General features: G+C 40.3%; 2 protein-coding genes and 2 long non-coding RNA genes across 4 annotated transcripts in view; 1 reads left to right on the forward strand and 3 right to left on the reverse strand.

The window, feature by feature from the left end:
- The first annotated feature begins 14,712 nt into the window (after positions 1-14,712).
- On the forward strand, positions 14,713-15,279 carry LOC113272683 (microtubule-associated protein RP/EB family member 1-like). Its single transcript, XM_026522489.1, has one exon. The coding sequence runs from the start codon at positions 14,713-14,715 to the stop codon at positions 15,277-15,279; it is 567 nt and encodes a 188-aa protein (XP_026378274.1).
- Positions 15,280-52,702: 37,423 nt separating this feature from the next.
- On the reverse strand, positions 52,703-54,283 carry LOC113338655. Its single transcript, XR_003354804.1, has 3 exons — positions 54,194-54,283; positions 53,423-53,765; positions 52,703-52,724 (listed from the first exon to the last, which is right to left on the reverse strand). It is a non-coding gene; the product is annotated as an uncharacterized LOC113338655 (long non-coding RNA).
- A 240-nt stretch (positions 54,284-54,523) lies between these two features.
- On the reverse strand, positions 54,524-56,511 carry LOC113272691 (ankyrin repeat and SOCS box protein 18-like). Its single transcript, XM_026522495.1, has 4 exons — positions 56,490-56,511; positions 55,510-55,553; positions 55,049-55,135; positions 54,524-54,760 (listed from the first exon to the last, which is right to left on the reverse strand). Exons 1-4 carry the CDS (start codon positions 56,509-56,511, stop codon positions 54,590-54,592), a joined length of 324 nt encoding a protein of 107 aa, XP_026378280.1. The 3' UTR covers positions 54,524-54,589.
- A 14,775-nt stretch (positions 56,512-71,286) lies between these two features.
- The window catches only part of LOC113338659, a 910-nt gene continuing 107 nt past the window's right edge, over positions 71,287-72,089 (reverse strand). The window contains exons 1-3 of the long non-coding RNA XR_003354806.1: positions 71,977-72,089; positions 71,692-71,889; positions 71,287-71,512 (exon numbers count right to left, since the gene is read on the reverse strand). The exon at positions 71,977-72,089 is cut by the window's right edge and continues 107 nt beyond it. This is a non-coding gene — a long non-coding RNA (uncharacterized LOC113338659). The remainder of the gene's footprint in view (positions 71,513-71,691; positions 71,890-71,976) is intronic.

A 72,089-nucleotide genomic window follows, 5' to 3' on the forward strand; every position in this document is an offset into this window, starting at 1 on the left:
CCCTATCTAAGTTAGAAGCTACAGAAAGATCCGAAAAATCGAAGACCTCTACAAGAAACCTCACGACCCTCAACTAAGGAAATCACCCCTAAGGGACCGGTAAAAAGGGAAGGAGACACTAGAAGTAAAGAAAAAGGCGTAAAAAACCTACCTGTTAGCAAGTCATTCCAGATGCGAGTTGCAATCATCGCACTCGTAGTAGCAGACAATTCTCTTGCAAGCCTATCACATACCTTTTGAAGCAAAGAAACATTACCCTGGAGATTTGAAACTTCAGTCTTGAGAAAACAAACCTGGTTAGCCTGGACACGAATCAAGTCCACCGTTTTACAATAATTATTGACCCAGGTAAAAATGTGATACATATTCTGAAAGAAAAAATGAAAGTAGTATTTAGAAGATTATATGACCCGCAAATAAGAACAACACAAAAACAATGACTCACCAGATATTCAAGCGCGAAATGCTGGTCAGGCGTAAGCAACGAAGCAATCTCCCGTACAGGTTGAACATCATCTTCAGATGATTGGGGAGATTCAATATTATTTGGAGAACCTGTGAAAGGATAGTATCCGATGTACAACGTTGAGCGAGAGAATCAATCATTGAAGAAAGGGTCACGACAACACCCTCCAGAGAAGGTGAATCTTCAGACACCACAGTGCGAGAAGAATGAGTAAATCCACTTGCTCCCTGGGTATCATCAATCTTAGAACTCTTAACTTTATCAACAAAGGAAGACGACCTAACTACCCTTGTTGAGGCATACTTTGGAACATAATCGGATATTAAAGGATTCACCACGTTAATAACAGTCATGTTCTTCAACACGCCCTTAGAATTACTGTGATTGCTCATTTTTTCCATTTGGGTCTTGTACGGTGCAGAAGGTTCCTCACGAACAAACTCCTCACCATCACCCTCATTATCCTGGTCCTCCTCTCCTTCTTCTTCTTATTCTTCTTCTTCATCTTCAGACTCTTCCCCATCAAAAGCGTGCTAGAAAGACAAAACAAAATTAGCAAACTGAGGAGATAATGTTTACTAAAGAAGAACACCCGCGACTCACATCTTTCGAATGCGAAGACTTCTTCTCAGCCTTCACCTCAGCAGACTGCTTTCTCTTTTTGTCTGCCGCATCCTTAGATTTATTCTCAAGCGAAACTGCTTCTTTCTTAAGCTGCCAGTCCAGGAGAAATACATAAGATCGAAAAAAGAATGTAAAGCACGCAAGTACAATAAAGGCAGGGAATATCATATACCTCATCTTCCCTCTCAGGCCAGTTGAACTCCCAAGGGAGATATGCAAGCAGAATAGATAATACATCACGCCCTACGAGCGACTCATCCAGACCAACACGAGGGTTCCCCATCCGGGCCAAGACCCCACAAAAGAGGACCTTCGACAATGAGACAATACTTCATCCAATCGGGATCGCGTGAATGGCGAAGATAGCTGTTAGTTTTACTATGGTGATCCACATAATCCATGATCTTCTTCACTCCATCCTTCAACTTCGCTCTACTTAAGCGAATACCCCAACGCGAACCATCTCTGACAACGCAATATACGACATACTGCTCAAAAAACGAGTTAACAGTAAAGTTTGTAGGGTTATAAGGCTTAGGTTTATATGGACAAAGAGATTTTCCTACGCCAGTAGCACGACGCGAAAACTCAAGAATAATAGAATTGCATCCCCACTCAACTGATAGGAAGCACGATCAATCTTTGCAAGGATCTAATAAAATAGTTGAATCTCAAGGTTAAACAGAGAGAGAGAGGGAGACCCTCCTTCAACTTTCCAAGCGCGACGGGCATGCGATTCGCACTCCATGAACACTCCAAAATCCTCTCCTTATTCAGGAAAGTAATAGCAGCCCTGCCCTCCAGAACGATAAGGGTAAACCTTTCTCCTTGAGTGCGGCTTGAAAACCTTTAAACACATCAATCCACTTCTTGGAGGGTTTCTGCTTTACACTGCAAGGATAGTGTGGGAATGTCAAGATGACGAAAATTCAAAGAACAAAAACAATAAAGGAAAGAAAAATCATAAAGATCATATCCACATAACATAATGTGAATAACCGAGGCAAAACTGGCTCACCGAGAAGATGATAAAGCAACAGTAGCAGGAAAAGACTCATCTTGGTCCGCCATAAAGCAAAATCAGAAACCGGAAAAACTTTGAAGAAAAAAAAGAAGAACTTGAAAAGAGAATAAGATGAACATAGGACAGAGACGGTATAAAAATAAAACCTCTCCTTTTGCCTCTGTCCTAGATATTTATCCGGAGAAAAGCAGTAAAAAAGGTGCCACTTGGAAAGGAAAAAACCGTCAACACGTGTAGTAGTTACGCGGAAATTGCGCGGAAGTGTGTCGGGAAAGAAATAGAAAATGAAAAGGCAAGGTCAGACACGAGGACTATTCAAGAATTCTCGCATTGTTCCACTTGCAGAAGAACAACACGAGAAGAGATAAAATGTGGGGGCGAAATATCGCACAAGGCATAACTTAACTTCACCTGAGATAAAGACAACCCTAAAAATGAAGTTACTACGATAATCAAAGATCAATGAGAAGAATATAAACGCGACAATAACGTAAGAGCACGAAGAAACGATCATGCGATGAAGATAGGGCGAGGATCGGCTTAAAAGGAATTGTGCGATAGATATAACCAACAGTACGAAGGACAGAGACATCTTCCCAAACCCTGTCGAATAAGACTAACTGAAATCAGATCAACTAATAGAGATTTTTCACGTGATCTTCATTTTTCTTCTACTAGCATTGGCCTATATAAAGGTTCAAAATGATAGTGAGAGGGAGAGAGATAAGAGAAGAGAGAAAAACAAAGAAACCCATCTACATAGGCAAGAAATTATCCCTATAACTTAATGTTCATCTTGCATTCACCTTGTCTTCATCTTATGTATCTCCATTATTGTACGTAAGTTCATCTTGAAATCATTGTAAGGTCTCCACACATTCAATTCAAGTACTTAAAATGATTATTCTAATATCAAATGGTGTATAATATCATTAATGTTTGAGTTGATACACATGACTTCAACTTTGTGTTATTACCATTCTAACAGGTGTAGTTAGGATTTCCTGCAACTACACTGTAAAGCTCATGCCTGAAACATCTTGAATTATGTCCTCAAAAGCGATGGAAAATTATACGAAGATGGTTTCATTTACTTTAGTTCTGACGTTCATCCGGTTCCCATGTAGCAACATCAAATTTACTGGCATTCCACCCATTAAGCATTGAGTTAATGACATACCAGACATTTTAGCCGCCGTTACATGGGGTTTAACCGATTGAACACACCCGAGGCACATATCGGCTTCATCTTGGATCTTGTTAACCACTATTTCATGGGTCTTCAGAAGCTTTTGAACTAGATTTGGAAACCCCATTCCTTCCAGAAAAATACACAATGCTAGTTATAACAATTTCTGAACCACTATCCACAACTAATCTTCTATATAGCACTCTCGCATCTAAGCAGAATCTCTTAACATCCTCTGAAGTGACATTATCAGCCATTACGATAGATTGAGATACCAATGAAGCAGTGGATACGGATATGGATATGGATATGGAATGATATGATGATGAGTAAGGCTATATAGAGTATGGAATTGGTGTTTGGGGTTCGACACATTTTATAGGCTCTATTATGTCTATTTCCAGGAGACGTGACTCTTAGCGAGACAAAGATAAATGCGAAAAGATTTGTGCCTCTTCAGTTTAAGGCACTGCAATTACGGGTATGAGCCTTAACAAGAATCCGAGTCCAACCAGAAAGATTTGATCTTCTTATTAGCTTCAATATTTATCAAAACTGTGTAAAATAACTCAATAGATTAATGTGTGATAAATTCTTATTGTTGGTTGGGATGTGTGTTTAAAATAACTCAATTAATCCAGCTATGTGGCACACAATTTTGAAGAAATAAAAGGGCATGATACAAGAGGAATGGAGACATCTGACTGATAGCTAGCATTAAAAACATTCTGAATATATGCAACCATGCTATCCATCTACCCTTTTAGGATGGCTAGCATACTTTTTAGAAAAAATATGCTTCCAGTTAATCCATCTATGTGGTACACAACAGCCCTAAACTTAAAGCAGAAAAAAATATCAAAAGATTATGCCATAAATAAGAGATTATTACCAGAATACCTTTTATCTTTAAGACATTCAATTTTCCAAGGAACGTCACTGTTTGTACCCAGAAATATTTACAGGCATTAAACGCGATGATTTTGGTGATGATGAGGAAAATATGGTTAAAATTATAAATCAAACATAAGAAGAGAGACACCAATTTTACGTGGTTCGACAAGTTTTTCCTACATCCACGGACGAAATCCCCTTGGGAAGTGATGTTTTTATTCATATCAGAATTACAATGGATATTTTCTCTCCTAGCTAGGTGATGAGTGCCAAATATTGTATATATTTATCCCTTTTTGTTGGCATTTAACTCATCTTTTGTGCAGTAATTCTACATTTTATCCCATATTCTGTATTTTCATTGTTTTCAAGAATAAATATTTTTCTTACTTAATTTTGCATTTTTAGGTAATAAATAAAGTCTGGATGACTTGCGGAGCAAAAAGAGCAGAAAAGTAGTGAAAAGCCGGGAGAAATCACGCAAGGAAGCCGCGAAGAATGGTGCGCACAACCTCATTTTCTACACACAAAAACGCCTCCGTTCTCAGCCATCAGATCAGTTCTCAGAAGCATCCGATGGTCGCTCCTTCACAGAGCATCAAAATCTGAAGTCTCTGCCAAGCACCACAGCGCTGAAATTCCAAGCCTTCAGATTAGATGGTAGTTGAATCCAACGGTTGCTCCCTTGCTGTTCATCAAAGTTTGATATCTCCGCCTTACACTACAACACCTAACCTAATCTAGCACCGTTCGTTTCGTTGTATCCCTTCATCCGACGGTCGCTCCTCGCTTGCCTCCGAATCACCGTCCGATCCACCTACCAGCTCCACATCTCACGGCTTAGCATCGCAAGACATCGAAATATGATGGGACCGCCTCACACTCAAACAACCTAACCCTATACCCATCAAACCAAACAGACCTTACCCAAGTCTCATCTTCCTCCTTCGAGCAGTCGAGCTCTGCTCCTGCCATGTCCGCCACCTTACCCTGCCCCGCTCAACCACCACCTCAACCACCACCATCTCCTCTCAAATCAACCAAGCACCATAACCCATCTCCACTACCATCATTACAACCTATCTAGCCACCTAATTTCCCATTTTTATACACGTTTTTCTCAAAACCCTAACGTGTGAAAAATTGGTAAGTTAGGTGAGTTAGGAGAGCAATTGGAAGCGTGGGAGGCAGCAGGAGACTAAGGAGAAGCATGGGTCGAAGTCAGAAACAACTTTCATCATGATTGGTGAGATGAATTTAAAACCCTAGTTTTACTGTTTTTGGGGGAAATTTAGGGATTTGGTTTGTAAACCCTAATTGGGTGTCCTGGGTATAAATAGGGGATATGTATTATGTGTAGAGGGTGTTCTTGGACTAGCCAAGTTACCAATTAGGTTTAATTTCAATTTTTGGTTTAATTCCAATTTTAATTTCACTGTTAATTTTTAGGGTTCTTGTTTTGCAATTTACATTCCCTGTTTAGTAGTTTAAATGTTTGTTATGTTCCTGTTAATGTGCTTGTTTTAATTTCATGTTTTAATTTCCTGTTTTCATATCCTGTTGATGTTCCTGTTAAATGTGCATGTTCCTGTTGATGTTTGTGTTCCATGTAATCTTAGTTTAGTGGAATGATAAGTTAAAACCTTTGATGCATTGTGTTGATTGAGTAGTGGGGAGAAACTAGTGCTCACTAGTGACGATGAGCAAGCTAGTTCTCTTCCCAGTCTGGAAGTATGCCTAGGTTCTCATCATTGTTTTATCTTATAACTGTATTGTCTTCACACTCTTGCCTTTGGCTCACAGCCATTGTTTAGCTCTAGTATCACTGTTTTTCTTCACATTTTCACACACTGTTTTCCACCATTTTTCTCACTGTCTTTCTTTTGCTGTTTAGTTTTTAGTCTGTTTAATCTTTGCTGTTTTTGCCATTCTTTTGTTCTCTGGTTTGCTTCCAATTTGGCCTAGAGCCACTGTTTACACTCCTCTTTTGCTACTAAGCCAGAAGCCCTTGTGCTGTTGCTTTTACCCTGTTGTTGCCTCCCTTCCACTGCTTGTGCAGCTGTTGTGCAGTACTGCTGCTGCTGCTGCCTTCTTTCTCTTGCTACTGCTGCTGCTACTTCTTTTCCTGTTGCTGCCTCCTGCATCTGAGTTTCTGCAGCTGTTGCTGCCACTCCACTTCTCCTGCCAGGCCCAGCCTTGTTAGCTGCTACTGCTCCAAACACAGCACAAGCCCAGTTCAGTTCACAGCAAAGCCCAAAGGCCTAGCTAAACCAATCCCAGTTTCTAAGACCAAAAGCCCATCAGTCCACTGAACTTAACCAAAGCCCAGTTCATTAAGGCTCCAAGCCCAAGTACATTATTAAGGCCCAGTTCAATTCATTTTAAGACCAACTGAGTCCAAGGCTCAGTTCAATTCAAAGGCCCAAGGCCTAAAGCACTTCATCATTACAAACAGACCAACTAAGCCCAATAGCAATTTAGAGCCCAATAGCAATTTAGAGCCCAAAATAGCTAGAAACAACAAAACACTCCCAATCTCTGTGGATCGACCCGTACTTGCACGAGCTACAACTGACGACCGTGCACTTGCGGTATTACTGTAGGCCCGCGTTTCATTTCGCTTAATTTTATACACATCTCCGGGCCTACCAAGTTTTTGGCGCCGCTGCCGGGGACCATTTTGCATTTAAATAGAATATCTATCTGGCCTACCAAGTTTTTGGCGCCGTTGCCGGGGAACCATTTTGCATTTAAATATAACATCTTTGAGGCCCACCAAGTTTTTGGCGCCGCTGCCGGGGATTGGTGCTGTGTTTTTCTTGTTGTTTTATTAGCTATTTTTGCATTTCACTGCATAGCATTTGCATCTGCATCTGCTTCACTTCATTTGCTGTTGGACCTGCTGTTCTGAACCTGTTTTCCTCTGCTGGGACGCCACCAAGGAAAAGAACCAAAACCCAACTGGGTTTTTGCAACAATATCAGAGCAGCTGGGCTGTGCTTAAAAGGTAACCCATTTAAGAGAACCCAACCTGTGGGCTTCCAATTTTTAATTGTGGGCATGTAATATTAAAGCCAATTTTTGGGCTTCTCTTATTTTCTGTTGGGTTGTAATTAATTTTTGTGGGCTTGTTTGTTTAATTTGTGGGCTTGTTTAAATTCTTTCATTGGACTTGTATTTTGGACTCTGGGTTTAAACCCAGCTGAGCTTGTAACCGATTGTGGGCTTGTTTCAACTCAAGAGTGGACCTCGAAACCAAAGTTTTAAAACAAACGTCGGGCCTTAACCAACTGGGCCAAATTAAACTTTCAAAGTTAAAACTTAGTGTTTCGTGGGCCGCAGCCTTCCCCCCATTCCATTAGAGGACCAACAGTGGGCTTGCTCCCATTCAAAAACCAAATTTTATTTTCTTTTAAAAAAAAAAAAAAAAAAAACCAAAAAAAAAAAAACCAAAATTTTCTTTTGCTCCCAATTTTAAAACCAAATTTCTACTTTGATCCCATTTTTAAACCAAATTTTCTTTTATATCCCATCAAAACCAAAATTTTCCCATAAAAAACCAAATTTTTGAACACCCATTAAAACCAAATAGTGGGATTTGTGTCTTTTCAAAATGGGCCAACCTCGTGCTCTCCATGAATACATGTATCCGTCAATAAAAATTCCATTATCATGTATTGTATTACCTCAAACCAATAACCCTTTTAAAATAAATGCAAGCATGATACAAATACTTCCTATATTTCGAGGGTTCGATTCTGAGAACCCCTATACTCATGTAAGAGAGTTTGAACAAATTTGTCGGACTATGCAACCTGATCATATGTCCGAAGACTCTCTGAAATTGCGTTTGTTTACATTTTCTTTAAAAGAAAGGGCCAAAACATGGTTTTACGGTTTGAGACCACAATCAATCAACACTTGGGACCAACTCACGGATCTATTTTTCAAAAAATTCTTTCCACGTCATAGGACCATCGCTATTCGTCAAAGTATCAATTGTTTTGTCCAATTGGATGAGGAAACTGTTTTTCACTATTTTGAACGTTTTAATGATTTGTTGAGTGAATGTCCGCACCATGGAATTGAGAAGTGGAGACTTGTCGTCATCCTCTATGAGGGACTAGACTTTAAATCTCGAACCATGGTTGAGTCTATGTGTAATGGTGAGTTTATTGATAAATCTGTGGATGATGCATGGAATTTTTTAGCCGAGATTGCAGAGAAAACCCATCAATGGGAATCCGTTAGGAAAACAGGAACAACACCACATGATATGAGTCATCCCCATGAATTAGAGTTTTATTCTTGTAATAGCTCCGACCTTAGGATTGAAAATTATCTTAGATTGCAAAATCCCTATCATGATGATGATGATGATTATGATGTTATGTTAGAAGAACATGTCTATACTGAAAATGTTATGGAACCTTTGGGTTCAAATACATTAGGCTTCTCTGCCCCGACCTTAATGCATGATATTTCTTCTAGTATTCCATGTGATGTTTCCCCTGATGTGCCGATAGACCTGGCGTTGACTTCATGGAGCCTTGGACTTGCTGGTAGCTACTTCAGTGGGCAGGCTGGTGGCAGCTGAATAATGACCCAAAACAATATTCTGGCCCAATATGTGACATTTTTATTCATGGCATAAACAGTCACAAAGAAGCTATTCCCCGAGTATAGCAACACATCCATTTTATCCTCTCAAAGAAGCGATTCCCATCCAAGAGAATTGTGAGAAGCTGGGGTTGATGATTTTCACTTCTACCTTCTTCTACCAAGAAGAGAGTGAGAGAGGCTGCTATGTGAAACAAAGAAACAAAAGAGTGAGAGAGACTTCTACTTGCTCGAATGGGTTTATTGTTTTTCTTTCTTTTTCAAAATTTTCAAATGGTATTTGGGCGGAACCAATTCAGAGACCTCAAGGATAAAGCTAGATTCTAGTTTGGATTTTGTATATTTCAAGCCAAGGTATTTTGTCCCACATCTCCTGGATGAAATTTAATTAAAATTATAAAACTATTATCGTTAGAGATAACTATTGTTGTTATAGAACTACGTTGGGATTGAATCCATAGCTTGATCCCATAGTTAGTTGGGATTTTTCCGTCCGGTGCTAGGGAAAAAATGCTCTCCCCTCTCTACTCTCTCCTCTCTACCCACTCTTGCCTGAATTCCTCTCTTGCCGTGAGCTTCTAGCCATTAGGCTTTGTCTTCTTCTCCTAAAGGTCTCTCTAACGGTCATTTTCTGTCGGATTTTTGTTGCCGAAATTTTTCCAAATGTTCAATGCTTTCTCAATCTGATCTCTAATGGATTCTTACAATCATTCTCACTCTTGCAAATGCAATTGTATCAATCACAAGAACACCAATTTTATTACACACAGCACTCAAAACGCAAAAATCACAAAAATCATAAATACCTCTCAGCTCACAATCATAGGTATTGAAGTAAGGAAGATGAAAATCACCAATTCTTCTAGTCTGGAAGCTAATTCAACAGGAATCACATTCTGCAACAATTACACAACTCTTTTCAGCAAAACCCAAATCACCCAACTCACCAATTATCTCAAGCTGGAAGCTGGAATTTCCCCTTCCAAGCAGAATCGCCAAAATCACCAAGATGACCAAAATCATCAACAACTCTCAGCCCACAGATGCTCTTATAATACTCTCTACCCTCAACCTTAAGGATTGGAAGATAAACATCAAATCAATTATAGCTCTATGCAGTTTTAGTTTCTCTTATGCTAGGTATTTTGCACTAGCTAAAACTGGAAGTTTTCCTCCAAACCTTAGACTATTCAATCTTCACTCTAAAACTGTCTTACTAAAGATCCCTATAGTATCGGCTACGATTGGTTCTCCTATGGTATATACACAGATTCAACATTGGACTATAAGTCTTCACCTGACTATATGTTGCATCTTCTTCACCCTCTAGCCCTGAGGTATATAGGCTGCTGTGATTGATGGGTGTTTTGTTGTATTCCTGCAAACCTTCATCCTGGTATGATTCACACTATTCTTTTGGCTTCTCTATCTGGAGGTACGAATTTGACTGGAAGTAAGAATTTGACTATGTCTTCCCTTTCTATTGTGCATTCTCTTCTGCTATTCTTCCTAAAAGTTCCTATAAACATATTCATCTCAAATCATGATAGAACTGCACATTTATCTAATCATTTCTGTAAATTGAACCTAGCTAATACCCAGGAGACCCTCACCTTGTCTGCTTACTGGTCCCCCTATAACATCCATCTAGCTATGGTTGAGTTGCTTTGCATATTTGATTTAAGCACTAAAAATGATAACATGAACATTACTTTAACCACAAACAAACCAATTCTAAAATAAAACATCACTTTGTTCTGTATTTCAGTAGCTTGGTTCCAACCAAAAAATAAAACTGTTTGTGTGTGCTTTTCTTCTAACATATCTCTGAGTAGTTATTTGAAGCTACCTGGCTAGTTTTTACTTGCATCTCTAGAAGCACTGGCCACATCCCTGATAGCTCTAGCCACTACAACTTTATATACATGTGCTACAACATTGGCATCAGCTCCAAGTGGCAAGGTTTCTTCAGCTGGCTTCTCAGGAGATTGAGGTACCTCTCCTCGCATTGCACTGTCTCTAGCATCTCTATATATTTTCCCCACTATTTTTGAATCAACCCTTGGTGTCAAGATTTCGTGTTCTGGTACTTCATGCGGATGTGTTACTTCACCAGTTCCTGCTTGGGACACCTCATCCATAACCATCTGCCTAAGTGCTGGAGCAAGCACAAACAAATTAGGGAAGAGTATCTTACCTGGTGTAGGAGGACGAGTATCATTAATTCGAATCTGAGCTCCGGTATCGTCAGGAATGGGGGTAGAAAAAACCCCTATCGAGAACCTCCACATACAATTCTCTCATCATCCACTAACACGATCCCTTCTTTCACCACCCGTCGACCTTGAGTAGGATGAAGAGCAAACAGATCCCAGCCATCCTTAACACCTACAAGATTCCCATTCTCGATTGTCCCTCGCTCGATTCTCTGTTGTGGATTACCATCCTCGGCAACTGCATGCATGATTCCCCCATCTCCAGTTCCTGCGCTGCCAAGACTAGCAACAGAATGGCAGTGCAATTGATTTTCATTTATGCCAGATAAACCTTTACACACTCTAGCAGTCCCATCCTATAAAAAATCATACCACATCTCAAAAAGATATCAATTTGATCACACACTCTAGTCTCATAACCCTTAGAACACAAAACTTACTCAAAACCAGATTGAACCTAAGAAAAACAAACCTGTTTCAAAGCCTGACTGACTCAGGCTCTTTTTTGCTCCCCCTGATTAGCATCTTGGGGTTTCTGATCACCTTTCATAACTTGGAGATTCAAAGAGAGAATTCTTCTGGGATATAACTTAGACAGGAGGAAATTGTAGTATTAACCGTAATTTTTCTAGGAAAACTGAATGAGAAACTGAAAGGATTCTCCCTCTCTGCGGTTTTATTTGGGCTGGAAGAGTAACAGTTATTCAATCTCAACCGTCCAACTTCCAAGGTGGAAACCTGTTTCCCAGTTCTAAAGATTGGTATTTCAACTTGATGCGCATAATTACGCCTACAAGCATCATTTTTTGGCCTAGTACAAGCAAAGACCAACAATTGGTCCATGCGAGGCGGCAACAACACTTGGCAAGAAAAGTTTTCCTACTCCAGCGGGTCAGGTTACCCAACAATTGGTCCATGATTAAAGGTCATTTCCAGCCAGGGCTGGACCAATTAGACAGTTTGACTCAGAACCCCTCCACCAACCAGATGCAAGCTGAGTCACTTTCGAAGGGGCCAACCATGGTCTGGTGGATGTCAATACTTCTTACCCCAGGCACTCCTCAAATCTTAATCAGTACCGTGAGCAAGGATATTCTGTTTGGCTCGATTTGAACAGGTTTTGGAAAACTCTTTTCTTAGTCCTGCTGGCCAGAGTCAACAACTCTTTCTCAGTCTGCCCCGACTGCAAGTACAAAGGCCATGTCAGGATCTTCTTACACTATTACGACAAGAAACACTACTATCCTGTGCCAAATTTTCAAATTAAAGTTAGTCACATCACTTTCATCTACTTGGATTTTAGAAACAATCTTGGGAGCACGGAAAATACTACCAGAAAATTTGAAGGCTATGAAAATACTAGCTGGCCACAAGGTAAAATTCTCAACAACTTAGTTAGCAATTGTTGATGGTGGTTTTTATCCTAGGGTTAAAATTGTAAAACCGCAATCTGACATGACGTAATTATGACCATTAACACATTTATTGAACTGATCAGAATGTTTACGTAAGAATTATCAGGGTACCTTTTTTCTTTCTATGTGTCATGTTCCACGGTAGAACCCTTAACATTGCTTGACATCACCTGTGCAAAACCTAAAATTCTCATGCTACCGCGCCAAGGCATGTCAACCATGTCGGCCGCACCACTGTGCCAATGGCAAACCGTACCAGACACATCTCCGCGCCAAGGCATGCCAACCATGCAAGCTGCAGCACTGTGCCAATGGAAAACCGTGCCATCCACGTCTCCGCGCCAAGGCATGCCAACCATGCCAGGTGAACCACTGTGCCAATGGAAAACCGTGCCAGTCACATATCCGCGCCAAGGCATGCCAACCATGCCAGCCGCACCACTGTGCCAATGAAAAACCGTGCCAGCCACATCTCCACACCAAGGCATGCCAACCATGCCATCCGCACCACTATGCCAATGGAAAATCGTGGCAGCCACATCGCCAAGCCAAACACACCTTGCCTTGGCCCTAGCCATGCTAGACGCACCATGTGCCAAACGGCATGCCAAGCCATTGTCCCACCTCGCCAAGCCAAACACACCTTGCCTTGGCCCTAGCCATGCTAGTCGCACCAAGTGCCAAACAGCATGCCAAGCCCTTGTCCCCACCATGCCAAAATGCACCTTTCCATGCTAGCCGCACCATGTGCCAAACGACATTCCAATCCCTTAACCCCACCATGCCAAACGCACCTTTCCCTAGCCATGTTATCCGCGCCATCATGATGGCCTTCTCTATGCGGCTACTAAAACGAAGGCGTGTGACAATCAACGGTCTCTCTTCAATCCCAGGAGAAAATCCTAGCCATCCAAGGTTACCAATCAACGCGTGGTAACCTATGGCCCGAAACCCTAATTTGGTCGTGCCAAACCGCGCCAACCTAGACGCGTCACCATGCTGGCCTTCCCTAGGCGGCTACTAAAACGAAGGCGTGCGACAACCGACGGTCCCTCTTCAATCTCAGGAGCAAATCCTAGCCATCCAAGGTTACCAGACAACGCATGGTAACCTTTGGCCCGAAACCCTAATTTGGCCACGCCAAACCGCGCCAAGGCATGCCAACCTAGACGCGCCACCACATTGGCCGTCCCTATGTGGATACTAAAATGAAGGCGTGCGACAATCAACCGTCGCCCTTCAATCCCAGGAGCAAATCCTAACATCCAAGGTTACCAGACAATGCATGGTAACCTTTGGCCCAAAACCTTAATTTGGTCGCGCCAAACCTCTCCAAGGCATGCCATGCCAATGGCATGCCAACCTTGTCGCGTCTCCATGCTAGACTTCCCTATGCGACTACCAAAGAACGGAAGCGTGCGGCGATCAACGACTACCTTTCCTCTGAAGATGCAAAATCTCGACCGTCGAAGGTCATCAAGCCAGCAAGTCTTCCAAGCTCGACTTTCCAGGAAAACAACAACATGATACATGTTTTCCACGAAAACATTCGAGACATCAACACATATCACAAACTGGGGGATCCTATTTGGGTATTGGTTTGGCGGTTTACAGCGTGCGGCGTAGACTACGCCCGTTATAAGAAAGTGTAATAATAATGAGGTGGTTAGTAAACATGGGAAATAATGGTGAAACGCTTTCTTTTATGGAACATCAATTCCAAGCGTGACCGGTCATCACCTCCTCTCATTTACTCACTCATTTACCATTCTTTAATGAGACCAGAGTACGTTTCACTTCGACTTGTATAAATAGGTCTTACCTATTTCCACCGAACAACAAGTTCAGTCAGGAGTGATACAACACTCAGAAACATTTGCTAGCTTCCATCTGTGAGCTTCCCATTTTCTGATACAAGTCGTGAAATAACTACTCTTTCAGAATCAACCTGGTCTCAACACTTTCTTCGCTTCCCTCCCCAAAACCAACCCGTTCTCCTCCACTTTGTGACCGAAGCAAGTCTGGAACAACCATTTCTTGGTTTAGGCTGGATTTGTACAGATTGATCTCTCGAATCTAAAGTACTCCCTTGCAGTACATTGTTTAGGGTTTAAACTCGTTTCTCACCCACATACCCGAAATTACCAAAATCAGCAGAAAACGTTTTCACCCACAAACAATTAGCGACCACAGTGGGAGATCAATCTCTCGGTTGCATTATCGATTTCCAACTTCCAAAATCACCTCTCACTCCTACCTTCAAAATGGTGGAACTCATATCCGGATCAACTGCGAACTCCGAGAACACAAAAAAAGAATCTGTCCCTGGTATTAGCGTTACTCCTAGTAGCATCACTACACAACCTACTGACCCCAGCAGCGTCGAGAGAGCTCCTTCAATTGTAACACCTCCAATCACCAGGGACAGATCCGCTGCCGCCTCTAATGTTCCTGCACAACTTGTTAATCCTGGAAGCTCCAAAAGCGCTCCTTCAGGCGTTACGCCGCCAGTCAGCAGAGCTAGAGCTGCCGCTACCTCTCCCAATGTTTCGTCAAGCATGGCTCCTCCGACCACCACCAATTCTCCAATTCCCTCACCAACGGGAAGAGAAACCGGAGGAACCAGAGGAAACCGACCCTATGTCACCATCGCTGATTTGATGGAACGACAGGAGGTTCTTTCTAGAGCCCAGATGGACATGGTCTCGACGCAGAAAGAAGTACTAGTCTTTCCAGTGACGATGAGGAACACCTCCAACACCCCCGGCACCAGCACCTCGGTGGAACGCGTCCCCATGGACGAGGATATTGGTGTCGGAACCCCATCATAAAGAAGTAAGCCGTCCAATTTTTTCACACGAGAGGATCTGGAGCAACTTCTCCGGGACCGAATCAATAATGATGAAATAGACATGCATCTGCATCAACCTCCCTACCCACTTGAAATACACATAATTTCTCTTCCAAGAGGATACTCCTCTCCTCAGTTCACCTTGTACGACGATACCGGAAATGTACGCGAACATGTCTCTCACTTCTTGGAGTCCTTAGGCGAACATGAGTACAATCACACTCTCCGTCTGAGGGAGTTTTCAAAATCTCTTACCGAAAGCACGTACACGTGGTACAACAGCATCGCGCCAAACAGCATCCCCAACTGGGGTGGCATGGTTACCGCTTTTTACAAGAAGTACTTCTTTGTGTCTGAACAATTTAACTTCTCGAACCTGGGAAGGATGTACCAACGAGACAGTGAACATCCAAATGATTTTGTTAAGAGATTCATGGTTCATGCACTAGACTGTCACGACCCAAACGTAACCGAGGAACAATTGGTGAATTCATGCATCAATGATATGGCTCCCATTTATCACGCCTTGCTAGAGAACCTACGTTTTCAGGCATTCTCCGAGCTCCATGAAGCTGCCAGACGATCAACAACGACGACACCAACATTATTAGAGAGAGCTAGACCATCCAGAGCCTAAGACGTATGCAAAACTCGCAGCAGTAGACGTCTTATTAACAAACCATAAAACGCCGGCCCCTCCTCTGTGAGCGTAGTAAACGAGGGAGGAAAAAGAAATCTCCAGCTGCGGACCAGCAGCTTAAACGCTAAGCACCATCAAGACGAGTAAATCCGCCACAGAAGGCCGACGCTAAATCTCCCATACATCATCGTAAAGCTGAAGGAAATACCATGGATTTCCCGCTTCCCATGGAGGAGGTGATCGATCTCTTAGAAGCATGGATTAAAGATGATGTTATCAGACTACCATCTCCTAGACGCCCACCAACTGAGGCCGAGATGGCAAACCCCAAATACTGCCACTACCACTGATTTTTTAGCCACCCAACCAGTGATTGCAACAGACTGAAGCATATATTCAAAGAAAAGATAGAAGCGGGTGAACTTCAACTAGGAAATGAAGGAGTACATCGAGACCCACTTCCAGTGAGGAATTGTGGGATCTCTTGGGACTCCATCCACGAGACTGTGCGATCTATGATACATCACGTGAGCGAAATCCTTTACCTTTCCAAGGTGCAGCGTCAAGACATCTTCATGGCTCTCAATCGTGTCATGTCAGGCAAATGACTTTTTCCCTCCTCGGAAACCACCCGAAGGCCCATGCTATCCCAGCGGACAGAATCAAAAAGGACGATTGGGGAATGCTGACCACGTCCTATTTAAGAGATATTAAATTTGACAACACGCTAATCGACACAGCCTATGACTTCAACATCGTTACTTTCAAGACTCTGAAAGCCACGAGATTTACGAAACAAGAAGCTATGCATTCCCCGTCTGTGATTAAGAGCCTGGGAGGAGAAGCCTTGAACGCACACAGTTACGTTAACCTCGAGATCTAGGTGGGAGACGTTATAACACGTAGCAAATTCCATACTTTCAAAGAACTCGGATATGACATGATATTGGGATGCTTGTGGATACTCGACAACAATGCGAAATTGGGAACATCCCCTCTCCCCATGTCGACACTCGAAAGAATCTCCAACAAACCACCCCACTTGCTTCCATATCGACAAGTTACCGACGGAACCTGGGAACCTGAAGATGACCTGTTGGTGCTAACTCAAAGATTCCAAACACAAGTAAGTTTGTATGAACAAACTTATTTACAACCAGTCGTTTCTTCCCCTTTTCCTTCATGGGGACTCAACACGATTACTGGCACGGACGTTGTCAAGAGATGCGAGTGGGGCGCGGGGCCATTCAAACGCTTTGAAAAGAATTTGGAAGCTACCATTGAAACTGACGAGACCAAGACTCAAACGGTGGCACAACGCCCGAACTCGTTCCAAATCGGGGATATAGTGGTCAAAGTGAACTCGTTTCAAGTTGGGGAGATAACGGTGAAGATGGCTGCCCGGACCGATTCACCAAAGGAAAAAGAATACGAACCGTATCTGGTGGCAGACGTCCTTTTGGGAGGCTATTGCAAGCTCATTAACACAGAAAAGATAGGAGGCGTGATCATTCACTCGTGATGGCCCAAGCTTTTCAATCCCTAAAATACTGTACCACTCTCTTCCAGCACTCTCCCTTTAGTATTTTCTTCAACGATTTCTCCTTGATATTTGTATTTCCCCAAGATGAATACACCGTTTGTATTCTTCTTTAGGGTTTCGTTTTATTCAAAAGGCATACATTTCTTTCCGATTCGCCAAATCTCAGAAAATATGCCAAACAAATTTTAAATCATTAAAAGGCCATTACCCATCCAATCACAACCAGAAACACCAACTCATTCTAAGAGAAGGCTTGGGTTTTTCAAAAATGAGAAATTTTATTCAAAGACAGAAACCTCAATTGGTCGCTGCGAACACAAAAAAAAAGAGGGGGGAGTATGCAAAACATCAAGACAACTAAACGAAAAATAGAAACAATGAAGAAGAAGAAGAAGCTAATGAATCGCTGACGCCTCGAACAATCTTTCAGACATCAAAGGTTCCATCCGGAAGCCACATCAACCACGGCAGCCTCAACGTCCCACCCAGAAGTCGTCTCCGCAGCAGCATCATCTGTCTCTTTGTCGATATTCGCCTCGGCAGCCAACCCAGCATATGCCACCACGACTTCTCCAATGCCACCGACAATAGTTCTGTCGTCTTTCCCAAAAGTTGTTTCAGTTTCATCAACCGTGACATCATCATCTTCCTCGGAAGTCTTCTCAGCGACCTTTCGAGTACAATTTCCCGATCCATTAGAACCAGGGCTTATGACATCGTCCTGGACAGTGGAGCTACGTTGGTTTTCCCCTAAAAGTTTCACGAGCTCGGTTTTCCGCCGTTTCGACTGAGAAGCGAACCGTACCGCGCTAATAGTGGATCTTAAAGAGGTTTTGTTGCACCAAATCCTCCCAACGCGCTGGGATGCTTCGTCGCCTTCTCGTTCTTCCTCTAGAGGTATGTCTCGAATGATTTCACCGACTTCACGAAATAGAGATTCAATTCTATTCAATTCCTCCCCATGGGAAGAATCCTGGTATCCGTTGGCTCTAAAGTTTCCCCCCGAAAAATGGGAGACATTTCTATCATTGGAAGATCTCATTATGCGCTGCAAAACCCGAAAAGAGATAGAGGATAGACACGATTTCAGAACGATCTGTGTAAGTGAAAGATTCAAGATCATCCCTTATAAGTGATGAAGTCCCGAAAAGGAAAGCCTCCTACTAACCGCGGATTGAGGCGTGACATCAGATTCCAATGAAACCATTTTATGCTAGCGAACGATAAGGGAGTGACTAGACGCGGGAGGTAAATTAGGGTTTCATTAGAAAACGTGGAAGAACATGTTCAAAACACGCCAAGCCGTCCGTATGCTTTTCCTCACCAAACCGTGTCATGCCTTGCACAGCCGTTCGCACATGTTTTGCAACTCCAAGCCGTCCGTGCATGCTTTGCCTTTACAAAGACCGCGCAATTTCCTTGGCCCCCGCATGTCGAGTCGTCCGCACCGTTACTTTACAGTACCAAGAAAATCACCGAGTAGCATCACGATGTCCCCTAACCCAGCCAAGGAGATGCACAGCCAGATCAGGCCAACATCTCACCACATTACGGTCTGCCTCACCAGTACAATTTATGCAAGACCGCCAACACGGGAAGCACAAACACTCTTTACCTCTCGAAAAGGTTAGTCGGATTTTCCTGACCATCTTATCACGACTTGTTTAGATTTCTTTTCCTAGCCTGACACCATCTAATGCTTACCTCGCAACGACGCTCACATTCCGAGCTAAGCAGGGGACTTAATGTTGATGGTTTTTTAGCTTAGGGTTAAAATCGTAAAACCGGACATATGGCATGACGTCATTATGACCATAATCACATTTATTGAACCGATCAGCATGCTTACTTAAGAATTATCAGGGTACCTTTTTTATTTATATGTGTCATGTTCCACGACAGAACCCTTAACATTGATTGACATCACCTGTGAAAAACTCTAAAATTCTCATGCTACCGCGCCAAGGCATGCCAACCATGCCAGCCGCACCACTGTGCCAATGGAAAACCGTGCCAGCCACATCTCTGCGCCAAGACATGCCAACCATGCCAGCCGCACTACTGCGCCAATGGAAAACTGTGCCAGCCATGTCTCCGCGCCAAGGCATGCCAACCATGCCAGCCGCACCACTTTTCCAATGGCAAACCGTGCCAGACACATCTCCGCGCCAAGGCATGCCAACCATGCCAGCCGCACCACTTTGCCAATGGAAAACCGCGCCAGCCGCACCACTGCGCCAAGGCATGCCAACCATGCCAGCCGCACCACTGTGCCAAGGCATGCCAACCATGCCAGCCGCACCACTGTGCCAATGGAAACCGTGCCTGCCACATCGCCAAGCCAAACGCATGTTGCCTTGGCCCTAGCCATGCTAGCCGCACCATGTACCAAACGACATGCCAATCCATTGGCCCCACCTCGCCAAGCCAAACGCACCTTTCCTTAGCCCTAGCCATGCTAGCCGCACCATGTCCCAAACGGCATGCCAAGCCATTGGCCCCACTTCGCCAAGACAAAGACACCTTTCTTGGTCCGAGCCATTGTAGATGCACCATGAGCCAAACGGCATTCCAAGCCATTGGCGCCACCTATCCAAGCCAAACGCACCTTGCCTTGGCCCTAGCCATGCTAGTCGCACCAAGTTCCAAACGGCATGCCAAGCCCTTGGCCCCACCATGCCAAAACGCAACTAGACATGCTAGCCGCACCATGTACCAAACGGCATGCCAAGCCCTTGGCCCCACCATGCTAAACACACCTTTCCCTAGCCATGTTAGTCGCGCCACCATGCTGGCCTTCCCTATGCGTCTACTAAAATGAAGGCGTGCTACAATCAACGGTCACCCTTCAATCCGAGGAAAAAATCATAGACATCCAAGGATACCAGACAATGCATGGTAACCTTTGTCCCGAAACCCTGATTTGGTTGCGCCAAGGCATGCCATGCCAATAGCATGCCAACCTAGACATGCCACCATGCTGACGTTCCCTATGCGGCTATTAAAATGAAGGCGTGCGACAATCAACGGTCGCCTTCAATCCCAGGAGAAAATCCTAGCCATCCAAGGTTACCAGATAACGCATGGTAACCTTTGGGCCGAAACCCTAATTTGGCCGCGCCAAACCGCGCCAAGGCATGCCATGCCAATGGCATGCCAACCTAGCTGCACCACCATACTGGCCTTCCCTAAGCGGATACTAAAACGAAGGCGTGCGACAATCAACGGTCGCCCTTCAATCCCAGAGGCAAATCCTATCCATCCAAGGTTAGCAGACAACGCATGGTAACCTTTGGCCCGAAACCCTAATTTGGCCGCGCCAAGTCATGCCATGCCAATGGCATGCCAACCTAGCTGCACCATCATACTGGCCTTCCCTATGTGATGAGTGCCAAATATTGTATATATTTATCCCTTTTTGTTGGCATTTTAACTCATCTTTTTGGCGTTAATTCCACATTTTATCCCATATTCTGTATTTTCATTGTTTTCAAGAATAAATATTTTTATTAATTAATTTTGCATTTTTAGGTAATAAATAAAGTTCGGATGAGTCGCGAAGCGAAAAGAGCAGAAAAGTAGTGAAAAGCCGGGAGAAATTACGCAAGGAAGCCGCGAAGAATGGTGCGCACAACCTCATTTTCTACACACAAAAGCGCCTCCGTTCTCAGCCATCAGATCAGTTCTCAGAAGCATCCGACGGTCGCTCCCTCATAGAGCATCAAAATCTGATGTCTCTGCCGAGCACCACAGCGCTGAAATTCCAAGCCTTCAGATTAGATGGTAGTTGAATCCAACGGTCTCTCCCTTGCTGTGCATCGAAGTTTGATATCTCCGCCTAACACTACAACACCTAACTCCATCTGGCATCGTTGATTTCGTTGTATCAAAAAATCTGACGGTCGCTACAAGCTTCACTTCACATCACCGTCCGATCTACCTACCAGCTTCGCATCCAGTGACTCAGCGTCGCAGAACATCAAACCCGATACGCCCGCCTAACACCCAAATACCTAACACCCTCCTACCCAAAGCAGTCGACCTCTCCTCCCTCACTTCTCCACAGCAGAGAACCACCATCACCTCCCTCTGCAGAAGCAGCTCCGCCGTACCACCATGTCCGCCACCACCACCAACTCTCCACTGTCACTACCAAATACCGCATACACGCCGTAGCCTTCCCCCATCATTCTAGCCCCTTATCCCATCAGCTCATTACCTAACCTAAACCCTAGGTTATGGGTTGATGGATTAACGTGTGCTAGAGTTGCAATTGGCGCATGAGAAATGGAGTAGGAGCAATTACAAAGCATGGGTTGCGTTCAATTTGATGTTGCTACATCAAATTAGGTGAGAAATTCCTAAACCCTAGCTCTGTCAGTTTGGGTGAAAAAAAATTGGGTAAAACCCTAATGATGTAATTGGGGGTATAAATATGGGTGTGGGTGTGTTGTAAACCTTATGCTTGGAGTAGCCAACATCCAGAACTCCCAAGTTCTGTTAATTGTTAATTTTCAGTTTCTTGCTCATGTTATTTGCTTCCTGTTGTGCTTCATTTCAGTTCATGTTGTGCTTAATGTTGTTTTTCTTAGTTCAATTTGCTACTTGTTTATGTCTAATGTTTTACAGTTCACTTGTTTTACAGTTCACTTGTTTAATGTTCATGTCTAATGTCTAATGCTTAATGTTTTACAGTTCACTTGTTTTACAGTTCACTTGTTTAATGTTCATGTCTAATGTCTAATGCTTAATGTTTTACAGTTCACTTGTTATGTTTAATGTTTTTATTTTCATCTCCTGTTAACATGTGTCCTGTTTAGATGTTGCTCACTGTTAGTATCAATTCACTATCATGTTTGTTGTTGCTCCTGTCACTGTCAGTTACATGATGGAATGCTAGGCTAGATTTCTTAGAAGCTTTATGCTGATTGTGTAATGGCAAGAAATCAGTGCTCATAGCAAGCTGATTTTCTTGCCATTCTTGTTGTATGCTTAGGTTGTAGTGTTGATTGTGCATTGGGAGAAACTAGTGCTTATAGCAAGCTAGTTCTCTTCCCATTCTTTGAGTTTACCTCTTGAATGTGTTCTGCCTAGCCTTGCTTCATTTCAATTTCTTCACCACTACCCTGCCCTTGGCCTTAGGCCTTGGTTCAATTTTGTTTTGCCTTTGTGTTCTGTTTTATTGCTGTTTAGCTTTTCCCTTGTTTTTGCCCTGCCTTTGCTTTTGTTTGCTGTCTTCTTGTTTACTTGTGCTGCAGCTGCTGCTGCAACTCTGTTGCTGCTGCACTGCTGTGCACTTCTACTGCTGCAGCTGCCTTTCTCTTCTACTGCAGCACTTGTGCTGCTTTGCTTCTTCTGCTGCACCTCTTCCTTTCTGCAGTTCCTGCTGCCACTTCCAAACTGCAGCATTGCTCTCTTCCTCTGCCAAGGCTACTGCCAAGCTGCAGCTCCACTCTGCCCTGCCACTTCTTCTCCTGCCAAGTCCAGCTCCTACAGCCAACTGAACCCAAGTTCAAATTAGTGAAGCCCAAAGGCCCAGATTCTTAACTAAAACAAAAGCCCAAGGACTAGTTCACTGAGCCACAGTTCACTAAGGCCCATTCCATAGTTAACCAAAAGCCCAGAGCACAATTTGAGCTCATCTGAAGACCAAAACCAAAGCCCAGTTTAGGTTAAGGTTAAAGGCCCAATCCAATTTAACTGTGGGCTTAATCAAAAGCCTAAGTTTAAGGCCAAAGCCAATTTGCACTTTCAAAGACTAACTGAGCCCAAGCTCAGTTCCTTTTATTGTTATCAAACCCAATAGTACATTAATCCCAACACTTCCAAAGGGCTTCTAAGCCCAAAGCAAAATTCAGGAACCCAATTAGCTAAGACACATTTCCGAAACACACCCGATCTCTGTGGATCGACCCGTACTTGCACGAGCTACAACTGACGACCGTGCACTTGCGGTATTACTGTAGGCCCGTTTCCATCGCATCATTTTTATACACTCTTCCTGGCCTGCCAAGTTTTTGGCGCCGCTGCCGGGGATTGGTGCTGTGTTTTATCTGTGTTTTATTAGCTATTTTGTATTTCATTTCATAGCATTTGCATCTGCATCTGCTTCATTTCATTTGCTGTTGGACCTGCTGATTCTGAACTTGTTTTTCCTCTGCTGGGACGCCACCAAGGAAAAGAACCAAAACCCAACTGGGTTTTTGCAACAATATCAGAGCAGCTGGGCTGTGCTACAAAGGTAAGCCTAAACCCATTCAATTGAGAGAACCCAACCTGTGGGCTTCCAAATTTATTTAATTGTGGGCTTGTAATAATTAACCCAATTTTTTTGGGCTTTTTATTTTTCTATTTTGGGTTTGTAATAATTTATTTTTGGGCTTGTTGTTTAATTTGTGGGCTTGTATTTATTGTGTGGGCTTTTTTAATTTGGACTGGTAATTTGGACTCTGGGTTTAAACCCAGCTGAGCTTATAACTAATTGTGGACCTGTAAGTGGACCTCGAAACCAAGGTTTTAAAACAAACGTCGGGCCTTAACCAACTGGGCCAAATTAAACTTTCAAAATTAAAACTTAGATTTTCGTAGGCCGCAGCCTTCATTTCATTAGAGGCTTGCACAGTGGGCTTGCTCCCAATTTAAAAAAAAAAAAAAAAAAAAAAAAAAAAAAAAAAAAATTTAAAATTTAAAATTTTCTTTTGCTCCCATTTTAAACCAAACTTTTCTTTTATAGCCCATCAAAACCAAAATTTTCCCATAAACCAAAATTTTAAAATCTTCCCATTTAAAACCAAATAGTGGGCTTTGTGTCATTTCAAAATGGACCAACCTCGTGCTCTCCATGAATACATGTATCCATCAATACAAATTCCATTATCATGTATTGTCTTACCCCAAACCAGTAACCCTTTTAAAATAAATGCAAACATGATACAAATACTTCCTATATTTCGAGGGTTCGATTCTGAGAACCCCTATACTCATGTAAGAGAGTTTGAACAAACTTGTCGGACTATGCAACCTGATTATTTGTCCGAAGACTCTCTGAAATTGCGTTTGTTTACATTTTCTTTAAAGGAAAGGGCCAAAACATGGTTTTACGGTTTGAGACCACAATCAATCACCACTTGGGAACAACTCACTAATCAATTTTTCCAAAAAATTTTTCCACACCATAGGACCGTCGCTATTCGTCAAAATATCAATTGTTTTGTCCAATTGGATGAGGAAACTGTTTTTCACTATTTTGAACGTTTTAATGATTTGTTGAGTGAATGTCCGCACCATGGAATTGAGAAGTGGAGACTTGTCGTCATCCTCTATGAGGGACTAGACTTTAAATCTCGAACCATGGTTGAATCCATGTGTAATGGTGAATTTATTGATAAATCTGTGGATGATGCATGGAATTTTTTAGCCGAGATTGCATAAAAAACCCATCAATGGGAATCCGTTAGGGAAACAGGAACAACACCACATGATATGAGTCATCCCCATGAATTAGAGTTTTATTCTTGTAATAACTCCGACCTTAGTATTGAAAATTATCCTAGATTACAAAATGCCTATCATGATGATGATGATGATTATGATGTTATTTTAGAAGAACATGTCTATACTGAAAATGTTGTGGAACCTTTGAGTTCAAATACATTAGGCTTCTCTGCCCCGACCTTAATGCATGATATTTCTTCTAGTATTCCATGTGATGTTTCCCCTGATGTGCCGATACACGAGAATAAATCTGTTGATGATGTTGATAATTCTGATTGTAATCTTGCCAATGTGATTGATGATTGAGCATGATGTGACATGTGTAGATGAGTTAGAAGATTTTGATTTGATTGATAATATGCCTATTCTTCTACCTAAGTCACAATTGGTGGCCTTCCACCCAACCTAGATTTGGTTTGTACCAATATTGTAAAACCAATTTTTCTGAAAATTCCTAATCTAGGATTGGAACTGTGTGCTTCCCAAGTCCTCTTGGACTATTTTGCTTCAAAAATAACACTTTTAAAGAGCCACAGTTGGAAATTGCATGTTTGCCCATCCCGAAAACAGTCCATTATGAGTTAGACCTTTTGAATCCTGAACCCTTAAAATTGTTAGATTTTGTGCTTAAAAGTAAACCTGTTGAACAATTTAGGTTTAGGGGTATTCATTCGGTTTTTCACTCTCATTCCCATTTAAGTCCAATTTTAGTGTTTTGAAACTTCCTTGTCTCTACACTTTTTCTTGGGTTGATCCTCAACTCTTTAGATTTTAGTGTATGGTGAATTTTTTTGTATATAATCCAGTAGATAAAATTTTAAAAAACCCTTTTGTTCCTTTTGTATATATTTTGCTAATCCAATATGATCTCGGCTGAAATATGTTGGATTTTTGCCTTGAATAACGGAGTTTTAATTCTGCTTTCGCCGAAATCGGGTATTCTCTCTCCTTTTACTCTACTCAGCATGTCCCTTTCCATATGTTGTTTTATAATTCTTTCCATATTTTGAAACATTGAGGACAATGTTTAGTTTAGGTTTGGGGGTATAGAGTAGATACCACGATAATATGCTAATTAAAACAAACTCTCTTCTTCTTTTTGAAAAAATTGAAAAATTCCAAAAAAAAAAAAAATTAAAAATCAAATTCAAAAAATTAAAAAATTGAAAAAAAAAAAACATAAAAATGGAGCTCATTTACCTTGAAATGTTGACTCTTGTGCAAATATGTATTTTTATTAGGAGTCTTAGTCTAGATATTTAGGCACCCTGATTCTAGCACAATTCACATAGTGATAAGAAATTTGCACGCGCACGATCTACCAATACATGTATGGCCTCGATCTTCAAGGTGTTGGATAGGAAGTTACGATTGCCAATCACTTTAGAATACTGAACGAAACTTGACTAGCTTGTTCTTTGGTTGGTTGGGATAGAAGATGGAGGTTACATTAAGAAAACAACCATCGAATTTAACTGGGTGCATCAAAAAGGGCTACCTCTTGCAAAGTGTCATGTAATCTTTTGTTTCTTTTTGTTATGTATCAAAAGTGTTCCTGTTAAAAAAAAAAAAAAAAAAAAAAAAAAAAAAAAAAAAAAAATCGATGTATATATTCAGAAAAAAAATCAGAAAAATACCAAAAAAATCAAGTATTTATCAATTCCATCATCTCTTGTTCCAAAAATAAAAGAGATTGTCAATGTAAATAAGAGTCATGTAAAGAGTTATTTTTGTTGTTTTGTTGTAATAAGCAAGGAGGGTGTATGCCATTGATGTACAACGCGAGAAATTGTGAAATACCTCCAACTCATTCACAATTCTCGTAAAGTCCGGACAGCTAGCTAGATTTCGACCTCAGTTCTTAGCCTGAGAAACTATCTCTTGGTGATTAGTAGTCATGACTTCAGATCTTTCTTTACACATGTGTAGATACACTTTACACTCTTATCACATGTCCTTATTTGTTATCAGTGCTAGGATTGTGCCTTCGATAGCTAGATTGACATCTCCATTTTGCTGTGAGCTTAACTGTTTTGCACATGTCACGTTTGATGGAATCTGAGCTTATATTTTGTCCTTAGGTTTTGTAGGCACACCTCTGGTAAACCTTCACGAGACTTCAACTCGTCCACTAGGGACACTTAGTGGTTTAAAAGGCTTAGTGCATACGCTAAATGCATTCGAGAGACCAGCGACAGTGGTATAGTTAGGATTTCCTTAGTTTTGTTTTACTTGAGGACAAGTAAAATTCAGGTTTGGGGGTATTTGATGAGTGCCAAATATTGTATATATTTATCCCTTTTTGTTGGCATTTTAACTCATCTTTTGCATTAATTCTACATTTTATCCCATATTCTGTATTTTCATTGTTTTCAAGAATAAATATTTTTATTAATTAATTTTGCATTTTTAGGTAATAAATAAAGTTCGGATGAGTCGCGGAGCGAAAAGAGCAGAAAAGTAGTGAAAAGCCGGGAGAAATTACGCAAGGAAGCCGCGAAGAATGGTGCGCACAACCTCATTTTCTACACACAAAAGCGCCTCCGTTCTCAGCCATCAGATCAGTTCTCAGAAGCATCCGACGGTCGCTCCTTCATAGAGCATCAAAATCTGATCTCTGCCGAGCACCACAGCGCTGAAATTCCAAGCCTTCAGATTAGATGGTAGTTGAATCCAACGGTCGCTCCCTTGCTGTGCATCGAAGTTTGATATCTCCGCCTAACACTACAACACCTAACTCCATCTGGCATCGTTGATTTCGTTGTATCAAAAAATCTGACGGTCGCTACAAGCTTCACTTCACATCACCGTCCGATCTACCTACCAGCTTCGCATCCAGTGACTCAGCGTCGCAGAACATCAAACCCGATACGCCCGCCTAACACCCAAATACCTAACACCCTCCTACCCAAAGCAGTCGACCTCTCCTCCCTCACTTCTCCACAGCAGAGAACCACCATCACCTCCCTCTGCAGAAGCAGCTCCGCCGTACCACCATGTCCGCCACCACCACCAACTCTCCACTGTCACTACCAAATACCGCATACACGCCGTAGCCTTCCCCCATCATTCTAGCCCCTTATCCCATCAGCTCATTACCTAACCTAAACCCTAGGTTATGGGTTGATGGATTAACGTGTGGTAGAGTTGCAATTGGCGCATGAGAAATGGAGTAGGAGCAATTACAAAGCATGGGTTGCGTTCAATTTGATGTTGCTACATCAAATTAGGTGAGAAATTCCTAAACCCTAGCTCTGTCAGTTTGGGTGAAAAAAAATTGGGTAAACCCCTAATGATGTAATTGGGGGTATAAATATGGGTGTGGGTGTGTTGTAAACCTTATGCTTGGAGTAGCCAACATCCAGAACTCCCAAGTTCTGTTAATTGTTAATTTTCAGTTTCTTGCTCATGTTATTTGCTTCCTGTTGTGCTTCATTTCAGTTCATGTTGTGCTTAATGTTGTTTTTCTTAGTTCAATTTGCTACTTGTTTATGTCTAATGTTTTACAGTTCACTTGTTTAATGTTCATGTCTAATGTCTAATGCTTAATGTTTTACAGTTCACTTGTTTTACAGTTCACTTGTTTAATGTTCATGTCTAATGTCTAATGCTTAATGTTTTACAGTTCACTTGTTATGTTTAATGTTTTTATTTTCATCTCCTGTTAACATGTGTCCTGTTTAGATGTTGCTCACTGTTAGTATCAATTCACTATCATGTTTGTTGTTGCTACTGTCACTGTCAGTTACATGATGGAATGCTAGGCTAGATTTCTTAGAAGCTTTATGCTGATTGTGTAATGGCAAGAAATCAGTGCTCATAGCAAGCTGATTTTCTTGCCATTCTTGTTGTATGCTTAGGTTGTAGTGTTGATTGTGCATTGGGAGAAACTAGTGCTTATAGCAAGCTAGTTCTCTTCCCATTCTTTGAGTTTACCTCCTGAATGTGTTCTGCCTAGCCTTGCTTCATTTCAATTTCTTCACCACTACCCTGCCCTTGGCCTTAGGCCTTGGTTCAATTTTGTTTTGCCTTTGTGTTCTGTTTTATTGCTGTTTAGCTTTTCCCTTGTTTTTTCCCTGCCTTTGCTTTTGTTTGCTGTCTTCTTGTTTACTTGTGCTGCAGCTGCTGCTGCAACTCTGTTGCTGCTGCACTGCTGTGCACTTCTACTGCTGCAGCTGCCTTTCTCTTCTACTGCAGCACTTGTGCTGCTTTGCTTCTTCTGCTGCACCTCTTCCTTTCTGCAGTTCCTGCTGCCACTTCCAAACTGCAGCATTGCTCTCTTCCTCTGCCAAGGCTACTGCCAAGCTGCAGCTCCACTCTGCCCTGCCACTTCTTCTCCTGCCAAGTCCAGCTCCTACAGCCAACTGAACCCAAGTTCAAATTAGTGAAGCCCAAAGGCCCAGATTCTTAACTAAAACAAAAGCCCAAGGACTAGTTCACTGAGCCACAGTTCACTAAGGCCCATTCCATAGTTAACCAAAAGCCCAGAGCACAATTTGAGCTCATCTGAAGACCAAAACCAAAGCCCAGTTTAGGTTAAGGTTAAAGGCCCAATCCAATTTAACTGTGGGCTTAATCAAAAGCCTAAGTTTAAGGCCAAAGCCCATTTGCACTTTCAAAGACTAACTGAGCCCAAGCTCAGTTCCTTTTATTGTTATCAAACCCAATAGTACATTAAGCCCAACACTTCCAAAGGGCTTCTAAGCCCAAAGAAAAATTCAGGAACCCAATTAGCTAAGACACATTTCCGAAACACACCCGATCTCTGTGGATCGACCCGTACTTGCACGAGCTACAACTGACGACCGTGCACTTGCGGTATTACTGTAGGCCCGTTTCCATCGCATCATTTTTATACACTCTTCCTGGCCTGCCACTATGCGGCTACTAAAACGAAGGCGTGCGACAATCAACGGTCGCCCTTGAATCCCAGAGGCAAATCCTAGCCATACAAGGTTAGCAGACAACGCATGGTAACCTTTGGACCGAAACCCTAATTTGTCCGCGCCAAGGCATGCCATGCCAATGGCATGCAACCTAGCTGCACCACCATACTGGCCTTCCCTATGCGGCTACTAAAACGAAGGCGTGCGACAATCAACTGTCGCCCTTCAATCCTAGAGGCAAATCCTAGCCATCCAAGGTTAGCAGACAACGCATGGTAACCTTTGGCCCGAAACCCTAATTTGGTCGCGCCAAGGCATGCCACGCCAATGGCATGCCAACCTAGCTGCACCACCATACTGGCCTTCCCTATGCCACTACTAAAACGAAGGCGTGCGGCAATCAACGGTCGACTTCAATCCCATAGGCAAATCGTATCCATCCAAGGTTAGCAGACAATGCATGGTAACCTTTGGACCGAAACCCTGATTTGGTCGCGCCAAGGCATGCCATGCCAATAGCATGCCAACCTAGACATGCCACCATGCTGGCGTTCCCTATGCGGCTATTAAAATGAAGGCGTGCGACAATCAACGGACTCCTTCAATCCCAGGAGCAAATCCTAGACATCCAAGGTTACCAGATAACGCATGGTAACCTTTGGCCCGAAACCCTAATTTGGCCGCGCCAAGGCATGCCATGCTAATGGCATGCAAGCCAGCCGCGCCACCTTGCTGGCCTTCCCTATGCGGCTACTAAAATGAAGGCATGCGATAATTAACGGTCGCCCTTCAATCCCAGGAGAAAATCCTAGCCATCCAAGGTTACTAGACTACGCATGGTAACCTTTGGACCGACACCCAAATTTGGTCGCGTCAAATCGCGCCAAGGCATGCTAGGCCAATGGCATGCCAACCTAGCCGCGCCACCATGCTGACCTTCCCTACGCGGCTACAAAAACGAAGGCGTGCGACAATTAACATCCGCGCTTCAATCCCAGGAGAAAATCCTAGCCATCCAAGGTTACCAGACAACGCATGGTAACCTTTGGCCCGAAACCCTAATTTGGCCGCGCCAAACCGCGCCAAGGAATCCCATGCCAATGGCATGCCAACCTAGATGCACCACCATACTGGCCTTCCCTATGCGGCTACTAAAACGAAGGCGTGCGACAATCAACGGTCTCCCTTCAATCCCAGAGGAAAATCCTAGCCATCCAAGGTTAGCAGACAATGCATGGTAACCTTTGGCCCGAAACCCTAATTTGGCCGTGCCAAGGCATGCCATGCCAATGGCATGCCAACCTAGCTGCACCATCATACTGGCCTTCCCTATGCGGCTACTAAAACGAAGGCGTGCGACAATCAACGGTCGCCCTTCAATCCAGAGGCAAATCCTAGCCATCCAAGGTTAGCAGACAACGCATGGTAACCTTTGGACAGAAACCCTAATTTGGCCGCGCCAAGGCATGCCATGCAAATGGCATGAAAACCTAGCTGCACCACCATACTAGCCTTCCCTATGCGGCTACTAAAACGAAGGCTTGCGACAATCAACTGTCGCCCTTCAATCCTAGAGGCAAATCCTAGCCATCCAAGGTTAGCAGACAACGCATGGTAACCTTTGGCCCGAAACCCTAGTTTGGCCGCGCCAAGGCATGCCATGCCAATGGCATACCAACCTAGCTTCACCACCATACTTGACTTCCCTACGCCGCTACTAAAACGAAGGCGTGCGACAAACAACGGTCGCCCTTCAATCCCATAGGCAAATCCTAGCCATCCAAGGTTAGCAGACAATGCATGGTAACCTTTGGCCCGAAACCCTAATTTGGCCGTGCCAAGGCATGCCATGCCAATGGCATGCCAACCTAGATGCACCACCATACTGGCCTTCCCTATGCCACTACTAAAACGAAGGCGTGCGACAATCAATGGTCTCCCTTCAATCCCAGAGGCAAATCCTATCCATCCAAGGTTAGCAGACAATGCATGGTAACCTTTGGACCGAAACCCTGATTTGGTCGCGCCAAGGCATGCCATGCCAATAGCATGCCAACCTAGACATGCCACCATCTGGTGTTCCCTATGCGGCTATTAAAATGAAGGCGTGCGACAATCAACGGTCTCCTTCAATCCCAGGAGCAAATCCTAGCCATCCAAGGTTACCAGATAACGCATGGTAACCTTTGGCCCGAAACCCTAATTTGGCCGCGCCAAACCGCGCCAAGGCATGCCATGCTAATGGCATGCAAGCCAGCCGCGCCACCTTGCTGGCCTTCCCTATGCGGCTACTAAAACGAAGGCGTGCGACAATCAACTGTCGCCCTTCAATCCCAGGAGGAAATCCTAGCCATCCAAGGTTACTAGACTACGCATGGTAACCTTTGGACCGACACCCAAATTTGGCCGCGTCAAATCGCGCCAAGGCATGCTAGGCCAATGGCATGCCAACCTAGCCTCACCACCATGCTGACATTCCCTACACGACTACTAAAACGAAGGCGTGCGACAATCAACATCCGCGCTTCAATCCCAGGAGAAAATCCTAGCCATCCAAGGTTACCAGACAACGCATGGTAACCTTTGGCCCGAAACCCTAATTTGGCCGCGCCAAACCGCTCCAAGGCATCCCATTCAAATGGCATGCCAACCTAGCTGCACCACCATACTGGCCTTCCATATGCGGCTACTAAAACGAAGGCGTGGGAAAATCAGCGGTCGCCCTTCAATCCCAGAGGCAAATCCTAGCCATCCAAGGTTAGCAGACAATGCATGGTAACCTTTGGCCTGAAACCCTAATTTGGCCGCGCCAAGGCATGCCATGCCAATGGCATGCCAACCTAGCTGCACCATCATACTGGCCTTCCGTATGCGGCTACTAAAACGAAGGCGTGCGACAATCAACGGTCGCCCTTCAATCCCATAGGCAAATCCTAGCCATCTATGGTTAGCAGACAATGCATGGTAACCTTTGGACCGAAACCCTAATATGACCGCGCCAAGGCATGCCATGCCAATGGCATGCAAACCTAGCTGCACCACCATACTGGCCTTCCATATGCGGCTACTAAAACGAAGGCGTGCGACAATCAACTGTCGCCTTCAATCCTAGAGGCAAATCCTAGCCATCCAAGGTTAACAGACAACGCATGGTAACCTTTGGCCCGAAACCCTAATTTGGCCACGCCAAGGCATGCCATGCCAATGGCATGCCAACCTAGCTGCACCACCATACTGGCCTTCCCTACGCCGCTACTAAAACGAAGGCGTGCGACAATCAACGGTCGCCCTTCAATCCCAGAGGAAAATCCTAGCCATCCAAGGTTAGCAGACAATGCATGGTAACCTTTGGACCGAAACCCTAATATGACCGCGCCAAGGCATGCCATGCCAATGGCATGCAAACCTAGATGCACCACCATACTGGCCTTCCATATGCGGCTACTAAAACGAAGGCGTGCGACAATCAACTGTCGCCTTCAATCCTAGAGGCAAATCCTATCGATCCAAGGTTAGCAGACAACGCATGGTAACCTTTGGCCCGAAACCCTAATTTGGCCGCGCCAAGGCATGCCATGCCAATGGCATGCCAACCTAGCTGCACCACCATACTGGCCTTCCCTACGCCGCTACTAAAACGAAGGCGTGCGACAATCAACGGTCGCCCTTCAATCCCAGAGGAAAATCCTAGCCATCCAAGGTTAGCAGACAATGCATGGTAACCTTTGGCCCGAAACCCTAATTTGGTCGCGCCAAGGCATGCCATGCCAATGGCATGCCAACCTAAACGCGCCACCATACTGACCTTCCCTATTCGGATACTAACACGAAGGTGTGCGACAATCAACGGTCGCCTTTCAATCTCAGGAGCAAATCCTAGCTATCCAAGGTTACCAGACAACGCTTGGTAACTTTTGGCCGGAAACCCTAATTTTGTCGCGCCAAACCGCGCCAAGGCATGTCATGCCAATGACATGCCAACCTAGACGTGCCACCATGTTGTCCTTCCTTATGCAGCTACTAAAACGAAGGCGTGCGACAATCAACGGTTGCCCTTCAACCCAGGAGAAAATCCTAGCCATCCAAGGTTACCAGACAACGCGTGGTAACCTTTGGCCCGAAACCCTAATTTGGCCGCGCCAAACCGCGCCAAGGCATGTCATGCTAATGGCATGCAAGCCAGCCGCGCCACCTTGCTGGCCTTCCCTATGCGGCTACTAAAACGAAGGCGTGCGACAATCAACGGTTGCCCTTCAATCCCAGGAGCAAATCCTAGCTATCCAAAGTTACCAGACAATGCATGGTAACCTTTGGCCCGAAACCCTAAATTTTGGCCGCGCCAAACCGCGCCAAGGTATTCCATGCCAATGGCATGCCAACCTAGCCGCGCCACCATGCTAGCCTTCCCTATGCAGCTACTAAAACGAAGACGTGCGACAATCAACGGTCGCCCTTCAATCCCAGGAGCAAATCCTAGTCATCCAAGGTTACCAGACTACGCATGGTAACCTTTGGCCCGAAACCCTAACTTGGTTGCGTCAAACCGCGCAAAGGCATGCCATGCCAATAGCATGCCAACCTAGCCGCGCTACCATGTTGGCCTTCCCTATGCGACTACTAAAACAAAGGCGTGCGACAATCAATGGCCGCCCTTCAATCCCAGGGGCAAATCCTAGCCATCCAAGGTTACCAGACAACGCATGGTAACCTTTGGCCCGAAACCCTAATTTGGCCGCGCCAAACCGCGCCAAGGCATGCCATTCCAATGGCATGCCAACCTATCCGCGCTACCATACTGGCGTTCCCTATGAGGATACTAAAACGAAGGCGTACGACAATCAACAGTCGCCCTTCAATCCCACGAGCAAATCCTAGCCATCTAAGGTTACGAGACAACGCATGGTAAGCTTTGGCCCGAATCCCTAATTTGGTCGCGCCTACCAGCGCAAAGGCATGCCATGCCAATGGCATGCCAACCTTGCCGCGCCACCATACTGTCCTACCCTATGCGGCTATTAAAACGAAGGCGTGCGATAAAAAACGGTCGCCCTTCAATCCCAGGAGCAAATCCTAGCCATCCAAGGTTACCAGACAACGCATGTTAACCTTTGGCCTGAAACCTTAATTTGGTCGGGCAAACCGCGCCAACCTAGCCGCGCTACTATGCTGGCCTTCCCTATGAGGCTCCTATAACGAAGGAGTGCGAAAATCAACGGTCTCCCTTCAATCCCAGGAGAAAATCCTAGCCATCCAAGGTTACCAGAAAAAACTCATGGTAACCTTTGGCCCGAAACCCTAATTTGGCCGCTCCAAACCGCACCAAGGCATGCCGACCTAGCCGCGTCACCATACTGGCCTTCCCTATGCGGCTACTAAAACGAAGGCGTGCGACAATCAACGGTCGCCCCTCAATCCCAAGATAAAATCCTAGCCATCCAAGGTTACTAGACAACGCATGGTAACTTTTGGCCCGAAACCCAAATTTGGCCCCGCCAATGGCATGCTAACCTTGCCGCGCCTCCATACTAGCATTCGCTATGCGACTACCAAAGAACGGAAGCGTGCGACAATCAACGACTACCTTTCCTCTTAAGATGCAAAATCTCGACCTTCGAAGGTCACCAAGCCAGCAAGTCTCCCAAGCTCGACTTTCTAGGCAAACAACAACATGCTACATGTTTTCCACGAAAACATTCGAGACATCAACACATATCACAAACTGGGGGATCCTATTTGGGTATTGGTTTGGAAATTTACAGCGTGCGGCGTACACTACGCCCGTTATAAGAAATTGTAATAATAATGAGGCGGTTAGTAAACATGGGAAGTATTGGTGAAACGCTTTCTTTTATGGAACTTCAATTCCAAGCGTGACCGGTCATCACCTCCTCACATTTACTCACTCATTTACCATTCCTTAATGAGACCATAGTACGTTTCACTTCGACTTGTGTAAATAGGTCTTACCTATTTCCACCGAACAACAAGTTCAGTCAGGAGTAATACAACACTCAAAAAATTCGATAGCTTTCCATCTGTGAGCTTCCCATTTTCTGATACAAGTCGTGAAATAACTACTCTTCCAGAATCAACCTGGTCTCAACACTTTCTTCGCTTCCCTCCCTAAAACCAACCCATTCTCCTCTACTTTGTGACCGAAGTAAGTATGGAATGACCATTTCTTGGTTTAGGACGTATTTGCAAAGATTGATCTCTCGAATCTAAAGTACTCCCTTGCAGTACATTGTTTAGGGTTTAAACTCTTTTCTTACTCACATACCCGAAATTAAAAAATCAGCAAAAATTGTTTTCACCCACAAATGGCAATATAACGTTTTTCTTGTGCAGAAATCCGAGTCAGATCCCATTAGCCATCACCATCAACAACATCCTTCACAATTCAAGTTACAGACACCAGTGCATAGAGGAGAAACACCAAGCTAACCAGGAAAACTTTAAACACCAGTACAAGGGTTTCCCCCCATCTTCTGACCAGTTCCCATCTAACCTCAGCATGAGGAAAACCCACAAATTAATCAGATGAAGAATCTTTTTCAAATTAAAGCCTACATTGATCCTCTACATCATTATTGTTGTCTAAGTCTCACCAAATTACACAGTGGTCAAAATATTTGCTGGAGGTTCCTCTTTTATGCTCTCATTCTCTCTCTATAAATGGCTTCCTCTTCAAATTCCTCACCTCCATCCATTGATAACCTTGTTGCTCAGATGAACAAAACCCTCAACATGCCTGAAGAAGATCTATACCCCAAGGTTTTCTTAAACCCTGAGAATGTCAAAGCAAAACAATCTCCTGACTGGAAATGGTGCTTCATTGGAAAGATCTATATAAATATCTTTTTTGAAACATCTAGAGTCAGCAACTTCATCAACAACAAATGGGAATTCAATGGACGAGTTGAACTGGATATTTGGAACAGGAGAAGGAACTACTACATCCTCAGACTCACTCATGAAGAAGACTACCAAACTCATAGAAATGGAGGAACTAGAGGTGTTTTTTATAAGCTTATGGTCCTTGTTGGAATTCCATAAGGAGGTCCAGACTTAATTCATGAAGAACAATTCACCAAGGTTATGATATGGCTTCTCATCAAAAGAATCCCAACCCATATCATACCAGACATCGACAACATTCTGCAACCTGTTGGAGTCTATCAAACTGCTAGGAAACCTTATGGGAGAGACAGACTTGAGAAAAATTTAGAAGTCAAACTCACTATTGATGTTACTATGCCTTTAAAATTTGGAATTGAATTTTCTTATGCTCTCAATGGTATTAGATTCTGCAAAGTCTGTAGAATTCTAGATCCCCATTCTCCTCCTTGTCCCATTCCTCCCACACCCTCAAAATCTCACTACAACAACTACAAAAGCCTGCCAACCCCACAACCTTTACCACCACCCCAAACTGCTTATCAAAAAACTGTTCAAGAAGGGAGAAACCTCATTCATAAAGGATACATAAATGCTGATGCTGCAGCAGTCTTTGAAATAAAAATGAGGAATTCTAAGCAAAAAGAACTAGAAAATGCTATTGCAAATTTTTCTCCCTCATCCTCCAAACACCTTACTTTTGGAGCATCATCTAGATCTGATCCTAACTCACCCCACCAAGATGTCATTACTTGCCAAATCAGGAACAAAAAACTAGATCTTTCCAAGAAAATTTCTATCAACTACAAGAATCAACATTCAAAGATTAATCTCAAGGAAGCATATAGATCAAAACACGCTCACTCACCTAAAACTAATGCCTCTCAAGCTCTATATCCAACCAGTATTTTTCCAGCAGTTCCATCTAAATCCTTACCAACCTTGTCCCAAATCAAAGAAAGGATGGATGCTGAAAAAGCTAAGCTCAAAAAGAAGGCTTGGAAGACTAGAAATATAATTCATGTCTTTACTGAAACAACCCCTCCCACTGACCCTGATACTACTTATGGAACTGGCAAGATTCAGATTATGCCAAAAAGGAAAAAACCAACACCTGTTGATGTCTCTGTGGAAACCAATGAAGCTGATAACACCAAAAGACTCAAGGATTATCCTGACAACTATGTTGAACCGCTGGACTCAAACACTCCCCAGATGGCTAATGGTGATGCTGGCACCTCCACATCAAACTCTAAGGTATATATCACTATCTTCTTCCATTATAATCATAGTTGCAAGAAACACTATCACAACATTTTGCTTTGTTGTATGCTAATTTACTATGATCCCTTAGTTAGAAGGCCTACCTAAAAATACCTCTCTATATCCTACTTCTGGCAGTTCTTCACTTCAACAGCTTGGAACTGCCAAGGTCTAGGGGAAAAACATACCAAGAAATACCTTAATGACTTGTTGAATAAGTTCAACCATGACATCTGTTTCATCTCTGAAACCAAACAGAAGCATGCCAAACTCACAAAAACTATGCAACAACTTAATATTCAAAATTATTGGCATGTTAATTCTGGAAGGGCTAGTGGTACAGCTGGAAGCCGAGTATTGATATGGAAGAACAATCTAGATGTTGAGATTCTGGATCATTCTTTTAACCATATCAATGCTATAATCAATCCTACTAGTGTCCCTTCTTGGTTTTTCACTGGTTACTATGACAGTCCCTATGACACTAAAAGTAAAGTTACTTCTTGGGAAATTATGGAGTACACAGTTTCCAATCACTCTCTCCCTTGGTTGGTCCTTGGAGATTTCAACTTCATTCTGCATGATAATGAAAAGTACAGTACCCAACCACTGGATAGTGTGGAATCTAATCTTTTTAGTAACAAAATCATTGATTTGGATCTAAATGATTCAGGCAGCACAGGTTGTCCCTTCACTTGGACAAACAAGAGAAGTGGCCCTGCTCTCACTGAGCAGAGACTGGATAGAGGACTTACCACTGAATCCTGGCTTCTTCTATATCCAAACTCCACTTCTTAACACTAATCCAACTTGGAACACAGGTAAAATTCCTTTCACATTCTTTGGTCCTTGGTTATACCACAAGGATTGTAAGGATATTATTGTTCAATGCTGGCAGCGAAATTTATCATGTTCTAGTGCTTTCCTCATAGCCAGAAATCTCAAAGACTTTAAGATGAAACTAAAATTATAAAACAAGGAAGTGTATGGAAATATCAAAACCAATATTGAAGAAAGTATACAACATCTAAACTGGTTACAAGGAAGCTACTTCAAACAAGATAGAAGTGAAGCTACAAAAGCTGCAATGCGAGTTTTCAGAGATTGGCAAGACATTGAAGAAAAATTTTGGAAAACCAAAAGCAGAGGTCATTTCATCAAATTGGGGGACAAGAATACTAATTACTTCCACAGATCTATAAAATGCAGAATAAGAAGAAATATGATAGAATCTATGAAGGATAGTGCTGGCAACTGGACTGAGGATTATCAAGAAATAAAGCAATGCTTCACCAACCACTTCACCAAGATGTCTACTGCTGAAACTCCTGCTATGAATCATGAAATTATCAATCTCATACCTACTTCTATAACCAACTCTGAAAACAACAATCTTAACAGAATTCCTGACAAACATGAAGTCAAGGAAATCCTTTTCAGTAAGGCCAGAGATAAAGCTCCAGGACTAGATGGTTTCCCACCAAATTTATTTCAAGACAACTTGGATATTATGGGGGAAGACTTAGTCAAAATGGTCAAGCACTTCTTCATTTCTGGGAATCTTCTCAGAGAAATGAACTCAACCTTCATATCCCTGATACCCAAAATAGATAACCCTTCTTGTCCTGGTCATTTCAGACCTATTAGCATTTGAAAAACCACCTACAAAATCATATCCAAATTTTTAGCTCACAGAATGAAACCATACTTAAACAAAATCATCTCTCCCTACCAATATGCTTTCATTCCTGAAAGAAAGATTGTTGACAACATAGCTATTGCTCATGAAATCATTTATTCCATGAGAACCAAAAGAGGCATCAAAGGTAACAAATGTATCATGGGGATAAATATTGATATGGCAAAAGATTTTGATAGAGTTGACTGGAATTTCCTTCATACCATTATGACAAAAATTGGCTTCAATTCTGATTGGTGCAATAAGATCATGCAATGCATCTCCACCACTTCTGCAGCTGTTCTAATAAATGATTCTCCAGATATATTCTTCAACCATTCCAGAGAGCTCAGACAAGGGGATCCCCTATCCCCATACCTCTTTATTTTCTGCATGGAAGCACAATCTAGAACTTTATCTCATGCTGAAGAATTGGGAATTATCTCTGGAGTAAAAATCTGCAAGAATGCTCCATCAATAAACCATCTTCTCTTTGCTGATGATTGTATGGTCTTCTACAAAGCTAATGAAAAAACGGGTGACTAACAACACCACCCAATATTTCACTTAGAAATCTGTATGGACTAACTCCGAAATACTTTATTAGAGAATCAACTAGACAGTCAGACTCAATCTAGATAAAAAGTATCTCAAGGAGTTATTATCTCAATCTCTCGATTTGATTTATACTCAAGCTAAAATCAATAGAGAGTCTTTATCAAAGAGAGATAACTTGGACGGTACCAAAGACCAATATCCAAGGATCAATCAACTACAATCAACAACCAAAAGTTGGATTAGAGAAGTTGATGATCACGAAAACACAACCTGTATTATTTCTATTATATAAAATATAATGTGGAAAAAAAATAACACAGACACCAGAAGTTTTGTTAACGAGGAAACCGCAAATGCAGAAAAACCCCGGGACCTAGTCCAGATTGAATACACACTGTATTAAGCCGCTGCAGACACTAGAATACTCCAAGCTAACTTTGGACTGATCTATAGTTGAACCCATACCAATCTCCCACTTATACAAGGTACAGTTGTACTCCTACGCCTCTGATCCCAGCAGGATACTGCGCACTTGATTCCCTTAGTTGATCTCACCCACAGCTAAAAGTTGCTGCAACCTAAAATCACAGACTTGATAATAAACGAATCTGTCTCACACAGAAAATTCTATCGAAAGGATATATTTGTCTCCCACAGATAAACCCCAGGTTTGGTTCCGTCTTTAGATATAAAATAAAGGTGAATAGGAACCAATTGATAATTCGGTCATATATTCCCGAAGAACAACCTAGATTAATCAATCACCTCTCTACAATCCTTCCTGACTACACAAGCGAATTGCTGAGGAATCATAAACGGTGAGACGAAGATGTTTGTGACTTCTTTATCTTGCCTATCGGAGAAATCTCACGATCTCAAGCCAATCAATCAATTGTACTCGTACGATAGAAGATGCAAGATTAGATCACACAACTACGATAAAAGTAGTATCGGTCTGGCTTCACAATCCCAATGAAGTTTTTAAGTCGTTAACTCGAGTTTAGAGAAGAAACTCAAGAGTTCATGGAGATTGACTCTAGCGAGCGCACTAGTAGCACACATACATGTAGGGATTAAGTTTTGCTCTTGCTAGATGTCTCCTATATATAGCCTTTTAAATCAGGGTTTTTCCTTAGGTAAAGGCAATCCTTATTCACCGTTGGATGAAAACTTGATTTAGAGTCAAGCCAATATCTCTCAACCTCTAGATCGAAAGACATAACTTGTCACACACTCTTGGGTACATCTTTCCTGGGTTTGAGAAAACCATGCCCAAACGAGTACAAGTATGTTGGTTCAACATGATATCCCAAAAGGTCAACCATATGAGCATCTCATATTAATCATGTTCTTCTTCACCATACTAGTTCAATTGACTCAAATATCTTATCTAACTACACAAGACACAAATAAAACAAAGATGATTCGATTCGATTAGAATCGGCTCATGAACATTATATCCACGGTTTGCATAAATCATTCCTTAATAATTAATGTTTCATGTTCAGAAGTAGGAGAATAATAGATAGACTTTCGAGTGATAGATAAGTTCAAGTCTTCACATACCTTTTTGTTGATGAAGTTCCACGGTTCCTTGGTGTAGATATTCGTCGTTGTCGTTGAATCACCATGAAGTCCTTGAGCTCAACTACACTTTTTCTATCCTAGTCCGAGACTTAGGTAATAGGATAGAAATCAAGACTTTATAGTTTTGATCAATAACATTGACAAACATGCTTGATATAGCAACGCACGCGAGTTTTACCGAGCTATTCTCTAACAATCTCCCCCTTTGTCAATTTTAGTAACAAAACTATTAATACATATGGAATACAAAAAAGATAAACTTCGGTGGCTCCTATTCCATAGTTCAATCTTCAACGTTCCTTGAAATCTTTGTCCTTCCAAGTACTCCAATGATACCAAAGGTTGTAAGTTTAGTATCACCATTTTTGAAGATCCGTAGCTATAACAATGAGAGAAATCGAGATTCTCGATCATTATTATACAGTGTCATAGTATTATTATGAACATCAGAGTCCAATTACATCAAGACTTTAAAAATAATACTATGGTGATATGTATCACTCCCCCTTAGTCAATACTCCATCTCAATCATGGAAACCACTCCCCCTTACACAATGATCCGAAAACCATATGTATTTGTAGTGTGACCTACAATATTTCTCCCCCTTTTTGTCAATAAAATTGGCAAAGGTACTAGAACGGGTCATAATGAAATTTCCACAAGAGACATTTCATGACCAAAAGAAAGACAACATATCATCTTATTTTAGATGCAATCTTATAGCCGAAGCTAACAACATTCACCAAGGAGTTTTAAAACGCAAGATAACCCCTATAAAATTCTACAGCCGCACTCACCGCAAGATATTACCATTAAGCACAAGTTCAAAAGAACTCTCCCCCATTTGATGTCATTCCCAAAGGAACAACAAGAGTGACCTTAATTTCGAAAGAAAAGAAGGATTTTTATTTGGACACCAAAAACCATGTGAATGATTTTATATATCCAAAACTCAATCAAAATACTCACAAGTAACTCCATGAGTATTCTAATTGAAAAAAACAATTAAATCAAAACCACAAAAGTGCTCAACATAAGTTAACTCACGGAGAAACATGTTACGACTAAGTTAATAATATGGAGGTGACTAATTTAACCGTTCAAGTACTCAACATAAGGAAAACCTTACGGGATACACGACTACATTAACCAATGAAACATGATAGTGTAGCCTTTCATATATTCAACACAAGAAATTGTGGAATATATGAAAACTCAATTAGATTAATTACAAGAGAACCTAGAATTAATCTAATCGGAATACAAATAACCAAACTAATCACCGAGGTAATCAGTTTAATTATTTTGGGCTCAACATAAGAGATTATGGAACCCCGACTAATATTATCATGGGACGTGACAACCTTAACCGTACATGTACTCAACATAAGAAAGAATCTCATGGAGTACAAAACTAAATAACCAATCTAGTTGATTAATTTAGTTCCTAATGCTCAAAATATAGCATCTTAGGGAACAACCAACAAATCCAAGGTTAATCGACTTAGTTGTAAGGTGCACAACATAAGACACACAATGGAGCCTTCACGGTAAAACATAGCAAGATGGATCAATGAAGATCAATACCGTGGATAACATACAAGGATCTATTCTATCTTTGCATCATTATATGCATAACAACATAACAAACTTTATACTTGTCGCACAAAAGATTTAATCCTATTTTCCATCAATTACATGATTGCATAGGCGTAACTTTTATGTACGTCAAATTCCCATTCGTCATTTCATCAATACTAATACCAATTCATGGACGACTTTACTTTTGACCGCAATATGGGACCTTCAAGTTCACGGACGCAAACAATACATATCCCATAAAAATATTTCAATATAACAAACCAAGAAAATACTGCAATAATAATCATCCTCCAAATATGTTTAGAATTTAATACCAATAAACCTAAAAAATAACAAGAATTTAATACATACTAGGTATCTAGACCACGAACAGACGAAAAACTAAATCCTTTCTGCGACCAGGGTTTTAACAAGAACGAGTTCCTTAGATGCCTTCCTTAGTTTGTATTTTAGGTAGTCTAGATTCCGTGTTGCGATGCCAAGTTATTCGCGTACGACCTTAAATTCTTCAAGAAGATTTCCTACCAGTTGTGAAGAAATCTTAACTAGAAGTTTGTTTTCGTTTTCATGGTCAAGAGCATGAAAGCATGAGATATCAATAGGAGACATCCCAACATCATCAAACTTGTTGATTCCCTCCATTGTGCACTATAAAGACCTATAGAAAAGCTTTTTGCACTACTGAAATACATTATAAATATAAGGTATTCCATCATACCCTAGGGAACATGACGTTCGTGTGGGTTGGTGCACGAGCAAGATAGTTGGGCCTATGATAGACCAAATAAAAAAAAGAAGCCCAAGGAGAAAAAGAAAAGATGTTGAGGAGAAAACGGAAATAACATCGAATGCAGTACAATCCTGACAGCTTTCTCAAGATGAAAAATCCTGAGAACAATGAACATCCCTTTTTAACAAAACACGAATTAAAAAAAGATGCAACATGAGCATGTCAGGGTGTAATAAGATGAGCATCTTGCTCGTTATTATTCACTTCTTCTTTTTCTTTTTCATCGGTAATTAATGAACTACTAGTTTTAGTTGAAAAAGCATCATCAAGAGAAGATATAGAAGTACCTGTGTTAACAACATTCCATGTTTTCTTGATATTCCATCTTAGTTTGTTTATGTGAATCTTCAGATCAGAGACTCGATTGCTGACATGTAAGAAGTCTGACTTGGAAGTCTTGGATTCACAGTCTTTTTTGAGAGAACTAGATAAACTTGACCTTTTCTTCCTTCTGTTCCTTCTTCTCTTTTCAGACTGATTTACAACATCTGTCACACTTTTACTATATTTCCTTCCACTATTGTAGGCATCCTTCGGTTTGAATACATAACTAGGAAAAGCGCTATCACAATATGTCCATTAAGGTCGAACAAGGTCGATTATAATTTGTGATATAGGTTTAACAACTTCTTTAGACATCCAATTAAGAATGTTGTGAAGTTTTTCATTCCTTATCCGAAGCCGACACCTTCGCTCAGAGTGTCCTTTGTTTCTGCAGTAATAGCAGTTGAAGGACCTACGTTCAGTAGTTCTTTTTTGAGCAGATTTGGAAGGAGTATAATACTTTTTTTTGCAAGCTGACAGAGGTTCTTCGCATGGAGAAAAATTAACAGCTTTAACAAACTTATTCTTACCACAGTTAGGAGAGTCTATTCCTTTATACCCCAACCCACGTTTATCATGAGGTTATTTACAAGCTCCCGGTATAGAAGACAGTTTCGTAGAGATAGACCCGAACCTATTTAGATTCTCTTCCAGTGATTTTACCTTATTAAGAGCAGCAGTGAGTTTAGTTTTCAAGGATTTTTCTTTGGTAAGAAGACTACGTTCTTTGTCATTGAACCACTTCTATTGAGATTCACATTTTGCTATACTTTCAGTAAGCCTCTGTTTTAATATACAGAGGTTACGCAGAAGATTATCACATTCATATTTTTTTGAGCGTACCTCTTCTTCATGGTCTTTAACGATAGATTGTAACAGTCTTTATCCACCATCATAACCTTTGAAGAGTTTTCTCAACTTTATGTTTTCTTGACAGAGAGGACTCATATACTTTCTCAAGCAAGCAGTTGTCCTTGTTTCCTTCAATTCACGATTAAACAACTTGACTTATTGAGAAACTTCTTCATCAAGACTCTGTCCTTCCTCAGAATCACTATCATCTGAGAGATCATCCAACTGTTCATCAAGAGATTTCCTCCAGTTGGATTTAGATTCGGTAGAAGGAGACGAGAAGGAATTTTCCTCAGTGGTTTCAGATTTTTGAAACCTATCTGAGTGGTCATGTACTGATGTTGCGTTGTCAGAGATAATACTCTTTTCCATAGAGTCAGATCGCTACAAACACAGACTTGTTAGGTCTTAAACGTGTTTGCCTGCTCTGATACCAATTGAAAAAGCGGAGGTCTAACAACACCACCCAATATTTCGCTTAGCAATATGTATGGACTAACTACGAAATAATTTGCTAGAGAATGAACTAGGTAGCCAGACTCAATCTAGATAAAAAATATCTCAAGGAATTATTATATTAATCTCTCGATTTGATTTTTACTCAATCTAAAATCAATAGCGAGTCTTTATAAAAGAGAGATAACTTGGACCGTACCAAAGACCAATGTCCAAGGATCAATCAACTACAATCAACAACCAAAAGTTGTATTAGAGAAGTTGATGATCACGAATGCATAACCTGTGTTATTTCTATTATATAAAATATAATGCGGAAAAGAAATAACAAAGACACCATAAGTTTTGTTAATGAGGAAACCGCAAATGCATAAAAATCCCGGGACCTAGTCCAGATTGAATACAGACTGTATTAAGCCGTTACAGACACTGGCTACTCCAAGCTGACTTCTGACTGATCTATATTTGAACCCCTACCAATCTCCTGCTGATACAAGGTACAGTTGTACTCCTACGTCTCTGATCCCCGCAGGATACTGCGCACTTTATTCCCTTAGCTGATCTCACCCACAACTAAGAGTTGCTGCAACCCAAAATCACATACTTGATAATAAAGGAATCTGTCTCACACAGAAAAGTCTATCGAAAGGATAAATTTGTCTCCCACGGATAAACCCTAAGTTTTGTTCCATCTTTATATATAATCAAGGTAACAGGAACCAATTGACACTCCGGACTTATATTCCCAAAGAAAAGCCTAGATTAATCACCTCTCTATAATCGTTCTTGACTATACAAGCAGATTGTCGAGGAATCACAAACAGTGAGACGAAGATGTTTGTGACTTCTTTATCTTGCCTATCAGAGAAGTCTCACGATCTCAAGACAATCAAAATCGATTGTACTGGTATGATAGAAGATGCAAGATCAGATCACACAACTACGATAAAAGTAGTATCGGTCTGGCTTCACAATCCCAATGAAGTCTTTAAGTCGTTAACTCGAATTTAGAGAAGAAACTCAAGAGTTAATGGATATCGACTCTAGCGAGCGCTCTAGTAGCACACAGACGTGTGGGGATTAAGCCTTGCTCTTTCTAGATGTCTCCTATATATAGCCTTTCAAATAATGGTTTTGCCTTAGGTACAAAGAAATCCTTATTCACTGTTGGATGAAAACCTGATTTAGATTCAAGCCAATATCTCTGGACCGTTAGATCGACAGACATAGATTGTCACACACACTTGGGTACACGTGTACTGGGTTTGAGAAAACCATGCCCAAACAAGTATACGTATGTTGGTTAAACATGATAACCCAAAAGGTCAACCATATGAGCATCTCATATTAACCATGCTCTTCTTCACCATAACTAGTTCAATCGACTCAAATGAACTAGTTAAGAGTTGTTCAATTGCTATGAGATCTTATGTAACTACACAAGAGACAATTGAAACAAAGATGATTCGATTCAATTAGAATCGGCTCATGAACATTATAGCCACGGTTTTCATAAAGTATTCTTTAATAATTAATGTTTCATGTTCAGCGCACATCTTTAGATCATAACGTCTTAAGTTCACAAACAAGTTCGCGGACTTAAGCTAATCGATTGAGTTTTCCAAACTCAGCAGAAATTCTCGGGTCGAGAACTTCCGCCAGTTTGCGGACTGGGTTCGCGAACTGAGTTCGCGGACTTAGCACACAAAAGATTTTGGAAATCCCAGCAGAAACTCTCGGTTGAGAACTTCCGTCAGTTCGCGGACTGAGTCTGCGGACTGGGTTCACGGACTTGGCAAGCCAATTCCACAATCCTACCGATTGCTTTTGATCAACAAAGTTCGAAAACTTCAGTTCAAGGATTACATGGTTATATAATTTAAATTCTCATTTCAATCATTGAAACATTCTCAGAGGGCGATATTCAATCGTGAAGAACAACAGACCTTTCTCGTCAGAGCAATTTCCAAAATGATTGAAACTTTCATGACTTTCGTCACTAGGTGAAGATAAACCTGATCAAAGAAAAACGCTTTACCAACACATGATTTTCGAGTAAAATATAAGCAATAAATACTTAGCTCGAAATATCAAGTGTATATGATCTAGTCTATATAGCATACGACTTGTGTCTTATAATAAGTAGGAGAAGAATAAATAGAATTTTGAGTGATAGATAAGTTCAAGTCTTCACATACCTTTTTGTTGATGAAGTTCCACGGCTCCTTGGGGTAGATATTCGTCGTTTTCATTGAATCACCATGAAGTCCTTGAGCTCAACTACACTTTTTCTATCCTAGTCCGAGACTTAGCTAATAGGCTAGAAATCAAGACTTTATAGTTTTGATCACTAACATTGACAAACATGCTTGATATAGCAACGCATGCGAGTTTGACCGAGCTATGCTCTAACAGCTAATACCACTGAAGCCCAAAACCTCAAGGATATCCTCAATATATTTGGGGACACCTCTGGTCAACTGATCAACTTCACTAAATCTGGTGCTTTCTTCAGCAAAGACACTAATCCAGCTATCATGCCCATAATCTTCAAGTTGTTAGGAGTTCAGGTTCTACTTTTACATGAAAAATATTTAGGTTCTCCTCTATTTACTCATAGAAGCAAGATTCAATCTTTCAGAACAGGGGTTGACAAGATGAAGATGAGACTCTCAAGTTGGAAGAATACCCCCTTAAACCCAGCTGGAACAGAGGTCTTAATAAAATCTGTCACTTCAACAACCAGCATTTACCAAATGAATTGCTTCAGAATACCAAAGAAAACCTGTCAAGATATGAACAAGTTACAAAGGGACTTCTTCTGGTGGAAGAACTTGGAAAACCCCACTGGTTACTATCCTAAGGCTTGGACATCCATATGCAAATCTAAAGATCTTGGTGGATTAGGATTCATGAACATGGAACTTTTCAATAGCTCCATCATAACAAAAATAGGATGGAGATTGGAACAGGATAAAGACTCTCTATAGTTCCAATTGATGGATGTCAAATACTTAATAGGAAGAAATATGCTAAATATGAACACCAAATCTAAAGATGGAGATTCTTGGATATGGAAAAGAGTTCTTGAAGGTATTCAGAACATTCAGCAACATTGCTTCTGGAGAATAGGCAATGTCAACAAAATAAGAGTCTGGGAGGAAATATGGATAACTGATTCAACTGACAAGCTCACAAAATCTGCAAACTTCCCAAATGATATTCAACTTCTAGCTCATTTAATGACAGATCAGAAGGAATAAAACATTCAGCTTATTCAACAGACCTTCAATCCTGATATTTCTCAATCCATCTCTGCTCTTGTTATTCATCCCAGGGAATAAGACAATATGCAATGGAATCTCAATGACACAGGCAAATTCTCTGTTAAAGCTTTGTACAAAGCCAAAATAGAGAATCTTTACAGAAACGACCAAGTAACAAGAGACTGGGGATATATATGGAATATGGAAGTTGCGCTCGCCATAAAAATCTTTCTCTAGAAATGTGCTCATGAAATCCTCCCAACTAATGCTAAAACTGCCAGCATCCTTCACTATATTGATCCCATATGCAAAATATGCAAAAGTGGGGAGGAGGAAATGACACATATGTTCCTCAATTGTCCAACTGCTACTGATGTTTGGAAGCTTATGTTTGGTGAAAATCATGGTCTTTTTGATCATCAAACACTTTTTATGGATTGGTTCAATGCTTGGTTTCAACATGCAAGAAATACTGCAAATATCACCACTTATGCTACTACTTGCTGGTTTATTTGGAAGGCTAGATGTGATCTAGTCTTCCAAAACATCACACCCAATGCTAAGAAAACCTCTCTTAGCATTCAAAAACACTTATGTGACTATAACAAAATCCATAATTTGACGCATCATGCTTTGAGCTCTCAGAGGGATACCTCTCACACTGGTAGTCAAAGAGGAGACAATGGATTCCATGTTGGGATCCCTCATCAACAGCAGGATTATGGTTACATAATCAAAATCTGCACTATACAGGATCCTAACAGTAATCAGTATTTCTCAGCCCTAACTATTACCGATTATGCAGGCAAATATGTTGATAGCAGAGGACACACAGGCCATTAGGGAGCAGGAGTAGCCACAAGAGGAGCTGAACTAGCTTTTGCATGGGCTGAGGAAAAGCAGCACATGAATATAGAGATATATGCTGAAACCAATGAAATTCTGGAACACTTCAATGCTCTCTACATTAAAGCCATCAAAGGAAGATTCAGCAGGAAATACCACAGGGAAAAGCAGCTTTTGAATGCCGAAAATAATTTAAACATTAAACCAGTAACTTTTGTTTTAACGGGTCTTAAACTTCTTCGTGGACTCCAAAATTTGCAAGCTTTAAATTTGGCTATTGTCTGTAAGAACCTTAGCAGTGGATCAGATGTTTGTCTAAACAATGATACCACTAGCTCCATAATGTATCACTTTCCTTAGGCACTGCCTAAGTTTTCTTTAAAAAAAAAGATCCCATAGTTAGTTCCCATCCCATAGCATAGCTGTGGGTACGTAGGCAGCCGTACACAACAACTACGGTGCAGCTGAGGTTACATCTATATATATTGTTTTTCTTTTCTTTTTTTCGATAAGCAGCCATGCAGAATCACTTGATTTTGGATTGCTCCTTTTCAAGAGCAGTTTGGTTTCCTTTGGAGTGTCCTGTTCTTAGCTCTAAATTGGATCGGTTTCACAATTTGTTTTAAGCAAAACGTGATTTCTCTTATGAGATACCAATTGTGGACAAATTAACATTTTGAATCTTGATATTTATCCTATGTTAATTTGCATATGTTGTCTTTACATATTACCCGTTTCTTCAAATATTGTTCAGTTTTTATCTAGTGTTTCACCCTTTTGCATTGCAAATTTCTCTTCGTAAAAATTCTGATATCTAGAACTAAGTGTCCAACTGCAGCTCTAATATTTCCAGGCTAATTAGTTTGAGACTAAAAAGGTGTTAAAAACTATTTCACATTAGACATGGCAGGAGATTGAGATTTTTCTTGTTCTAAAAGAATTTATCGCATTGCAATCTAAAACCCTGAGTTACATGATAGCTGATCAACGAAACTGAGAATAACGCTTTCCCTTTGCCTAGCATCAAATTCAGTATCTTCGCAAAGGTGATCGACTATTGAAGCAAACATGCAGAGGTTGAGACTAGTGATGAAGACAAAAAGATTTGGGATGCGCTGCCAATTTTCTTAACGTAAAGGGCTTGTTGGACTTGGCATCAATGAAAGTAGTTAAGTGGATGCAATTGGAAAAACACCAGAGGAAATACATCGTTTATTCAACCCTGAAGATGATGAAGAAGTAGAAGAGAAGGAGGTTCGTACGGAAGATGCATGCATGGACCTTTGAGGATTAAATGTCTTAAAAAAATAATTTCCTCAATGGCCTTCATCTTTCTATTTCCTAAGTATAGGTCGAGTTTTCTGAGTTCGTACCAAATTTCCAAGCTGTTCAGGAATTACTGCAGTGAATTAGTTACGACTAGCATCTGAGTATCATAGTCTTGTAAGATTTCCGATGTCACGAGGAAGAAATAAACATCCAGTACTAACTATATCAAGCTTCCAACCATTGTCTTTCTTAGTGTGGTTCGGTTCCCCTTGAACAGCGACAGCTAGAGTAGTCGTCCTTGATATCATGGTTGTCTTTACCCTCATGATCACCCACACAATCATCATCACTTTCAGCGTCGTTATTTCCACTGTAACATTTGGGATAATCAACTAAATTTGTAATGTAACCAAATAATTGTCCTGTCACTTATTTATCCACTGACGGCGGGATGCAAATTCAAATAATTATGCGCACTTACCCTGCCAAATACGAGCCACTCCAGATTTGGTGTTGCTTTGATTAGAGCAATTAATAGCTCATCAGAGTCTGCTTCCACAGTTATGGTCAACTCTTTGACATTATGAAAGGTTGGTAAATTGTTAAACCGACCATCTGGAATGAAAAGAAGCTATTCTTCCCAAGGCACTAGCAACAAATGAATCAGGTAAATGGAGTCGGATGAAATACCAAGGAAGAATAATCAGAAACTACTCCAAAGAAGCAAAGTTCTATCTACAAAATCCACAAATTTAATGGTCTCATGAGAATCGGGAGGGTCGATGAGTTTTTTTTATCTTGCAAAATTTTGTATGCCACAAAATTTTGCAAGAGGTTGATACCAACTATCAGCCAAGATTTTATGTTTTCGAGGAAATGTTTAAATGAAATTTGACATTAACAACAATTGATGGATGAGATCTTTAGAATTGATGAGTGGGATTTAGGTCGGGGATCCTTAGGATAATAACATGAAATGTGAGGTCTACCAAGAAATAGCAGCAATTAACAATTGCTTAGTTGGTCGGTGGACTGATTTACGGCTAAAGAGGTTCAGATTTTCGAATCCCCACAATCTCTTGTTCTTTGTGGCAAGTAGTTATGTGCTTTCAGATGTCCTCTTGATATAATTACCATAGCGAAGCCATTACAACAAGAAGACTTGTGAAGCGTATAACTGCGAGCCATAAAGCTAGTCTAAATCAAACCCTGCACAAATTTTTAGAAATTTTTCAAAAACAAGAAACACAAGATACTAACAAACCCCACTACAGAGTAAATTGTCCACTGTCAAACCTCTTTCTCAGACTACTTAAGATTTTACATGGACTTTCAAGACATTGTTTGCAACTACCAAGCTAGCTTGTATAGAAGAACTTTAACCAAACAAAAAGGTCTTGATAGTGGGCAATACTAAATTACCCTGCAGATTAGTAAATAGTGACAGACTTCATTTTGGCCAAACAAACCTCCCTGTAAGAAAGAACAACATGGAATACAATCAGAAACCGTAAAGCAATACAAGAAAAGCATATTTTACGCACAACTGGAGTAGTATTGTTTTACAACATAGTACACAATGATCTGCAGGGAGGTTTGACTAAACAACGTTTGCTTAGCCATATAATCTACCACAACACATTACTTGATCATTTCAGTTACTAATTAAAGTGACATGGGTCGAGAAGACCCTCTATCAATGATTCATGAGAACTGTTGACTGCCTTGCAAACCATATTTCTGCACCTATTTCGATTTTAACTGGCAGTTTCGCCTCTATCTTGTTGAAACATGTGCAGGCCTAAATCCAAAACTGTGCATAGCAAAATCTCGAGATTATTATACTTAAAAAGAAAAGAAGGAAAAATATATATCCAGCTATGTCCAGTTGAACAACATCTTGGATGCTCAGACTAAAGCATTTTACCAACCATATATGAAAAGAACCAGCTCCTTGCTAAGCAGTTTTAGAAATGAGAACAGTTTTAGAAATTTTTACTCTACGGTTGATGGTCAGTGGTTATCCAAATATCGTTTAGAAGTTCAATTTCGGTCCAATCAGGACAGGGACAGCTTTTGATGATAAACCAGGTCCTTGCAAAGCAGGAAGATAAAACAATAAATGTAACAGTTGAATTGATCGATCGATAATAGATATAATGGTATCTAACCTGAATGCAGCTTCAAGCTCTTTGTTTTCAGGATCCAATTTCAAACCATCAAAAAAGGCATCTGCTGCCTCATCAAGCCTCTGTGGCAATTATTGCAGCAACAATTATCGTAAAGGAACTTCCAAAAAAAGAAATTAACTGACAAGGAAAAATAACAGGATACAGATATTCATTAGTTTGAGTGCTGCTCCTTTCCTATAATGAGCCTTGGCCAGTCTGGCCTTGCCAACACACATTGTTTAGCATCTTTTAAAGCATCAACTCCATTATTCAAATAGACATGGCACAGACTTCTGTTGGATAGTACAGCTGCATCACTACGATAGATTCCACTCCCAAGGGCCTGTAAAACAAATCCCTTAAGCAATCAGCATATTATTGGGAAAAGAAAGAAAAAGACAGTTTGAATGAAATAAACCAAGAAATGAGAAATGTTTATCACCGCATCAGGGATTTTGGGAAAAAAATATGAAAATCATAGATACCGGTGTTTCCTCATTTGAACTGTACTAGAGAGACAACATGTGCCTCTCTCTATGTCATTCCTGGATCATGTTTTGGCACATAAGTAAATTACAAGCATAGCGGCATATGAATATACAGTACATATTCCCTGTAATTACCAATTCAAATTTGTTTCCATATGAATGCTTCAGAATTATTGCGCAAGAACGTGTATGCTTTCGTGTTTCAACCTTCATTCTTTTGCTATCAGTCACATAGCTTATATAATTTCAAACTCATTTTAAACGCTCAGTTAAAACAAAGTACCTGTGTGTACCAATATACTGCCAACCGGTACTCCTTCCTCCGGAATGCACTTGTGCCCCTTGATTTTTCCTCAAGAAAAACCTCGTCCTATTTACAAATCATCTGTCAATAGTGATAATTTATTATAATATGTTTGCGTTTCTACTAGATATACACATTTATAAGCTGAGCTTCATCTGATGAGAGTAAGAAACTGCTAAATGCCAACAAAAACGAAGAGTATGAAATACAAATTAACGAGCCAATAATAGTCGATTGACACTTCGGACAACAAACTCTATGAAAGCTCAATAGTGAGATAAAAAATTATATTTACCGTAAATGTGAACTTTCCAGAATCTGAATGCTTCATTAATCCATCAACGCTCCAGTCCGCATATGATGGAACAGGAGATGTCATGTCCAGTAAGTGAACACAGACACAAAATACCTATAGCTTACAATATCGGTAACATTTGGATCTGCACCAGCTTTAACCAGTAGCTTGATGATTTGTATTATCCCCACTTCAGCTGCAAATGGGAGAGCTTTTACTCCACCTGGTCCACCATTTGGATCAACACCTGCCTACACAGATGGGAAAAGATTTAAAATAAGAAATTAGAAATGGAATATTCATCCATCACCACTGATACACACTTCCTAAAAGAGCAAACCAAAAGAAATGGAACCAAGAGCAACATGGAAAGTTCTATATTATACGTATAAAATCAGGCGAAGTAAGTAGAGCTTGAATAGCTTCAAGTTTCAACAGGATGATACTAATTCACAAACTACTGGTTCAGATCACCCAAACTAGTCTAAGTTACAACAAATGTAGTAAAATCCAAAAAGGATGTAAACGGGGATTTCAACCTTGAGTAGATGCTCCACGCATTGCCAAGATTTGGAACGGATGGCTGCCACAAGTGGAGTAATCACCTCGTTGAAGAACAAATTGGGCTGCAAAGACAAAATGGAAGATAAACTTAATTGGTGACTTCGAGAAAAAAAAACTGTACACGCGATAAAAATGATTATATATTCCTCTGTGCAAGGAGGAGGTGCCTTTATACACTGAAGGTGACAAGACTAGCAATCCAACAAATCAGCCAAACGGAAAAACCATAATGAAGTGGCATTCCGAAGAAATAAAACTTCTACGTAGCTTTCTTTGGTTATATCTACATAGCAATACTGTTGGCCCAATACGAAAGTGTGATGGGTTTATGAAAATGAATTTAAAAAGAGTGGTTGGTTAATTGAAAAGTGAGGCTTTGATTAATTTGGAAAATGAAATGTTATAAGAAAATTTTTAGTGTAGCATTTTGGCTTACACGTCTATATGCAAAGGACTCTTTGGCTCTTACTAACTCTAACTCTCACTATTAGTTCACTCACTTGAATTTTTGATTTGATGCTAACAAATGAACCCAAAGTTGCCTATTTATACGCCAACTTAACGGACATATCACTACCACTAGATTTATCTAGTGACTTTTCTAGAAGGCTAATCTAACTGACCACTAGGAACTATCTAGATACAGAAAAGTCTGGAGCTAAACTGACCGACCAGAGGAAGCAAACTCTAGAGACTGAAATCTCTGGATAACAACACGTGAGTGAAAGGAAGTCCTAGAAGACTCTAGACTGTACCGGGCCTTACTTAGTGTAGATGCTTACGGGGCTTTATTTCCTTAAGCCATTGATCACAAATTAATTTATATTTTTAACACCCCCTCTTAATTTGTGATGTGAAGTTTGTCTCTAAAATGATTGAATTTATCTACCGTGACTGCTTTTGTGAAGATGTCCGCATTTTGTTCTTGCGTTGGACAGAATTGGAGCTCGATTTCTTTATTTTCCACTAATTCTCTGATGAAGTGGTGTCGTAGCTCTATATGCTTTGTCCGTCCGTGGAAGACTGGATTTTTTGTCATTGCAATTGTAGACATATTGTCATAGTAGATAGTTGTCGGCTGCTTTTGCTTTAGTTGTAGGTGGGTCATTATTCTTCTCAACCATACTGCTTCACATGCTGCACTTGTTGATGCTATGTACTCTGCTTCGGCTGACGATAGTGCCACCGTACTTTGCTTTTTAGAACTCCAAGAGATAACTTTTTTTCGCATACAGAAAACATAGCCTGATGTGCTCTTTCGGTCTTCAATAGAACCCGCCAAATCACTATCTGTGAATCCAATTAAATCATTATCTTTTTCTCTTGTATATTTGATACCAAAATATTTTGTTCCCTTGATATATCGAAGAATTCTTTTTGTGGCTGCATAGTGTAACTTGCTTGGCTAGCTCATACCGAAAAACAATGCTGGTTGCATTGACGATATCTGGCCTTGTATTTGTTAAATAGATCAGTGAGCCGACTAGACTTCTGAATAAGGTTGGATCAAATTTTGTCGCTCCATCATTTTTTACAAATTTTTCATTAGTACCCATTGGAGTTGCAATTGGTTTGCAATCCATCATGTTGAACCTTTTCAGTAAGTCTTCTGCATATTTTTCTTGGGAAATAAATATTTCATCGGGGGATTGTTTCACTTGAATCCCAAGAAAATATCGCATAAGTCCTAGATCTGTCATCTCATATTCTTTCGTCATCTCCTTCTTAAATTTTTCTGCCATCTCTTGTTTTGTGCTGGCATAAATTAAATCATCAACATAGAGACAGACGATTAGGAAATCCGTACCTTGTTTTCTTATGTAGAGGGATGGCTCACTTGGACTCTTCTCGAATCCATTATCTCAAAAATACTTGTCGATTTTGATGTTCCATGCACGCGGTGCTTGTTTGAGACCATATAGTGCTTTGCGGAGACGATAAACCATTTTTTCTTTTCCTTTTCGGATATATCCTTGAGGTTGTTCAACGTACACCTCTTCTTCAAGTTCTCCGTTTAGGAATGCCGACTTTACATCCAATTGGTAGACTTTCATTTTGAGTTGCGCTGCCAAGGCTAACACCATCCGGATTGTTTCCATGCGAGCGACTGGGGCGAATGTCTCGTTGTAGTCAATTCCTGGTTGCTGGGAGTATCCTTTTGCAACTAGCCTTGCTTTGTGCTTTTGAATTGACCCATCTTCATTGTATTTTGTCTTGTAGACCCATTTCAGACCAATTATTTCTTTATCAATTGGCTGATTGACAAGCTTCCATGTCTTATTTTTCTCGATCACTCGCATTTCTTCGTCCATGGCATGTCTCCATTTTTCTTGTTTTGCCGCTTCCTCATATTTTTGAGGTTCTAGTGCTATAAATGAACAATTATATGTATCATAAATATCTCTTAGGGAACGCACCTTTCTAGGTGGGGCACTTGTTTCCGATGAACTTGGACTTTGTTGTGTTGGACTAGGAGATCGCGGGCTTGCTGGTGGACTACTTTCTTCTTGACGTGGCTGATCTGGCTCGTCTTCGATGAGTAGTGGAAACTCGTAGTTGTCTGCTTCATCATTCTAATCCCATGATTTGAATTCATCAAAAATAACATCTCTTGAAATTACCAGTTCCTTTGTATCTGTCTTTTGAAGTCTATATGCTTTAGACTCTTCGTTGTATCCGATGAATATTAGCTTTTCTCCTTTTTCATCGAACATTTCTCTATGTTGGGATGGAATATGTGAGTATGTTACGCAACCAAAAATTCTGAAATAAGTTACCTCGGGCTTTTTCTTATGCCAAGCTTCATATGGAGTTTTGTTGAGGACTGCTTTTGTTGGCGAACGATTAAGGATGTAGACCGTCGTGTTGACTGCTTCTTCCCAGTAACTGTTGGGTAGCTTCCTTGCTTTCAACATGCTGCGAGCCATTTCCACGATCGTACGATTTTTTCTTTTCGCGACGTCGTTTTGTTGTGGAGTGTATCGGACGGTAAGCTCCTTCTTAATACCGTTTTCTTTGCAGTAGTTGATAAACGCATTTGAGGGAAATTCTCCACCACGGTCTGTACGGAAAACCTTTTCTTGGTGACCACTTTGCTTCTCTGACAACGCCTTGAACTCTAGGAATTTAGGGAATGCATCGGACTTTTGCTCGAGAATATACACCCACATCATCCTGGTATAATCATCCACGAATAGGAGAAAATATCTTATGTTGTTGAGTGAAGTTGTTCTTGTCGGACCGCAGATATCGTCGTGCACCAATTCGAGGGGCCTTCTTTCTCTCCATGATTTGTTTGTGAATGGAAGTCTATGGAAATTTCCAAGAATACAACCTTCACATATTTTATCTCCATTGTTGGTATTAGGAAGACCAATTACCATGTTCTTTGATTTTAGAACCTTCAAGGAACTGTAGTTGAGATGCCCGTATCTCATATGCCATAGCTTGCATTCATCTATATGATTGGTATTCATTTCACAATTTTCAATTGATGGCATATATAAAGGAAAGATAAAATTTCCTGACATTTTTACTTTTTCCACCAATTGTTTATTAATTTTATCATAAATTGTGCATTCTCCGTCTTCGAAATGTGGTGAGTACCCTTTTCTTATAAGTTGCCCAACACTTAATAAATTTTGAGCTAGGCCAGGAACATAAAGAACATCAGATATGTATCGAGTTTTACCTGACCTTGTACGTACGGATATGAATCCTCTTCCTTCAACATCCTGGAACTTTCCATCTCCGAGCTTGACCGGTGGAATCTCTTGCTCCTCTAATTTTACGAAATATTCTTTGTTTCCTGTCATATGGCTGCTGCATCCGCTGTCGACATACCATATACCTTGCGCTTCTTGTTGCGAGGTGAGGCAGGAATAAAATACTTGATTTTGAGAATCATTTTTCTCGGAATAGTTGGCTTCATTATTTTTAAGCCAACAATCTTTTTCCATGTGATTTAAGTTATCACATTTGGTGCACTTGTACTTGCAATTTTCAGTTGCATGGCCAAACTTTTTGCAAACATTATATTGGAGATTTGAGGATTAATTTTTTCCTTATCTTTGGTTGTTGTTATTTCTATAACCTCCTTTTCCTATTCCACGTCCGCGGTAGTAATTTTTGGGTCCTTGATTTGATGTCGACCCTTTCTCGTGAGGTGATGTTGATGATGATCCCCCTCTGGAGCTTTCTTTTCTGGCTTCCGTATTTTTCTTTTCACTGAAATTTATTTTTGATTGAAATTCCTGCTCCAACGGTTGCTCCGCGAACCTATTGATTCTTTTATCGTGCGCCTCGAGTGAACCCATTAATTCATGTACCGAGAGAGTCGATAAATTTTTTTGACTCCTCAATTGCAGCGATGATATGATCGAATTTGAATGGTAAGCTTCTTAATATCTTTTCTACCACTCTTTTATTTTCAATGGTATCTCCATAACTACTGATTTGATTTACTATGCCAGTAACTCTTGAGAAGAAGTTCTGGATAGTTTCATTTTCTTTCATAAGTAAATTATCAAAATATCGCCATAAATTTTGTAGTTTAATGGAGATTACCTTTCTGATCCTTGGAATGCTACTTTGAGAATATTCCATAGCTTTGCTTACGCCCTGTTGTAGAAACATTAGTGCTTTAGCATCTTTCTTCTTATTTTCCTTATACTCTTTTTTTTGTGGGTCCGTCCATGACGAAAGAGTTTCTGCCGACTCTGGTACTTTATAACCATCTTCTACAAAATACCGTAAGTCTTGTGAAATGAATAATGTTTTCATTTGTAAACTCCAATAATCATAACTCTCAGCATCAAAAATTGGAATTAGACTTTGGGCATAATTGAAACCTTGAATACTTTGGTTAATTGCCATGAGTAGAGTTTTAGGATTACTGGGTTAGGTTTGCTCTGATACCAAATTTGTTGGCGCAATGCGGAAGTGTGATGGGTTTATGGAAATGAATTTAGGAAGAGTGGTTGGTTAATTGAAAAGTGAGGCTTTGATTAATTTGGGAAATGAAATGTTACAAGGGAATTTTTAGTGTAGCACTTTGGCTTACACGTCTGTATGCAAAGGACTCTTTGGCTCTTACTAACTCTAGATCTCACTCTTATTTCACTCACTTGAGTTTTTGATTTCGGTCCGCAGGTTATAACCCCAAAGGGGTTATAACCCATCTACAAAAAACCCATCCAAACAAAAGTGATACAAAAACCCCAAATATCATAAACTGTCTAAACTACCCTCCCCTAATTCAACCCAAAAGAAACTGAGAAAGAAAACGACCCACTAATTTATTACTTTACAACCTGCAGAACGACCAAAATTTCTTAAAACCTCCGCTCCTGTATTCCTTCAAAATCAATCTGTATTCGTTCAAAAATCAATCCTCTCCTATATTCGTTCAAAATCAATCTGCTCATCCCTAAGCCAAAATCGTTCAAAATCAATCTGTATTCGTCATCATCTTATCGATTTTACCTTCTTCTTTTTTTCTATGGTTGCGTACTTCAACCATTGCTACAAAATCTGACCTAATTTTTCAACCACAAATGGCGAAGAAACAAAATCAACAGGCGAAAAATAAAGATGAAAAGCTAAAGAAAATAGCGAAACCATCTCCTAAAGGTAAGAAATCGAATTTGCTTTCAACTTGATTGCGAGTTTGAATTCAAAAGATTATTAGGTTTCATTTGATTTCTGGGTTGGTTTTCTGTTTGCTTTTAGGTTTCATTTCTTAGGTTAGGTTCTATTTTCGTTTGGTTACATCGTTTCTTTGGTTTAGGTTTAGATTTCAGTTTGTTTGATGTAACCAAATGAAAACATATTTCAATTGTTTGTATATTTGATGCAAGCAGATTTTTTTTTTCTATTTGATGAAACCATATTTCATTTGTTGTGTTTATTTGATGAAACCAAAGTATAATCTGCTTTTTTTTTATGAAACCATTCTGGGTTTCATCATTTTACAACCAATTGGTAAATTGGTTCCACCAATTGTTAATCTGTTACATCATAATAATATGGTATTTTTGATGAAACCATTTTTGGTTTTATCACTTTTCATTTGTTAGGTTTAGGTATGCAAGAATGATGTAACAGATTTGCGATGAAACCAGATATCAATTTCTGTTTCTTAATGAAACCCAAAATTGGTTTCATCATTTTTAGTTATTGGTTTATTTCTAGAGTTGTTATTGGCTGTTGATTTGAATTCAAACTGTGGAGATTGGCGCTGTGTTACGTAATCTTATGGTTTCATACAAGTTTCAATTATGCTTATGGTTTCATCACTTTGTTCGTGCTAATGGTTTCATCATTACAAGTGTAAGTCTTATGGTTTCATCATTATTATTTATTATTCTCTTATGGTTTAATTTTGGTTTCACAATAGGTAAAAAAAGAGATAAGGAACCATACAGGTGCTCATTGCATCATTTGTGCGAGCTAGCAGTGAAAATTAAGGCGTTGATAAAAAACAAGCAACTTCATTTGAAAGCTCTTAAATCATGTCCTTTCTGGCGTTTCTTTGAGCCGTTCTATGATGGCGTAATGAACAAAGATGAGCTCATCAAAAAGACAAAAGCGGTAATAATGTTTTTAAGTACAATTGAAAACAGACTTGATGGTAAGTTCTCGTATTGTTTCAAATTAGCAAGATCAAGGAAAATGACTTTGCGGACATTTCCAGAACATTTTGCTGTGACTTTTGGTTTCCAAATGGTGAATTATGTAGAAGCAGACGACATTGATGAAGATATGGTTAAAAAGGTTAACGTCTTTGTGGCTAATTATTTTGCTGGAAATAAAAAGACGAAAAAAACCGATATTGAAAAGCGTATGCTGGAAGCCGCAAATGATGAAACCAGAGCGGGTGACTTTGTCAAGTTTTTCGTAATGTTTCTGTTGGTTTCAGTATTTCTCCCTAACAAATGTGGGCAGACTCTCGCAACAAAGTACTTGTATATGGTTTTTGATATGAACAAGGTGTGCTGGCCGGAAGTCTTCCATGACTATGTACTTGATTCGATAATGACAAACATAACATACGTAGAAAATGTTGTTGGTTGTGTAATATACCCTTTGGTAAGTTAAGATTTGTTCTTTTTTTTCATAAGTTAAGTATTTTTTTTCAATATTGGTTGTTGAATAATAAGCGACTTGTTTTTGATGATTAATTTGAATATTGGTTGGCAGAGATGACAAACATCGCACAAAGAAAGCATGGGCTAGAAAAGTATCCGAGGTTTGCTAGATGGAACCTTAGCAACATCTGTCAACAAGTATTGTCTAACTTCGAGAATCTTGAAGAAAAAACAGAACTTTGGTCTAAGGTAAAAATTTACTTAGAAGATTTACTTTTCTGATGGAACCAATTTTGGTTTCATCAAATATTCTAGCAGAATTTTTGTTTCTTAGATAACTTCGAGGGTTTTATTTGATATTTTCGTTAGAAAATATTCGAAATCTTCGAGGATTTTATTAGATTATTGCTATGAGTTGTTACCATTACTTGTTACCATTAAAAATGCTATGCTTGGTATGTCGTCTGTTTTATTTTAAACGAATTTTGGTAAATATTTTCTTGTTCAGATTTACTTGTGTACTGCAGGAGAATATTGGTCACCGAAAGGGATCATTCTTGATTCAGTATGACGAATCAGAAATGCGCTTGGCTGATCCCGTAGATGAAGTGGAAATTGTTGTGCCAGATGAAGAAAATGAAGTGCCGTTTAAAGTGCAAGATGAAGAAAATGTTGGTGCCAGCAGTGAAGCTAACTCCTTCAAAAACAAATACCAATTTGCGCGAGCATTGATTGAAAAGCTTAGGACCAATACTACATATGTTCTTTCTAAAGAAGAAGAATCACTGCTGGCAAAATATGATGCCGAGGACAGGGAACAACAACTGGTACAAAGATAGATTTGATTTTTCTTAGTAACAATTGAATTACTCGCATATATTACAATTTTCTTATATATTTCATCATTTTTTTGATGAAACCAGATTTGGTTCCATCATTCTTTTGATGGAACCAGATTTGGTTTCATCATTTCAAGTTAATGTTTGTTTGATGAATTGGCCAGTTCTTTTTATTCTTTCAGAAGTTTTTGATTTTTACATCATTAGGTTTTGACACAGGAAGATGAAAAATAAAATAACTTAGGTATCTTAATATTGCAGGTGATAACAAGGGATGTTAACATGATAAATCAACAAGAATCTGAACAAGAGCAGGTCATATCTTCTTCGTCGAAGACAGTCACCGATGATGAACAAGAAGGAGATGGTACTGAGTTGACTCCAAATACCGTTGAGGATATCAAGGTGGCAGAGAGGGTTGAATCTGAAATGGAGAAAGCTACTTCATCGAATCCAGTCACCGAGGAAGAACAAGAAGGAGATGGTACTGAGTTGAATCCGAATACTATCGAGGACATCAAGGTGGCAGAGCAGTGAATCTGAAATGAGCAAAGCTTCTTCATCGATGCCAGTCACCAATGATGAACAAGAAGGAGAGGGTACTGAGTTGAATCCAAATACCGTTGAGGATATCAAGGTGGCAGAGCGGGTGGAATCTGAAATGAGCAAAGCTTCTTCGTCGACGCCAGTCACCAATGATGAACAAGAAGGAGAGGGTACTGAGTTGACTCCAAATACCGTTGAGGATATCAAGGTGGCAGAGGGCGGGTTGATCTGAAAATGGATGAGGAAGAAAGCTACTTCATCGAAGCCAGTCACCGATGGAGCAAAGAACAAGAAGGAGATGGTACTGAGTGATCCAAATATCGTTGAGGACATCAAGGTGGCAGAGCAGGTTGAATCTGAAATGAGCAAAGCTTCTTCATCGATGCCAGTCACCAATGATGAACAAGAAGGAGAGGGTACTGAGTTGACTCCAAATACCGTTGAGGATATCAAGGTGGCAGAGCGGGTGAAATCTGAAATGAGCAAAGCTTCTTCGTCGACGCCAGTCACCAATGATGAACAAGAAGGAGAGGGTACTGAGTTGACTCCAAATACCGTTGAGGATATCAAGGTGGCAGAGCGGGTGGAATCTGAAATGAGCAAAGCTTCTTCGTCGATGCCAGTCACCAATGATGAACAAGAAGGAAAGGGTACTGAGTTGACTCCAAATACCGTTGAGGATATCAAGGTGGCAGAGCGGGTGGAATCTGAAATGAGCAAAGCTTCTTCGTCGATGCCAGTCACCAATGATGAACAAGAAGGAGAGGGTACTGAGTTGACTCCAAATACCGTTGAGGATATCAAGGTGGCAGAGCGGGTGGAATCTGAAATGAGCAAAGCTTCCTGAAGATGTTATCAGGAAAATGGAATACGAATACAATAAGAAAGGTTGTTCGTCGTCAAAGACAAATGTTGAAAGCGTATAATACTACCCAGCTGTAAAGATGGAGAATGATTTACTTGAGTTAGAGAATGAACAACCTGGATTTGATTTATGACTGCCGCAGTGTGACAGTCAAGAGAAAGGACAGGGAGAACTCAGTGCTGCGCAAAGGATGAGTAACATGGTTACAAGAATGAGGGAAGACAGAAGGAATTTGGTTCCACCTATCAGAATGCAGGATTACAACACCAGTGTGAAAAAAATATGAAAGGTTACAGCTCGTAAGTGCAAGGAGAACAAGAAGGTGCAGGAAGTACAGGGGGTGAAGTTGAAACCAGTTGATAACTTGAAGATCTTGAAAGTACTCAACAGAAATGAGAAACCCCTCGTGACCACTTTTTTCAGAAAGAACAATGAAAGGTAAGTGGGAAATAACTGATGTAACCAAGACTGGTTTCATCAAAATTTTGTTCCAAGTTATGCATTGTTTCTCCTTTTTTTATCCATCATTGACTAGCTTTTTAAAAAATAAAATTAACAGGTCAACGGCGTGGGAGCATTTAAATCTTCAATTACATATATCGGGGAAGATGATGGATAATTTGATGAGAGAGGGTGACGTCGCAGGAGACATTATAGAGTTCTACATTTTGAAGCTGCAAAACAACATCAAAAAAAATGAGTTGAAACAAGATGGTTCTCCAAAGTACCAGAGAGTGTGTTTCTAAGCACATTTGCCTATGTAAGTTTACTCCGAAATTCTTTAATGTAAATTTTTTGGCATAAAAAATAGTTGTGGAAAAAAAAATGATGTTGTTTATATGGTTAATTTTGATGGAACAAAGTTTGGTTTCATCAAACTTGCATGTTGTAACTAATTAAGGAGCTTTTATCTGGTATTTTGTTTCAGACATGTCACTCATTAGGAAAAATGTGGTGCTGTAATAGAAGGCTTCATCGACAAAATGGATTATAGCGTGCGGTTTTTGTTCGTTCCGTTGCTGACATCACTTGGAGATGTAAACCATTGGACATTGCTTTCTTTTGATTTTGAAACCGGGGAATTTTATCACTACAACTCCTTGGCTTCCACGGGAGAGGAATGCAGAAAAAGTGCTGAAAGCATGAAACAACGTATAGTATCAGCATTTGCACAGCACGACGCAAAGCTCCCCTGTGATCAGCAGGCAAGTCAGCCAACAACATACTCTTTGCACAACCCTACATGTTGTGAACAAATAGGGTAAGTTATGTTTGGAAGTTTATAGTTCACATATGCATATGCTTGAAATCATTACATCACTTGTAACCGAATGCTTTACATATAGATACTAATATCAGAACACTCTCAGCTAGTCACTTTGTAACAATTGAGACATTGTTTTGGTTTTTCAGGAACGATTGTGGCCTGCATGTTTGCTATTACATGAAGAGCCTCTTGAAAGGAAACATGTCTACAGATGATATACGAGAAAAGGTGCATAATATGAGACCAAAGTTGGCGTTGAAGATACTCCTTGACAATATAGAATAATACTCGCATGTCGTGCCCGTCCTATTGAACATTCAGTTTTAGTTGAATTTTAAATTACTTTTGAAATGGTTATTGTAATGATGATACTCCTTGACATACAGTTCTCCTTGCAGATTCAAGTTTTAGTTGAAGTTTAAAGTACTTGTGAAATGGTTACAGTTTATATAAAAAACGATTTCGTGTATTTCAGTTGTATTTCCTTAAAAGCTTATGTCTACAGAAATATGATGTCTCATTTTTATAAAAACTATCCATAAATGATGTGTCATATATTTGCGGCACCAATAAACAGTAGACAAAACATCATCTACTGTGTTGTCAAAAATATAGAAGAAAAAGTGACAGTAAAACAATGGTTCCACCAAAATAAGATGAAACCCTTTCTGGTTTCATCAAAAAATGATGAAACCTGATTCGGTTACACCAAACTATAAAGGCCTGTAAAAATTCTGAAAAACTTAAACTTAATCAAACTTATTATTCTTAGACAAAATATAAAATGAAAACACCTGCAGCATATTAACTTCTAAAACAAAAATGAAATAGTAAATGAAACACATATTGTAGTCTAGCAAACGAAACTAAGAGTAAAATTCGATGACTTGCAGGAACCACATATTGTAGTCTAGTCGAAATGACTACAAGTTCTCATGAAATCTGACGAGAAGGGCATGTCCGTTTATTATGGGTGGTCAAAACCTTGCAGGAACCACAGGTTCTCATCTTCTTATTGGCAACTGAACCTGTATTAGGAATCCTCTTCTTCTTCGATGGACGTCCTGGTTGTGGTCCATTATTCGGACCAAAAACCATCGATTTCGGCGACACTGTCACGGGCTTTTCGACTGTGGGAACAGATTGATTGCATGTTTATACGATTCTCGGTAGAACTTTACTGTAAAGTAGTGCTCAACATAATTGTAAGGATCTTCTCCATTCACCATGATGCAACGGACAACATGGGCACACGGGAAACCGTCAATACGCCAACGGTTGCAAGAACATGTTCTTCTTTTCAAATCGACAGTCTGTGTTAATGAAGCATGAACTTCAAACACATATTCCGACGACTTGGTGACTGGTAGTTACATCCATGCATCTTGTTGTCGTGGAGCAGAGCTTCATATTCTGGACATAGAGTTTGACGCCATTTCATTAAGTTAGCAGAGTCCTCGCGACGTTTACACATTTGGTCCATTAGCTTCACCCTGATCTCATCAACCATGATGGCTATAGGCTTCTCTCTCTCTTCAACGACCGAACCATTGAAACTCTCAGCAATATTTGAACACAACCTACCATATCGTCGACCCTTGAAGAAAAAACTTGCCCATTTATCAAGAGGAGCTCTACTTAGATAGTCTTGTAACTTCTGATTTTGAACCTTCCTCAACTTATCCCAATTCTCTGAAAATTCTTTATGAGTAGAAGCATACGCACATTTCTTAAACAGTCCCAATACATATTTGTTATAAACTTTGCAACTCTTTGGTAAGCATGTATTGATATTGCATTCCATATGCCAGTAGCACCAACATGAAAAGCCTCAGGAAAAACAATAGGAATTTGTGTTACCAATCCAATACCTCGATCACTCACAAAAGTAAGCTTTGGTCGCAAAGGAGAAAGGACTTTCTTCAAATTATCCAAAAACCATTTCCAGTTCGCTTCATTCTCCGATGAAACCACACCATAAGCAAGAGGGAAGATTTCTGTAACATGAACAGAAAGCATAACACAAGCATAAGATGCGATGAAAACCAAACATAAAAAATGATGAAACCAACATAAAAAAAAATGATGAAACCAACATAAAAAAATGATAAAAACCTTACCATCATTTCCGGTTAGACCTGTTGCTGCCATCATATGACCAAGGTACTTGCTTTTCAAGTGAGCCGCATCAACGAATAATACAGGACGACAGAAATTGAATCCACGACTACAAGCTTCAAAACAGATAAACATCCTCTGAAATTTATGGGTCCCTTCTTCAACTTCCAAAACCACGTGAGAACCAGGATTGGTTTCAATCAACTTGTTTTTATACCAGTTCAAGAACATAAAAGATTTCTCGTTCTCTCCCCATGAAGTATTCAGTGCATGCTTCTTACCTGCGTATGCATAATAACGACTAATGTCAAAGCCGAAGTCTCTCGTAAAAGATTCCATAATATGCTTAGTTTTCTTATTAGGATCCTGTTTAATTTCATCAATAATCAAGCTACTAACTAGTTTCTTCTGATATCCGTGGCATGTTAACAAATCCACCAACACAAGTATGCTGATTATTTAGTTCCTTGATAATAAAAGGACTTCCTACAACACCATCAACAGACACAGCATATAAATGCCAGTCACATTTCTCCTCTTTGTTCTTATTAGCACAACGTGCACCAATCCTCAACTTCTCATTCCTATATACCGTGTATTCATAACCAGCTGCTGCGTGATACTTCTGTAAATCACAACGAACTTGTTCAACACCTCCCGGAAACAACTGTTCAACTCCTTGAAAAAGATGTAACCAGTGAGCAGACTTCAACGGTTCCTTAATTTTATCTGGAACATCATAATCAATCCGTGGCTTCTCAAAAGGTATAATTCCAGAACTTTGTGGCTGGTCATCAAAAGCTATAATTCCTGAACTTATTGAACCAGAACTCTCAGCTTTGTGACTTACGAGTAACTCCATAATCCCTTCTTTATTATACATACTAAATAGAGCCAAACATTGAAGATCAAAATCAGAATGAATGACCTTTTGCTGATCATCAACCATGTGAAAAATTTCCATAGAAGGAGGAGAGAATTCACACCAACTTGAGCATATATTAGTCTTCAAATTAGCAAAAGACTCTTGGAGGCCAATACGAAGAGTTAAACAATCTTCTTTGTGACATACAAGTGAGAGAACAGAATCCATAATTTACAGAACAAAATGATGAAACCAAAAACAGTTTCACCAGATGTGAATATCAACAACAAATTTTTTTTTCTGAAAAACAGTTCCAAAGAGATGGAATCCTTCATAAGAACATCAACACAAACATAAAAAATCATATGCTAACATCAATTCAGTTTATTCGAAAAGAGTGACTAGCAAATTCACACAAACAAAATCAAAAATTTCCATAAAAGTAGGAGAGAATTCACACCAACTTGAGCATATACTAGTCTTCAAATTAGAAAAAGACTCTTGGAGGCCAATACGAAGAGTTAAACAATCTTCTTTGTGACATACAAGTGCGATAACAGAATCCATAATCAACAGAATAAAATGATGAAACCAAAAACAGTTTCACCAGATGTGAATATCAACAACAATTTCTTTTTTTGAAAAACAGTTCCAAAGAGATGGAATCCTTCATAAGACATCAACACAAACATAAAAAATCATATGCTAACATCAATTCAGTTTATTCGACAAGAGTGACTAGCAAATTCACACAAACAAAATCAAAACTCAACACAAAAAAGAGAATTGAATACCTGAAAAGTTGATTGATTCCTTGAAGACGAAGTTTAATACGAAGACGAAGATAATCAACACGAAGTTGATTGATTGTTCAGCTGGATTCTTCAATTCGAGATTCAATTTCAACTTGAAAATCGGAAATATGATTTCAGCTAAACTGAATTGCAACCAGATCTCGAATAAAACAACTATGTTTATCTTCTCTTTTCGAATAAACAACTGAATTTGATGCCTCTCGAATAAACAGATCTCAAAACTTGTAGCTTCTCTTCCGGTTCCTCAATCAAACCTAAAATTGCTCTCTGAATCTTTGAATTGAAATTGGGAGAAGACGATGACGAATCTTTGAATTTAAACGAGATATGGAACTGAAAAAAACGAAGAAAACTAGGAAAGAAGAATCGTAATTATACTAGTATCTGATTTGTTTGGATTCAGAGAGAACAAATATTGTTTTTACTGTTTTCTTTCGCCAAACTTTCCTTTGAAAAATGTTTTTATATACGGAAGGTCAGTTTTGGAATTTAGAAATCAAATAAAAACTAAATTTTAAAATTTTTATTTGAATTGGGGTTTTTGTCCCAGTTTTATTTGAAACGGTTTTTATTTGTTAAAAATAATATGACCGGTTTTTTCTTATCACCAGTTTGTTCACCTAGGAATTTTGTCACTAATTTTGTTTTGATTTGATGCTAACAAATGAACCCAAAGTTACCTATTTATAAGCCAACTTAACGGACATATCACTACCACTAGATTTATCTAGTAACTTTTCTAGAAGGCTAATCTAACTGACCACTAGGAACTATCTAGATACAGAAAAGTCTGGAGCTAAACTGACCGACCAGAGGAAGCAAACTCTAGAGACTGAAATCTCTGGATAACAACACGTGAGTGAAAGGAAGTCCTAGAAGACTCTAGACTGTACCGGGCCTTACTTAGTGTAGATGCTTACTGGGCTTTATTTCCTTAAGCCATAGATCACAAATTAATTTATATTTTTAACAAATACAATAAGAAGGTACATCATCTTTGGTTATATCTACATAGTTTTCTTCTAATTTCGAAGTTCCTTTTCTTTTCTAAATTTTAACAACCATAGATGGCTTTGACGTAAGATAGATCAGACAGCTAACATCTTATCAAAATAAGATTCAGGTTACCACGTAGAGACTTTTTGAGCATCTACAATGCAAAAAGGCACACCTTGTTCAGGAACAAAAATAAATGCCACTCACGTTGGCATTTTGATGCAGAAGAAGCTTAACTGTATCCTCATGTCCATAATAGCAAGCAAATTGAAGGGGGGAGCCAAAATCATTTGAAACATCTATGTGAATGCCTTTTGAAAGTAATAAGATTATGACGTCATTATGTCCCGTAACACAAAAAAGCATCAGGGAAAGGCCTCATTCAGACTACTTGGAGATGTCTACAGAAAATCTACCAGATCAATTGTATTACAAGCTACCTTCCATAGCGGCAAGATGCAAAGGATGCATATTCTCATACGTTTGAATTTCAGGATTCACACCCATTCTCAGAAGATATGCTACAACGCTCGCACGTCCTTCTATAGATGATTCACACAGGGGAGTTTCTCCTGTAAAATACATCACCCGAATATACAGTCATACATTTACTCGCAGCCGCTTCAATCAGTGCTAAAGCTTCAGAAGTCATAGTGCGACGATACACTGACACCGCCTTTTCTTCCCGTTAACATAAGTGCATTAACCCACTAAGCAATATGCACTCTAAAGACCTAGCATTCAATCTAAAAACACCAATCTCATTTCATTACAATTATTTACAAGACGAAACAGAAGAAAATAACAACAGCAATAAATAAAACTCACTGCAAATGGATCAAGTGTGGTATTGATTTTTTGCAAAACACGTAACATGATTAATAGTAATACAACAATGGAATCAGGAAAACGAAAATGAAAATTCACTCTACTGATTGACGAATTCAAAGAATAGTTAGGACACCACCACAATCCCACCAGAAACAACCAACAGAACCAACACCTCACAAACAGCCACCACACAAGTCACCAAAACCACCCTACACCACCACCACCAAGAACAACACATCCATTATTAGTCTCTTGGATTTAAATCTGTTACACTAATTGAGTAAAAAATATAAAAACAAATACCCCCAATTAATGGAATCCGGTATTGATGGAATTAAAACACCAAGAAACATGTAAGCTAAAAACAAATACCCCCAGTTAATTATACCTGATCCGCCTCTAACATTAATATCAACTCTCATTTCCCCAATACTTGAGAGTAACATTAATATCAACTCTCATTTCCCCAATCAAGTATTTGAGAACATTCATGCTTCCTCCCCCAGTCTCCCATTTCAATCTTTAGTGTTATCAACTATTGCTTGTATTCCATCTCCCAGTAGTTGATTTAGTAGTGATGCAGATTCTGATACAAACACCCAAGATCATCATCATATTAACAATAGATAATCAAAGACAAAATTGAAAAAAAAATCAAGAAATTGAATCATACTTTTGAATCGTTCTAGGTCACCAACATGAGCAGTATTGAGAAAGGCAGTAAACAAAGAAGAAACAACTGAATTAGAAAATCAGAGTTCGGGGAAGAAGAAACTATGAAACAAA

This window comes from Papaver somniferum, chromosome 1 (genome assembly GCF_003573695.1).
Source record: "Papaver somniferum cultivar HN1 chromosome 1, ASM357369v1, whole genome shotgun sequence".
Lineage (NCBI taxonomy): Eukaryota > Viridiplantae > Streptophyta > Magnoliopsida > Ranunculales > Papaveraceae > Papaver > Papaver somniferum.

What these genes read in the sequence shown, in the direction of transcription:
- LOC113272683 (XM_026522489.1), top strand. Translation starts at nt 14,713, where the DNA reads ATGGTGGAACTCATATCCGGATCAACTGCGAACTCCGAGAACACAAAA.
- LOC113272691 (XM_026522495.1), bottom strand. Translation starts at nt 56,511, where the DNA reads ATGCAACCAGCATTGTTTTTCG. An exon ending in AGTCCTTTGCATATAGACGT is followed by an intron (nt 55,136 to 55,509) that starts GTAAGCCAAAAT and finishes TTGTCTTTGCAG; the next exon opens with CCCAATTTGTTCTTCAACGA. An exon ending in GCGTGGAGCATCTACTCAAG is followed by an intron (nt 54,761 to 55,048) that starts GTTGAAATCCCC and finishes CCATCTGTGTAG; the next exon opens with GCAGGTGTTGATCCAAATGG.